Source organism: Erigeron canadensis, chromosome 9, assembly GCF_010389155.1.
Source record: "Erigeron canadensis isolate Cc75 chromosome 9, C_canadensis_v1, whole genome shotgun sequence".
Classification (NCBI taxonomy): domain Eukaryota; kingdom Viridiplantae; phylum Streptophyta; class Magnoliopsida; order Asterales; family Asteraceae; genus Erigeron; species Erigeron canadensis.
The window spans coordinates 1,735,278-1,796,225 of NC_057769.1; the positions used below are offsets into that span (position 1 = coordinate 1,735,278).

The 60,948-nt window shown below is 33.8% G+C and overlaps 7 protein-coding genes across 12 annotated transcripts in view; 3 read left to right on the forward strand and 4 right to left on the reverse strand.

Annotated features, from left to right (window-relative positions):
- LOC122582767 (probable glycosyltransferase STELLO2) overlaps positions 1-1,375 on the reverse strand; it is a 3,549-nt gene extending 2,174 nt beyond the window's left edge. The window contains exon 1 of the mRNA XM_043755199.1: positions 1-1,375. This exon is cut by the window's left edge and continues 508 nt beyond it. Within this exon, the coding sequence (XP_043611134.1) occupies positions 1-1,192 (1,192 nt within the window). The 5' untranslated portion in view covers positions 1,193-1,375.
- A 9,798-nt stretch (positions 1,376-11,173) lies between these two features.
- On the forward strand, positions 11,174-14,729 carry LOC122581150 (leucine-rich repeat receptor-like tyrosine-protein kinase PXC3). 2 transcript variants are annotated; one of them, XM_043753314.1, is made up of 2 exons: positions 11,174-13,707; positions 14,204-14,729. In XM_043753314.1, exons 1-2 carry the CDS (start codon positions 11,331-11,333, stop codon positions 14,548-14,550), a joined length of 2,724 nt encoding a protein of 907 aa, XP_043609249.1. In that variant the 5' UTR covers positions 11,174-11,330; the 3' UTR covers positions 14,551-14,729. The 2 variants fall into 2 exon arrangements, with proteins under 2 accessions (XP_043609249.1, XP_043609250.1); XM_043753315.1 differs by having other exon boundaries at positions 11,193-13,707; positions 14,222-14,729.
- Positions 14,730-15,959: 1,230 nt separating this feature from the next.
- Positions 15,960-23,217, reverse strand: LOC122584033 (protein SEMI-ROLLED LEAF 2). 2 transcript variants are annotated; one of them, XM_043756392.1, is made up of 20 exons: positions 23,114-23,217; positions 22,543-22,890; positions 21,890-21,964; positions 21,688-21,803; positions 21,440-21,554; positions 21,234-21,362; positions 21,098-21,145; positions 20,782-20,963; positions 20,317-20,513; positions 19,920-20,212; positions 19,689-19,838; positions 19,220-19,600; positions 18,991-19,140; positions 18,590-18,665; positions 18,372-18,499; positions 17,977-18,168; positions 17,465-17,593; positions 17,264-17,383; positions 16,756-16,956; positions 15,960-16,580 (listed from the first exon to the last, which is right to left on the reverse strand). In XM_043756392.1, the coding sequence occupies exons 2-20, from the start codon at positions 22,687-22,689 to the stop codon at positions 16,428-16,430; spliced, it is 2,982 nt and encodes a 993-aa protein (XP_043612327.1). In that variant the 5' UTR covers positions 22,690-22,890; positions 23,114-23,217; the 3' UTR covers positions 15,960-16,427. The 2 variants fall into 2 exon arrangements, with proteins under 2 accessions (XP_043612327.1, XP_043612326.1); XM_043756391.1 differs by having other exon boundaries at positions 15,960-16,583.
- A 3,575-nt stretch (positions 23,218-26,792) lies between these two features.
- LOC122580994 (ABC transporter B family member 21-like) lies at positions 26,793-40,230 on the forward strand. 4 transcript variants are annotated; one of them, XM_043753138.1, is made up of 9 exons: positions 26,793-27,000; positions 27,082-27,257; positions 27,750-27,971; positions 28,290-28,528; positions 28,666-29,191; positions 29,382-29,655; positions 29,794-30,854; positions 31,021-31,578; positions 31,954-32,424. In XM_043753138.1, exons 1-9 carry the CDS (start codon positions 26,808-26,810, stop codon positions 32,305-32,307), a joined length of 3,603 nt encoding a protein of 1,200 aa, XP_043609073.1. In that variant the 5' UTR covers positions 26,793-26,807; the 3' UTR covers positions 32,308-32,424. The 4 variants fall into 4 exon arrangements, 1 of the variants encoding a protein (XP_043609073.1); XR_006320941.1 differs by lacking the exons at positions 26,793-27,000; positions 27,082-27,257; positions 27,750-27,971; ... (4 more) ...; positions 31,021-31,578; positions 31,954-32,424 and adding exons at positions 34,809-35,945; positions 36,116-36,207; positions 36,539-36,664; ... (3 more) ...; positions 39,615-39,662; positions 39,793-40,230; XR_006320940.1 differs by lacking the exons at positions 26,793-27,000; positions 27,082-27,257; positions 27,750-27,971; ... (4 more) ...; positions 31,021-31,578; positions 31,954-32,424 and adding exons at positions 34,809-36,207; positions 36,539-36,664; positions 38,054-38,145; ... (2 more) ...; positions 39,615-39,662; positions 39,793-40,230.
- A 7,662-nt stretch (positions 40,231-47,892) lies between these two features.
- Positions 47,893-50,246, reverse strand: LOC122582051 (zinc finger AN1 and C2H2 domain-containing stress-associated protein 13-like). The gene is made up of 2 exons (XM_043754399.1): positions 49,982-50,246; positions 47,893-48,778 (listed from the first exon to the last, which is right to left on the reverse strand). The coding sequence occupies exons 1-2, from the start codon at positions 50,078-50,080 to the stop codon at positions 48,038-48,040; spliced, it is 840 nt and encodes a 279-aa protein (XP_043610334.1). The 5' UTR covers positions 50,081-50,246; the 3' UTR covers positions 47,893-48,037.
- Positions 50,247-51,847: 1,601 nt separating this feature from the next.
- LOC122583931 (basic transcription factor 3-like) lies at positions 51,848-54,076 on the forward strand. The gene is made up of 6 exons (XM_043756307.1): positions 51,848-51,936; positions 53,012-53,079; positions 53,206-53,354; positions 53,442-53,498; positions 53,577-53,615; positions 53,710-54,076. The coding sequence occupies exons 2-6, from the start codon at positions 53,012-53,014 to the stop codon at positions 53,892-53,894; spliced, it is 498 nt and encodes a 165-aa protein (XP_043612242.1). The 5' UTR covers positions 51,848-51,936; the 3' UTR covers positions 53,895-54,076.
- Positions 54,038-60,519, reverse strand: LOC122583930 (probable galactinol--sucrose galactosyltransferase 2). Its single transcript, XM_043756306.1, has 14 exons — positions 60,314-60,519; positions 59,145-59,370; positions 57,991-58,223; positions 57,775-57,865; positions 57,582-57,630; positions 57,384-57,475; positions 57,175-57,282; positions 56,968-57,084; positions 56,042-56,594; positions 55,635-55,702; positions 55,409-55,543; positions 55,096-55,313; positions 54,635-54,723; positions 54,038-54,548 (listed from the first exon to the last, which is right to left on the reverse strand). The coding sequence occupies exons 2-14, from the start codon at positions 59,333-59,335 to the stop codon at positions 54,207-54,209; spliced, it is 2,286 nt and encodes a 761-aa protein (XP_043612241.1). The 5' UTR covers positions 59,336-59,370; positions 60,314-60,519; the 3' UTR covers positions 54,038-54,206.
- Positions 60,520-60,948: the final 429 nt, after the last annotated feature.

Genomic DNA, 60,948 nt, shown 5'->3' on the forward strand with positions numbered 1-60,948 from the left:
GATCTTTCTCTTCAGCAAATGGGTATGCTTTGATTGTATCATATCTATAAACCGTGGGAGGATACACCACAACATAACCACCAATTTCCCATAAAAGCCGCTGTGCCCAATAACCCCTCAACACATCAGAAGCCATTGAACTAACCGAAACAGGAAGCATTAATCCCCAAAAAGAGGAATAATGAAACATTGTATTAAAAGAATTTACGGGTACCATCATTCCCTGAGGCAATGCAACTTTTGGCGCATGTTCATCGAATCTAATATCAAACGGTTCAAGATTCTGCTTTCTAGTAAAATAAAAAACCGAATCAACATCCGGTAATCCATTACTAATTCCTTGTTGAATATATTGATTCCCACTAAACACCTCATCATAGTACTCCTCATGCTCAATTTCACCTACATTCTCTAATGGCAATCCCCTAGGCCAGACGGATCGTTGACCAAAATGAATATACGGATTCACAACGCTCCTATTCAAATTATCATGATTATACTGCAAGATAACATCTTTTTTAGCATTGTTTCCTACTAAATCAACATCGAAATGCTTACTAATATTATCATCAATTACTTCCCCTCTATCATCAAAATCAAATATCTTTTTAGCACCATGTTGTATAGCAAACAAATATCCCACATTTTTTCGAACATACGAATCATAAGGCAAATAATCAACAACTCGAAAACCTAGTTTAGCTTGTTCTTCTAAAGACAAAAAGATTGTACCTTTAAGACTCCAATCACTTGGTGTCTTTGAATTCCCAATTGCAAGAACTTGCCAAGATTTAATCTTTAACAACTTTTTAAGCGAATTCGACGGATATCCGGATACCGAAACAATCACCCATTGCTCTGATCTAAATCTTGCATATGGGGTTGTGACGTCACCAATGGGAATGATAGAATCATAATCAATAAGTGGTAAAGTAATGCTTTTTATTTGTGGGGTTCGTGTTTGGAAGCAAAAGAAGGCGGCAGAGTCGCCGGCCGTAGCGGACCGGAGGAAGAACACGGCGGCGACGGTGGTGATTAGGATCAAGATTGTTAGTATTTTGTAAAGATTTTGAGATACCCATGTGGAAAAATCAAGTGATTTTGATGGGGAGAATCTATTTTGTAATGCTTTGTATTTTATGGATTTTTGGGATTTTGGGGTTGAATTTACACTGTCTTGTTGGACTAACATTGAATTGAATCAAATTACAAATACACATTAAAGTTAAGAACTTTTGTGTGTGTGTGTGGGTGTGGGTGTGTGTTTTGAAGTGAAGGTCTTGATGATGATGATGATGGGAAACTTGGAATCTACATGTGATGGAACATTGGAGGTGAGATCTTGTTTGGTTGTTTTCTTGTGCTTCAACTTGACTTGTTAATGCAAATTTTGATGAAGATTGTTTTCTGGTCCTCATTTTTTATTAATTAAAAAAAAAAATTGATTGTAAAGAAAGTATATAAAAATTGATTAAACCTCATAAATATTAGGTTAAATATCATCTAACTATATAAATATGACTGTCCCTATGTTACCATTCTATTAAATATGAGGATTTTTTGATAAATAATTTAGAAGGATTGATCATTACTCAAACTACAAATGTAGGTATTTATATTTCTACCACGCATATCTAGGATAAAACTCAAAACTCTTGAAATCCTTTTAATAATTTATTCCTATAAATATAATAAATGAGATTCCAACCTGCAAATTAATTTACTCAAGGTTTAAAACCTTACCAACATAATTATTATAACACACTTGATACTTATTTAAATATATTTATCAATAGATGTAATATGATTACCAATCCCCATAAATATATAATCAATATATTTGCTTTTAGTTTTATGTATTTGATTAAAATTCCTAATTTCTTTAAGTGTAAGTTTCCTCTAAAATTTAAGTTGGTTATATGAGTATACATACCATTAATCCAAATTTGTTAGTTAAAAAAAAAGATAATTTTATTTTAATAGAAATAATTATCTTTGCAACAGCGGTATCATAATGTAGCATCACAATCATTTTCTTCACATGTGTAAATGAACATATTGTAAGGATTCATTCATTAATCCGATTATTGTATTGTCTAATTATCTTATTTGTAATCATTTGGCTAATAATAATGTTATCATTTCTAGAATGTAGTTTGATCACTCATAAAAGTTGAGATTGGAAGTTCTTGATTCTGAGGCAAGATTTATGTTTAAATTAACTATCATAAGTTTTACTAGAAATATGTATGTTTGATGATAACTAGATATGCTTTTATAACTTAATTGGATTTTGTGAACAATCAACATAGACTATGTGGATCTCATTGAAAATACATTAAACAGATAAAATAATGTTCAACTCGAAAAAACTAGTACTAACATTACTGATAGAGTGATAGTTATCAAACTTTTAAAGGAAAAAAAATAGAAGAGGATCCTTTGACTTTAATTCCATGGTGAACATAAGGTCATTTGGAATTTATTATACTCCATACACCGTTTGATACCAAGAGATATACATAATACATATTCAAATATATGTGATTAAACGTGAATGTTGTCATATAATTTTGTGTTTCATTTTTGAAAAGTTGTTTTATTACAAGCATCAGGGAAAAAGTTATATTCCAATTAAATGTCGTTTTCTTCGAGCGGTTTAGTTGAGGGTTTCTTTTCCTATTAGGTATTGGAAGTGAATAGACTCTTTAGCGCGGACCCGGTTTATACTAGACCTTCTGCTGCGAGTAATCCACACCTTAAAAAAATCATTTATCATTGAAAATAATCTTGTTATGCACATGAATGGACCCAGAAAATTTATTTATATCGCTTAACATCAAAATTATGAATGTTTAGATATGAAAGTTTTATATCTCGTCCAACAATAGGGTACATAGTTGTGGCCCTAGAGGAAGCTTTACTTGGATAACGACATAATGTTTTATAAACTTAAAAGATGTACATTTTTAAACGATGGGATTCCAAATTCCATATGACCATGGCCCAAATAGTACAACTATTTAGTGGGCTTCTCCTAAATCCTCACCCATCCAGCCATCCTCACTCTAAAGTCTAAACACAAAAATCTCAGGTCCAATGTCCGTTTATTTTTTTAATATGCCGCTCTTCAGACTCAAATTAACATTATTGCTTTACAAGTTTTTATTAGGTTAATAGCTTTTTAGACTAAGCAAATGACATCCTATTTTCTTTTCTGCGTATACATCTATTTGATTACGACTAACACAAGACCCATATTAATCATAACTGTTATGCATTAATTTGATCTTAACAAACACCCCATGTGTATCATGATAGGACCTTCACACACTAGCCAGTAGCCACATCAGGATAGGCAAGTACTCAAACGCAAGGAATAACGCGCGAAAAGCTGATTTAAATTTGAAGAACAAACTAACTTTACATGGTTAATTGGGTCGATCAGTATAATTGGCTAATCCACAACCCTCTAGACGGAGTTTAAAAAGTGAAAAAAAAAAAATATGTCATCATTTGGACACTATAGCGAGTTTGTAGTATGGTTTTAAGAGTTGTTCAATACAATGGCTTAATTGTCAAAATTTGAGTATGACCAACAGTTCTGTTATCCTGGATCAATTTTTATATATTTTTTAAAAATCTACATAGCAACAATTTATCTAATCTAAAATATAATTAGTTGAATAATGAAATAAATAGTCGAATATGTCATTTCAACTTTCAAGAGTTCAATCCCCTGACATTGGCCGGTCACCCCGATCAACTATAAACTACTCTCCGTTCCAATTTAAATGTACAAGTTTGCGTGTCAAAGTTTTTCTTTCGCAACTTTGACCATTAATATTATTCTTTGTGTTTTATAATACTTGACGAAAGTTATATCATTATAAAATACATTAAAAACTTAATCGATTCATACATATTACATGAAGTATTACATAACACAAATAGAATTATAGATGGTCAAAGTTAACCATGAAAGACCGAAAAAGTCAAACTATGACATTTAAATTAGGACGGAAAGAGTATTAAATTAAAAAGATGAATAAAGATCATATTTGTGTCACATAGAATTTTTTGTTTTTACAATGCATATAATTAGGTCACATAAGTAAACTTATGTAAGTATTGATCATGTCAAAAGTATTGACTATTTACACAAAAGGAGTGGTGGCCCAAAATGCTCCAAATGGGAGAGACAATGCATGATACAAGGGTCATGATACATGTTTAGTAAAGGGAGTGCCCAATCTACATCAATTGAGATTCCATCAAACCTCAATTTGCTTTCCTTTTGCTCATTTTCATCTCATCATCAACATTTTTTGTGGTTCCCACCATGCAATCACTCATGCACATGCCCTCTTTCTCACTACTTTTTTCCTTTTAGTTTTTCCTCTTTTAAAGTATACAACATTTTGAACAAAAGAATTTAGTAGCTAGCGGTTATAGACTCGATTATGGGTGGGACTAAGTTTGAGCAACGGGTCAAACAGGTTAAGTCCATTGTGTTAAATTATCATGCAAACATTGTTCTTGAATTTTGATGAATAATGAATGTGATTACCTAATTTATTTTTTTTACTAACCTAACTACCTTTGAATAAATTATAAAGTGTATGAGACGTTATTTGTCATTTTAAGGAAGAGATGATATATCCATAACATTAGCACGGTTTCGTATTGTACAATAATCTATTTGTATAGTATGAATATAATTTCATGACGAAAATATCACTACTTTTATAAAGGAGTTAATAGACAATTATTTGGTATGTTTCTCTTTTAGATATTTTGAAGTATTATTATTCTTTTATCTTTTAACAATATAAATTCAAGGCCATGTATGTTGAAATGGAAAAAAAAAAAAAGTTGTGTCCTTTTGATCTCTAGGATTGTTTTTTAGCCTACAAGCCAAATCAATTTATTTCCAAAAGTGAAGAATTAAAATTCAAAAGGTGATCTTTATCCAATATACCAATGGGTTAGGTTTCACGTGATAATTGAGCTATTGATTGTTTACAAAAATATTGTATTTGTGTAAATTGTAATTGTGTTTTAATTTAATTACTTATCTTATGAAAATCAAAATACAGAATGTACTGCATTTTGTAAAATCAAAAACATGTGGGGTACATTATTTCAAAGAAAAAAAGTATAGCAGCTATTTTTGGTGATGGTACATAGAAAAATTTATTGTCTCTTCTTTTTGTTTAATTAAATTACATTAGATGTTTTTTAAGTAATATATAAATGTATCATACAAGCTGTACGTATATATGATTGATCAGATTATAACTAAATGTCTAAATGAGTATGTCTCAAGATATTACTCCCTTTCAAGCAAAACCTTGATTTCCGCCACAATCAACGTTAGCTCTTTTTTGTTAAGTACTTAATTCTAATTATTAGGTCATTTTGAGGCAAAAGCTGTAAACCAAAATCGTATTATCATATGTTTCTTAAAACTAGTAAAATACATCACCGTTCACTAAAATTAAAAAGATCTCGACAATCTCGTTTGTCATAACGTTAATAAAATAGTTATACATATTTATCATAAAATTTGAATTGCGAACTTTTAATATGAATGATATAACTTATTAACAACAACCTTTATGGCAGTAGTTTTTTCAAATTAATTTAAAATATGTGTGATAAACAAAGCTTTTACTTAACTTTTTTGGAAAATGCTAAATAGTATATCGTTAGGACGGCAAAACGTGCATAGAAAAATTATAACTTTCATATTAAATGTTTATTTTCTTGAACTTTATGATAAAGGTACAATTATTTAAAATACTTTAACTAAACCCCGATTGTTTTTAGCAAAACTTTTTGTTGTTTATCTTTGTATGTAAGACAAATTGACATAAAATGTGTGCTAGAGTGTTAATGGTAGTAATTAAGAATATAACATAATAAGAAATAAAAAGAATGAGTAATTAGTAAATAAAATGAACATTAGTACGTTATTGACCAAATAAAAATTAAAAAAAAAATGAAAAACTAAAATAACGAGACTTAAGAATCACATACTCGTACTCAAAAGCTCATCGATTTTAGAATACGCCTAGGATGTTTTCTTTTCAAAATTTTTTTTACACTAAAGGCACTTTTAGAATTGTTTAATAAACTCATGTCTTTACGTTAGAACAAATAATTTTTTTTCATAATATGAAATATTTTGAAACTTATTTAGCATTTATTATTATAAGTTTGAGAGAATAAAAACATAAAAATTAATTAACATTTTTAACAAATGCATATAAAGCACTAGCTAGTTAGAAAAAAAAAAAAAATTACAACCGCGGGATAATTAAACAATTTTATTGATAATTAGTTTCCATGTTTGTAATTTTTTTTTTTTAATAACTCTCAAGTTTCGTTCTGTATCATCCATGTTTGTTCCTTTTCAAGTTACTGTTTGATTTTTTGACACTTTTTTATTTACTAGCACCTTGCTAGTTCTTAAATATCAATAAAATATCCCCGTTAGCAAAATGACATCCCAAACAAATGATTAAACATTTATCCATCTTTTTCTTGGATCATTAGACTAATATTAGCTAGTACGTTTATATGTAATAGACTTATATTTCACCATTGTCTTCTTTGCATTGACCCAAATTAATGTTGATATACTTTCGATTATTCTCTTCATTGCGTATCCCTAAATTCATCTTACTACTTATATAATATCCATTGCAACTTTGCAAGTTGTATCATTATTATTTCCAAACCATCGATGTTAATCTTTAAGTTAACGCTAGAACATTTTGTACGTAATCTCCTTGATTTACCATTTGTACGTCCATAGCAATATATATGTGCATTATGAATTGTTTCTTTAATTGTCTTACATAATAGACATTTGCTGCTCTTATCTACAAATTAACCATAAATTTCTCAAGTCTGCCAAGTGTAATGTCGTGGACCTTGATTTCTTTAGTTACATGCCAAACGCGTTGTTATTCATGGTTTGTTTCCTAACTAAGAGTATTATTGGTAGTGCATGCAACTTTACCGAGTTTAATGTATGAAATGCCACATTATTAATTGACACATTATCTCATTATTATCTTATTATACAGCTAGCTTAAGCTTCATTTATTGTATTTTGTATGGGCAATAGTGGTTATAATTGTAGAAAGTTAAAAAAAAAAAAGAGTTTGTCTCTACGCTAATAACGTGTTCGTATCAATTAATTGTTGTAAAAGTGTCAAAATGGCCCTCGGATTTACTTTGCGGACAAGTTTTTGGTAAAAATAATTGTTTTTGTTAGAAAAAAAAAAATACCTAAAAGGTTTTGAAATGGTATAAAATATGTATAGTTTTGTGGAATAGAAAGTGATCGATTTTAAACGATCATCAAAACTGCACGTTATAGTATATTATGTTGGCTATCAGACCTCCAGTCTATATATATCAAAGCCTTAAAACTGGATTTTGATTTTGGCTGCAGTGCACTTCCATTTGGTTTGGCATTCCAGACGATCAAATTTAGTTTGTGCATCTTTTTAAATTGTTTGAGACGTTTTTTTTTTTTTTAATCAAATTTAGTTTTTGCATCTTCCTTAAAACTGGACTAGTCCTCCACTCGTCCTTCAAACTCGTCCGGATCACTAGTCTCTCCAGAAACAAGTCCTTTTATGGGTTTTTTTTTTAATGCTATATATATAGAAGAAGACAAAAAAATTAGTGGGTCAAAGACTAGTCCTTGAGAGATGAGTGCATTGGGTGTATTTGGGGGGATTAATCCTTGAAGTACTTTTTGCTGATGTGACGCTGACAAGGATCAGTCCTTGAGGGATGAGTGGTTACCATTGGGTAGCCTCTTAGTAAACCCCGTCATATGGAAAAAGTTATTAGAAGTTATCAATCTACAAAAATGAATTAAATTACACTTTAAACCGTTATCTTACTAATTTACACTGTAAGCCATAAATTTTTAAAATATTTACACTGCCACATTTACGTAACTTACGTTTACACCATTCGATCCATGTCGTCTCCACCACCGTTGCATGTACCGTGAGTATATTTTATGTTTACATCATGATTAATTTCATAGATATAGATATAACTATAAAAGCATAATTGGTAATTAAAATAAGGGAATTGAAATCTGAGGCATAACTTTTGACTTTGAAAAAGGTAAAGTTTTAAAAGATGTATGCTGAAATGATTTTTGCCACCCTTTGTACATCACTACCCGGTCCCAAAACTCTTTTTTGGCCGGGGCAATTCCTAAAATAATCATTGAATGTTATACGTTTTCTTTTTTCTTAAAAAAAAACATTATTATATGTAATACTACTCCTAATACTCGTACGATATACGATAATTATATGAATTGAATTTTAAAGAAATTTGAATATGCCTCGTATATGATTCTTGAGTATGAAATAAATTGTAGTTAAAGTAAACCAATGATCGAAGCTAAACTATACTCCCTCCGTCCCATCGAATGTATCCACTTTTGAATTTTGAAAGTTTTTGTCTCGCAATTTTGACCTTATACATTTTTATTTATAATGTATAATATTTGATGAAAGTTATATGAGTTGATAGAGATTTCGATATGTTTTCAATAAGTATAACTTTCATCAAATATGATATAATGCAATAAAAAATATTTATGGTGAAAGATACAAAAGAAAGACTTTGACAAAATAGAATTAGACACTTTTAATGGGACGGATGGGGTAATAAACAGTAATGATAAATATAATATATGTTTAGTTACAGCTTTGGATTCACCTTAAATTTTACAATTACTTCAAAATCGTAAGCATAATGGATAACGGAAAATAGTCTTTCTGATAGTAAACTCAAATTTTTGAAAAATTCATGTTAATAACTTAGTATAAGTAATAGAAGTTAAAGAGTTAAGAAAGAAAACAATATTATTAATGAGAAAATGATGAATCAAATAAGGTTATAATGTGTTTTGTATCTATAAGCCAAGAGTTATAGTTTAATTCTAACTCTAATAAGAAATTTGAATTTATATACAATTATAAAAGATAATTTAATTAAATAAATAACTTAAAAGGACATGTGTCGATTAAGGATTATGTCATGTGTCGTTTTAAAAACATCTCAATCCTGTTTTAGTTTATTGGTAGATACTTATTGCTTTTTTTTTTAAATCTATAGCAGGTTACCTGATAATTTTAATAAAGTAATAACTAAAAAGTGTGATAGTTAAGAGCAAGCCATCTAAAGTTATTTTATAAACTAGAAAGTTAAAAACTACTAAAAATTAACAAGTTAAACTTTAGAAATAGTTTTTATACTGGATTTTAGACACGGGATTTACGATATTATCAATATAAATCTTCATACATTTAAGTCATAAATTATAATTTTGTAGAAATACGGTTTTAAGTGTTATATTTTGCAAGTTGTAGTACAATAATCATAGGTTCGTCACTGTCATTATTAGCCTAGACATATTGATTGATATGTTTGTTGTAGTCATTCCACAAGACACATGTTATATATAATATTCTCTATTATAGAATATTTTGAAACCAGTTGTACTCATAATGTGATATTATTATGAAAAATATTTAAGAATTAAAATATAAACATACTTGTGATTCTATACTTGACATTCAAGTATATGTATTTGATCATGATGCGGACCCAAAACACGCATAATAATTTGATTACAGTTAGAATTGTTTCTATAATAATTTGATTACAGTTAGAATTGTTTCTATATTCTTTGATGACAATTAGGACTCTTGATTTGAAATTCCTATTGTGTTTAAAATGATGATGTTATATATCGTCATCTGTTATTATTGATGAAAAACAAAAAAAGTGTAAATTAATGAGACTTTTTCTACAAATTAATATAAATATCAATATAATAATAATATATTTGGATAATGATCATCAAGATTTTTAATTTGTAGTTTATCTAAATAATGACATCATCAAAAGTCAATTTGATGAAATTGAGTGATGTGATTGGTTAATAAGTCATTAGTTCAACTGTCTTATAGTATATATTAAGATTAAGATTAAGATAAGATAAGATATATTTGCCAGAGAAAATCTCTTACGAATAGACATAAAATGTTACATGTATAATGTATATGGTCGTAACATATTCCTTGATGACCAAGTTACCAAAAAGTATTGACCAAGTTACCAAAAAGTATTCTTGGTCTCGTCATATTTGCATAAAGAGTATATGTTAGTGGCCTAAGAATATATTATTCTAAAAACTTATACACTCTTTATATGTTAACAACAACAATAAGACCAAATATAAAGATTGGTTTTATAAAGATATCCGATCAAACAAAAAGATTATTAAAGATTAAATTCTCATAAACTATTAAAGACTTTACAGCAACTTATGTTAAAAATAAGGGTTTTGCTAGACAAAGCCTTAAGGGCTTTCGTTAAATTGCATTAAATAGTTGTACACTTAACATAAAAATCAGGGGTAAACTTTTGATATGGAAACGTACAACCTTTTTATGCATGTTAAGTAAAGCCCTAACGGCTTTGTTTAGCATTTTCCTGCATGGGGTAAATCGGTCAAATACATGGGGTAAATCAGTCAAACATACCAAAAACAACATTTTAACAAACTTTGTTTCTTTTAAAATAACAAACCTGTTCCGTATTTACAAAAGGAAGAAAAGAAAAATCCAGAAAAAAGGAAAATAATTGAGCATAAATAAACATTACACACACCCTTATACATATAGTCACATACACATACACATACTCTCTCATTTGAGTCTCGTGAGAGTAGTGACTACTACTGCTTATTTCTTCTGAACAGCAAAATAAAACCAAAGTAGCCTATCATCTCTTTACTTGTGTAGTAGACCCATTTATTATCTCTGCACAAGTTTTACTTACTTCACTTTCTTTGTTCCAACATCTGTCACTCATAACATTTCTGCCTTTTTCTTCTTCTTCACTCAAATTATATCCAAAATCTTGCACTGACACAATTTCTTTTGATCTTAGATTCATACCCATCTGTGATTTTGATCATAAACCCTTTTTTAGTTCATCTTTTAAAATTAAATTTTTATTTATATTTTTTTTACTATACATAAAGTATTATATTATATAATCTATATATCTTAGTTTCTTGATTCTGAGCTCCTTTTTTGGTATAAGTTCTTGAAAAATGCTTTAATGGGTGGTGAAATTTTAGTATCTTTTTAGTGTTTTGAAGCATAATTCCATGAAAATTCTCTAGAAAAAGATAGTGGGCTTTCATTATATTTCAAGAAAAGTGAAAAAGATTTGATCTTTTTTACCTTTTTGATTGTGGGCAGTAAAAAATGGTGAATTTTTGCTTGTTTTTGCTTTTCACAATTGGGTTTCTTCTATTGTGTCAAAATCTTGTAATTTCACAAGTTGTTAATCCAAATGATAATGAAAATGATGATCTTGTAATTTTAGTAGCTATTGGCAAGGAACTTAAGTTAGTTGATTGGGATGAAAATGGGCTCAGAAACACTTCAAATTATTGTTTATGGCCTCACATTACTTGTAACTCAGAACAATTAGTTGAAAAGATTGTGCTTTCTCATTTAAGTTTGCAAGGTAATGTTACTTTACTTTCACAACTTAAGTCATTAAAGTGGCTAGATTTGTCTTTTAACACTTTCCATGGATCAATCCCACAATCTTTTGGTAAGCTAGTAAATCTTGAGTTTCTTGATTTGTCTTATAATAAGTTTGATGGTTCAATTCCTATCGAATTAGGCGAACTTAGTAACCTTAAGTCTTTTAACTTATCGAATAATTTACTCATAGGATCAATACCTAATGAGCTTCATGGGCTTGTAAAGTTACAAGATTTACAAGTATATAGTAATCATTTAAATGGAAGTATACCAACTTGGGTTGGAAATTTAACCAACCTTAGAGTGTTTACAGCTTATGAGAATGAGTTAAGTGGAGAAATACCCGAAAATTTAGGAGCTTTTTCGGACCTTCAGTGGTTAAACCTGCATTCTAACTATCTCGAAGGGCCGATTCCAAAGAGTGTTTTTGCTATGGGGAAGTTAGAGTTTTTAGTATTGACTCAGAATAAGCTAAGTGGTTATCTGCATGAATCAGTTGGGAACTGTACAGACCTTTCTAGTATTAGAATCGGGAATAACGATCTCACTGGGAATATTCCCAAAGAAATCCGTAATCTTAGTAGACTTACTTATTTTGAAGCTGATAACAACAATTTTTCGGGTGCGATTGTTAAAGAGTTTGCTCAATGCTCTAACTTAACTTTGTTAAATTTGGCTTCTAATGGATTTAGTGGTACCATACCGCCGGTTTTTGGTGAAATGATCAATCTACAAGAGTTAATTGTTTCCGGGAACAGTCTTTCTGGTGAGATTCCAACTTCTGTTCTTAGTAACAAGAATCTTAACAAGATTGATTTAAGTAACAATAGGTTCAATGGAAGCATACCTCAGAGTGTTTGTAACTCCTCAAGATTACAATACTTGTTGCTGGGACAAAATTCGTTAGTTGGGGAAATCCCAAATGAGATTGGGAATTGTGTAAAGTTGCTTGAGTTGCAGCTTGGTGGTAATTATCTTACGGGCACAATCCCTTCCGAGATTGGTAAAATCAAGAACTTGCAGATAGCTCTGAATTTGAGCTTTAATCATCTTCATGGAGTATTACCGCCTGAATTAGGGAAGCTTGACAAGTTGGTTTCTTTAGATCTTTCGAACAATCAACTCACGGGCAACATCCCTCTGGCTTTTAAGGGTATGCAAAGTTTGATTGATGTTAACTTTGCAAATAATCACCTCACTGGCCCAATACCAGATTTTGGACCATTTGAGAATAGCCCAAATTCAAGCTTTTGGAAGAACGAAGGTCTTTGTGGCAAACCTTTGAGTTCCTTATGCGGGAATGCAAATGGGCCCCAAACGTTTAATCACAAAGTTTCTTACAGGATCGTGCTGGCTGTTATTGGGTCAGGTTTGTTGGTATTCATCTCTGTTACTGTTGTTGTTCTTCTATTCATGATGAGAGAAAAGCAAGAAAAAGTGGGGAAAACAGTTGGAAAAGAAGTAGAAGAAATCATTGAAAATGATAAGCCGTTGGTAATTCTTGGAAATGTGTTTGTTGAGAATTTGAAACAAGCTATTGATTTTGATGCTGTGGTCAAAGCAACGTTGAAAGATTCGAATAAAATCAGTAGCGGCACTTTTAGTACTATTTACAAGGCAGAAATGCCTTCAGGGTTGACTTTATCAGTCAAGCGACTTAAATCTGTTGACAAAACAATTCTTAATCAACAAAGCAAGATGATTCGAGAACTTGAGAGACTTAGTAATCTTTGCCATGATAATTTAATCAGACCAGTTGGGTTTGTCATATATGAAGACGTTGCCCTTTTGTTGCACCAGTTTTTACCAAATGGCTCGTTAGCTCAATATCTACACGAGTCTAGTAAAGAACTGGTGTATAAACCTGACTGGCCCATTAGGCTTTCTATAGCCATTGGTGTTGCAGAAGGGTTAGCTTTTCTGCATCATCTTGCTATCATTCATCTTGATATATCTTCTGGGAACATTTTTCTTGATTCCCATTTCAAGCCTTTGGTTGGTGAAGTTGAAATCTCAAAGCTTTTGGATCCGTCACGTGGTACGGCTAGTATCAGTGCAGTTGCTGGCTCATTTGGTTACATTCCCCCAGGTATAAATTAAATCTGCTTTACGTTTTTTCAATATTGTATCCATGTCAAGATGGTCTCTTAAAGCTAGATGTGTGGGTCGGATAACTGGTCAAAGTAGGCACTTTGGGTAAGACTCGTTGAGAGTCAGGTCAGGTCCAGTAATGGGTCAAACAGGGAACCTTGTGTTAGTGTCATATGGTCCGTACTGGGTAATGGGTTAATATGGTTGATTGTGGTTAGGAGTTGAAAGGTCAGAGTTGGGTAACAGGTTATAATGGGACTGGTCGGGTTTACCTAGAAACACTTTCCAATTTTTGTGTGTGTCAAGTATGATTAACAAGATTGTTTTATTTAAATAAAAATATTAAATTTTGGAAATAAGATAATTTAGGAGGTTTGATACATGCCATATACACTTATTCTTATAAGCCAAGTATTTGGTTTTATCTTGTTATTCTGTTTGACCCATTAAATTTGAAACTCTAGCATAAGACTGTTCATGACCTTTACCAAAAGCAATCTGTTTTGGATCAGAATATGCATATACAATGCAAGTTACGGCTCCGGGAAATGTGTACAGTTTTGGGGTGGTTTTACTTGAGATTCTCACAACACGGGTTCCAGTGGATGAAGAATTTGGTGAAGGTATAGATTTGGTTAAGTGGGTTCATGGTGCACCCACAAGAAGTGAAACCCCTGAGCAGATACTTGATGCAAAACTGAGCACGGTTTCGTTTGGTTGGAGAAAAGAAATGCTTGCGGCATTGAAGGTGGCATTACTCTGCACAGACACTACACCGGCCAAGAGACCAAAAATGAAAAAAGTGGTAGAAATGCTTCAAGAAATCACAGAAAGCAAGTGAAAAATGAAATCCTTTGGTTATTGTATGATAGAAGATGTGGGAAATACGGGGTTCTGTATATTTTGTATGAACTTTAAAGAATCAGATATATGCAAACCCTTCAATTGTATTATGAATGTAAGTTTTGGTTTCCCTACTCGTGTATGAGCAGATTAATGTGAAGTCGGTTCCTTCTTAAAGTGTTGTGTTTGATCACTGCTTAACTAAGCCGATCGCTCGTAAATTTCCAAACTAGTGCTTTGATTTTCATACAAAGCGGATGATAAAATTCTGTCCCATGTCTCGTGAATAGGGTGTTATTGAGAAATATCCCGAAAATACGTTTACAAAATCAGTTTAACCCATTTACTTATGTGCATCAATTTTGGCTTTATATATCATCTTTTAAAACTGTAGCTAAAAGGAAACGAGTCAAATGAGTTAGAAAATCGCCCACGAGGCCACAACAATCCGTTATATTGCTTTCTAAAAATTTGCTATATTATAGTTAATCATCTTTTAGTAACTAGTCATTTTATTAAACCAAAACAAATGGAAACAAATGGACAATACATGTTTATAACATACCGAACCAATGTTCAAAAAAAAAACACACACATACCGAACAAAATATGACGCGCTTTGACCAACTATCTAATTTAACACCCCATATGACGTACTTACAGTTTATACAAGCCTTTAGTTTTTGTTTTGTTTTGTTTTTTCCATATACACATATAAGATTAAACCATACACTCTTTAAAATATATAAAAAATATGAGTAAAGACGGAGCTAGCAGGGGACTAAAGGGTACTTTGTCTCCTTCCAACTAGTCCAACTTACTACAGAAGTTTTTTCTCTAGAGCCTATTCAAATCAGAGAAGTCCAAACATCATAGTGAAACTGTCAAAGAGTCGGAACATAATTAGCCATTGTTAGTTAAGACCGTAATTAATGACTGTTTATCTAGACTACTTCATCTCCATACCAATGTGGCAAAAAACTATTAGATCAATCGACCAACGTATTGCCTTATTAAATGTACGACCACCTAATACTCCAAGTAGTATAGACCTATACGCCAAGCATATGCCTAGGTGTTTATTTAGATAGGGAGGAGTTTCCCCAGCAACGCCCAACTTGATTCCTAAACCTACAAGTCCGTGATTCAAATACTAATATACATGCATTAAATGGTAAATAAGATATTTTAGGGGTTGATTTTTAAACTTTAAAAAATACAATCAGTAGTGTTTTAGTACATGAAGACATGAATAATGTATTAGCAACTGTTTATCAACAAGGCAGTATATATAGTGGCTTTTTTTTTTTTTTTGGTAATTAATGAGGGAAAATGTAAAATTATAAGCCATTTCATGTTATGATATTTTTGTTCAATTGAACCAAAACCAATTATTTATTAAAAGAATTGAAATAATTTGCAGGCTGACTATTTACAAATGGTGGATCTTCCCATCCCCAAAAAACAATGTTTACATTCACCTACCTTTAAGGGTAAAAAGCAACAACAACAACAAAAAATCCTTAAATCCCTCAACAAAATACTAATCACTTTTCTAACTGGAAGGAAACTCTAGAAATGCTCAAGGACCAGACCTTTAGGCCACCTATACATACATTTGATACAAAAAGATTTCAATATAGGCAAAAGGGGATTAAATGAATGAGTTGTTTTGGAGATGCAACAACAATCCTAATTTGATCACCGACATAAGTATTCGTCGTCGTTATCTTCTGTAGCACACTAACACAGACGATGTTTTTGGGACCGTCTTCAAAACCATATCCTATGTGCAGTTTTCACCAATTTGAGAAAGATGGTTTGGTCATGTGTCTTGTTGGGCAAACGATTGGCATATATCATGGTCCCGAGAGGTTAATATCTAGCAGCTTTGAGGAAATTATCGTATGGACTTGATGCAGGTAATCTGAATGATTGAGGTAGATGTTGGTATTCCGTTGCACATGACATACGAACTTGTCCATTAACAAGAGGAGGCGCGTTTTGTTCCAAGAAAGGATGGCCTGCCTGCTGAAGACGTAAAGGAAAAAGGTGATCAAAATGTCATATTAAAATGTGGAATACTTATTGCAAGATTCATGAGACATCTTAAACGGAGTATTGGAATTTTTCATCGGATAGAGATTAAACAACTAAGCATATTATGTTGTGCATATTCAAACGTGCCAGAGAAAGACTGTACCGATTGGTAGCTTCTGTCCGTTTGATGCTTGTTGATTTCATCGTCATCATGGTTTACAGGTCTTTGTATACTCATCAAATTGGACATTTTCATCCTCTTCCCATTTACAAGAGCCTCACATTGATTCGTCATTTCTTTGTAAGAGACTTCGGGTGTAATGCTTATAGACATTCTTCCAACTTGTTGTGCAGAATCCATGACCTGTATCCAACCAATGATCCCGTATAAAAATAGTTATCGGATATAAAGGGTAACTTTTCATGCCATAGAAACGAATAAAATCAGGTTGACCCAAAACTTGCAGACTGGATTGTCCAAAACACGTTAATTCATAAATGCACAGGTTTGGAGACTTTCGACCCTTTGACGTGTTTCTCTTTAAGCTAGTACTTTTTAGTTTACTCACTTAAGCCGTTACCAGTAAAACTTAATTTGGATCAACCAACTTATAAAGAGATGGTTTGAAGTTTCCATCTCTAACTAAATGAAATAATAACACAACACTTACTGAATCTAGCAATTCATTGACACTTAAGAGATCAAGTGTCTCGGCTGCTGCAAGTGAAAGCATGTTGGCAGTGTCAAAAGGATCTCCTTGAAAATCATCATCCGTAAATATAAGTGGCTCCTGAATTAAATCAACACGATATTCCATAATCATGGCTATAGTATGTCCATGATAGTTGACAGTATATACAAGAATACTTACCTCCTCCATAGATTTACTGTCTTCTGGATGTTTATGTTGTGACTTTTCTGTTGGGGAGCCTGTAGGGCACACATCGTCATCAGGCACAAATCTGTTTAGCAGTTGCTGCTTAATGCTGATTATTTCAGACTGCACATCCAAGATTTTCTATGTTCATGATGTAGAAATTGAATTCACAAGATTAAGGGTAAAATACCATAATATAAAAAAAAAACCTAAAAAGAAAATTTGTTGAACGAGGTTATTGTAGCTCAGCTTGTATAATTGATGCAAAAAACCTCTTAAATCATTTTGCTCAAAATACTGATAAAGTAGATTTTTGCTGTAACTATATAGCTTTAGTAAACATCATAAATTTTTTACATATAAGTTTTTATGTTGTAGAAAATAGTGTTCTGGGTCAGTCTCAAACCCATTAAAAGCTATAGTTTTGACATGCTGCCTGACCCACCCGTTTTGATATCTCTATTTTTTAGCTTCTTTTAGTAATTAAACTAATATAGATTTTTTACCTCGGAGACAGATTCCAAGTGCTTAACAATTGTAGCAGCCAGTGATTCTATTGACTGATCTTCTGTGAACTTTATTGCTGATAGGGATTTCAGAGCAGACTGATCATCTTCCCTGGACCCGAAACTAATACTACCTGACCCAGTTCCAACAGTGAGCTTGCAATCTTCAATCAAGCACAAGTATGGATCCACCTGTTAACATACAACAAACCACAACCACTAATTGTTTTTTAGTTTTATATATAACAAAAGAAAGTTTTACTTAACTAACGCGAACTACAAGAACATCTGAAATTGATTTTCCATATCATTACTAACATAAAACAAGTAGACAGAAATCCAGTTAGTTATCCTGTTAAAGTACAACAAACCACAACCACTAGTATTTTACATACCATCTTGTTTGCAAGTGTAGCCTTTGCAACTGGAACGAGAGGAACAATACTAAATGCTTTCCCAGAAATGATTATCATTGTAGTTGCCAAAGTGAACAGCGATCTCCTACGCGATGCTGGCAGTGATCCTGCAATAATAATAAAATTGGAAACTCAACAAGCCGACTAGTATAAGCTCTTAAAGATTCATATCTTGAGCTATATATCTAAGAACATACCTGCTTCGGCAAGAGAAGTATCAAGCAATGAAAATGCCAGCTGGAAACTTCGAACTAGAGCCTCCCGGCCTGAATTCTGCACAGAATCTAGAATCAGTATTCGAATAACTACAATGCAAGGAGCATAAGCGCATCTCTTCAAAGGGTGGGTTGGTCAGGTTGGGTAACAGGTCAAACTATGTACGTTCTGTACAGCCCGAGTGGGTTGACCCAGAGCGTACTTGTCATTTTTAAAATACATTTAAACAGCTAGTGTGTTACATTTGACCTGTCCGACCCATTGGACCTGCTTCTTTTTCAAGTAACTTTTTACACATTTGAGTCGTTAGATATAAAGCCTGGGCCATATTCATAATATTAAATAGGTTGAAATTGCTATGTATAGAATCATATAGAATTACCTTTGCACGAGAGAATAACAAAACCAGGCTGTAGGTATGAGCAATGGCTTCATAATTTTCAGGTTTGTTTTCAGGTGAAATTGACTGTGCCCAAATTGAAGATAGGAGGAGTGAAATCTGGTGAGAACTGAGCCTAAGGGTAACAGCTTCCTGGGCAAAAAAATGTTTTTAAAGTATAGAAAAGAAAAGGACGGCACATTATCCAAAACGAATGGAAGAAAAAACCTACCCCATCCTTGTTTAAATTGTTTGCAGGATTTGTATCTATCTTTATTGAATATGTTCGGCTATAGCTCGACTTCATTCTGTTAAATACCCCACTATTATTTGATTTTTGCTTACTAACGTTGTTGGTCATTAAAGGCCCACCCTTTTTCATCTTCCCAAAAAGGGCAGCTGAAGAAGAAAAGACAGAAACCGTTCTTGACAGTGACCGTGGAACTGTAGTCTTGTCCAGATCTCCTCCAGCTGGCACAAGACTTGAAGACCGTGGGCAAACAGAAGAAGGAACAAGGACAACAGAAAAGATTCGATGAGCTCCAACTCGGGTTTCATGATCTTGATGGACCATTGCAGGAAGCAACTGATGAAACAATGCTTCTGGAAATGCCTGCAAAGAAAAACTTAGAAGATCAGAGTGGTTACCTTTCTATGAAAGTAGTCCAAAAATGTATAGATATACATATATGGGTCGTTACCTTATTGTTGTATGCCATATTAGGCAATGAAGCTACAATTTGAGCAGTTCGGTAAACAGCAGCAACTGTAGTTCTTCCTACAACTGTAATACTTGATATATTTTCTAGCATCCCAGCCATAATGTCAAAAATTGGACATGCGTCACCAACCTGTTTGACCAAGATCAACTTAATTCACATTAATAAATAGAAAACAAACTTATTCGGGTACAAAAAGGAAATGAGCAAGACCTTAGAGGATAACTCCACTAGGCACTCATCTACAAGTTCATGAAACTTTTTGTTCCATTTGATTACATCAGCTCCCAGGTCAGCATCGTCTAGTGTCAAGTGTACGCTTTTTCTAAGATGTCTAATGATATCCGTTATAGCACCAACAATCGCAACTGAAGCTTCTACTTTCGTTTCTCTTGCAAGTGAGATGGTAACCTCTATAATGTCAAGCTGCATATCAGGTTTTTTTAAGACATTCTTGTGATCAAGATGCTTGACTAATATGGAAAGAAGAAAATGTGTATTTTGTCCTGAAAGAATTACAAAGGAATACAATCCATGACTTAAAAAAGAAATGATTCTATGATTTCAAGAAAAGGAAATAAAACTGATATCATGTATGTAATATTTATACCAGATTCATCCATGATATTTTGCATGTCCTTGAGAACTGGGTGGGCAACTCCTTGTGAAGCATGCCATAGATTCTCAGAATCAAAATAACGAAATAAAGATTCAAGAACACGACGCATGGTTGTAGCTTCCTTGCCCAGATTAGCCATGTTATGAAGACATACACGGGACCAAAAACTAGGATTTTTAGCTTCAACCCTACAGAAAGGGAAACAGCCAAGGTAACTAAGCGAGGCAAGACGTGAAAAATAGTATTTAGGTGTGCTTCTGCTACTTGAAATTATAATAATGAGGTAACTAAAATGAACAGCTCCTAATTGTATAAGTGATTACTAATAAATAAATTTATCACAAAATGTATGCCAACATACACGACTGATATTTGAAGTAGATATAATCAGATAATTAGTTTCAAAAAGGAAATCCATGCACCCCTAAGATGAAGAATTTCAGGACAGGAACTTACGCAGGCACATTTAGTTCGCCTTTCTCATTTACAATTGTTGACCAAGATGGGATTTTCATCGAAGCCTCTGTTGGTGAGACATGATGGTCATCTTTCAACACTTCTTGTACCCAACGATTTTGATTAGGATTGTCAGAATCTTTGCTCGAAGATCCATAATTTTCCAAAACTACAGAAACAATCTTTGTAATGAAGATTTAAGGAATACATTAGTATACTATTACCTCAAATATTCAATGTAGATATCTAGTACATTTTACAAGTAGAAGGTACAGATTACTGGCAAGTCGAGAAAATGGGAGATGATTATACTTACATTATCAAACTCTGATGATATATGGGAATATATACCCATGAACCAAACCTATAGCAGAAAAAAAAATAATTAATAAATATCAAATAGAAAACACATACAAGTTGTAAGCCGGTGTTTTGGGCAACAATGAAAATACCATTGAAGAAAGAGCTTGTAAGCCAGCTGCACGAAGTGGTTCAACTCTCTCATCTTCACCAACTTCTTGAGCTAATTGACAGAGTTTTGGGATAAAACCTTCCAAGTTAAACATGTAAGTTCCATCTTTCTGCAAAATACAAAAAGTCAAAGATGCAAGTGTTGAAATGCAAGACTGTTTTACCAAGAACCATCAACAGAACCAACCTGACAATTGACAAAGTCAAAGAGTGTTTGGCATCCTATAATTAGCATTTCGTCGTTTCTTGTCTCATCCAACAGAGTTTGCATGATACTTAGCAAACTATTTGCAAAAAGAGGCCTGCAAGAGAAAAATATTATTATGTTGCAGAAAAGAAACATCATTTACCTAAAAAAGGTAATTGGGTATTAATAATGTAAATGACTCAAAAGATATACTCATATACAGATGAATGAAATATGATTGAACTCACATTTGGTCCTTGCACGAAATCAACAGTTTTCTATATATACACATAACAATTTTTGCATTCCGAAAGTTCTCATTTCTTAATTCCTTATAATAGCGGTGTTCAAGAGAGCTTGTGATCTGAAGGTAGATAGGCAAAATTAGGACAAAACAAGTTGTTAATCTAATAAGAATCATACAATTTCTATCAGAAACACAAAAGGTACCTTTGGAACACGTAAAGGATTTCTCCCAGCATACTCACACAACTTCCCGATCTTCCTATCATTTAGTTCTTCACCCTTTTCCAATATCAGAAACAAAAGATGTTACACATATAAGGGAAAAGTAAATGGGTAATAAGAACTTAGTTAACTATGTATAATCCAATCATGTCATGTTCACTCTTGGATATAATTTACAATGCCGTGGATCCTACATGCCATAATTTTTCAGTTACTTAACTAAGGTAAATAACTGTAAGCTCTTAGAGGTGAACAGTTATGTGAAAAGTGGTATGAGAAAACTGTGGAAGTCACAAAAGAATAAAGTTGCAGGGGACATCTAACAAACATGCCTTAACAGCAATATTTCCAGAAACAACATTTACTAATAATGTGTCCAATTGTTCATAGATTCTGTAACAAGTGTCATTGTCTCATTGATATGCTCATCAAACGGATGATTCTCACAGCGAAACTTAGCTAAGAACACCAGCTGTTTATAACATAGCATGGCTCATACTTCATTTCCATAAAATGAACAAACTCACTTTATATGAAGCAAATACAAATGTCAAGTACATCAAGTTACAAAAATCATCACCATCAACTGATATATGCCAAACTATATAAAAATTCAAGGAAAAAAAATGACTAACCGGATTTCTAGGGAAAATATCCGAGATCAACTTCTTGTACCTCTTCACAGGCTGTCTAGACCTTGTTGTCAAGGCAGGGCAGAAGAAACAAAGGCTTCCACACGCGGGCAAAACTTGCCTCGATACAACACCGGAAACAGCACTCATTTTATATACCAATATATATACCACAATACAATAAACAATCACACTGACTTATAACAACAATAACTAAACAAATCTCTCTTTCTCCACTTTCTTCAACAATCTTTTTCAACCTTTCTTCCCTTCTTTATTGCCATCATCATGATCACAACAAAGGGAAGAAAAAGAAAAAGAAGAAACAAAAAGAGCCGAAATCCGACCAGCCTATGATCAAACAAACAAATAACAACATTAACATAAATTCAAATTTCATTCAAAACATTCCAAGCCTCATCAAAAAAAAAAACACCCATCATAGATTTCCTACATTGTAATCCAAGATTCTAACATGAATAACATTTATAAACAAAATAATCAAAAGGGTGTAAAAAAAAATCCGATAAACATGGAAAATTCAAAAAAAAATTCGATCTTTTATTTAATATACCTTCAAGTCAATGCTGGAAGGCTGGGGAGTAATTAGGTTCGAGTTTTTTCAATAAATCTTTATCAAATTCTCAAGATTTTGCTCCAAAATCAATCCCCCCCTTTTTTTTTGTTTCTTGTTATGTTTATATGATATGTTATGATATAATTTTGTTATTATGAATTTTAATTATTTTTACATAATTCGCCGGTTGGCCACTCTGTATTTTAAAACTTTAATTACATTAAAATTTGGTAAGTTATTATAATAATAAATATAATTGGTGATGCATGCCAGTGTGTGATTTGGCGGGACCCAGATCGAGTGGGCACGTTATAGTTGTTTTTTGTTATTTATTTTGAAAATAATTGACCGTTATTTTCACGGTGAACCGGCCGGCCGGCCAGCATATAATTTCTTGATTTCCTTTCCACTTTTTTCAGATTTCTTCCCTCAGCCTATATATCTATGGGAAGGGATTTTCTTACTATAATTTTTACTCCCATAATACTATTAATTTGTTATGACTTATGACCTTTTTGCCCTTTGTAAATCATTCTTTCAACCCATCCGTTATTGTTTTATGACTTAATCTGCTTCACCTCTTTTTTCCCTTTTTACTGTCCTCCTCTCCCAATTAACTCCTAACATAAAACTCTATTCGTTAACATAAACGAGCATGGTACCCGTGCAAATGCGACGGTGATAGTAGTGACAGTGATGTGGTGGCATCGACGGATGGTGACGGCGGCGACGACCGTTAGCAGCGGCAAATGAGTAAGTTATCTAGGTATATGATAATATTTGATTTAAAATAGTAGTGGATATATATTAGAAGATAATTGAATTATTGTGTAAGTTAATTAATTTAAGGTAAAATGGTAATTTTGCATGTCCCAAAATTGTTAACTTTTCAACACTTTTAGAGAGAGTGTGTTATTTTTTTTTATATAATAGTATAGATAGTCTCTGCAAACACAAAATATAGCTGATATTTTTAATTAAAAAAAAGTCAAGTAATTAAGCAGCAAGGATTGTAACTCGTAACTTTGAAGTCTGAAATTACTTGGTCTTGGAATTGACACTGCAGGAATAGAAAACCAGAGAATTGACACAACTAGATTTTTCTAATTCATTAACAAAATTACAAGTTCATAAGAGATTCTTTCAATAATCCATGATTAACAATAAATTGAAACCAAAAGATGGATGAAATTCATTCAAAGTTATAAACTAGTAATCATTCAAATAATCCAAACAACATTAGATGCAAAACACAATTAAGAATTAAACATCTAATCCAACATGAATATGAGAAAGGTTGAAAATAAATGTCTTACATAATTGTTCACATGAGAATGATCAATAGAAACCTAGCCTATAATTTTCATCATTGATTATTCAATTAAGGTTTGAATCTCCATGAAAATATGAAAAGATGATGAAATTGGGGTGTTGAGAGGGTGAGAAACTGCTTCAAGTGTGTGAAATATGTGTTAGATAACCTCTCAAGTCGTGTGTGGAAAAGATATAAACTGAAAATTAATTAAATCCCTAATTTTCGGAAATTTTTTGTGCAGCCAGGGCTGTCCCAAACTGTGCCCCAGAAATGACAATTTTCAGATTTTTGCTTTGACACTTCTTAACTTGATTCTCAACTTTGCTTGACTTCCTAATGATCCATTTAGCTCCAAATCACAACTTAAAGCTTGAAACACTTAAATAAACATAAAAACGTCCTAATCGTCTATTAACATTCACAAAACATGTCGTTTTCATATCTTAAAGTTGTGCGAATTAAGCGTTTATCAATTACGACTGATTCAAACAATAAAATTATAGTTTATAAATATATGATATACGTCAAATATGTTAAGTCATGACTAATAAACATAAGTACTTATAAATCATAAAAATCCTTATTATAATATATATTCATTAGATGGATAAATGGGTGGAAACCCTCTGGTCCCATGTATTAAACTGACACTCAAAGCGCACACCGCATAAAACTCATGCCTGATAAGTCATCATTTTCACACATGGGATCACAAGATATAGTTTCTCCACTTGCCTTTGATAAGTTTTGAACATGTGACCTCTAGCCTTCATCTCTAAGCCCATGTGGTCACATGATGGCGGTACCACTACTTTTCAAAAAAATAAATATAATATAATAAACAATCTCATTGTAAAAAAATAATAATTATTAAATTAAATATAACATAGTATAGAGTGTATAAACATCTTTGTTGTATATAAAAAAAATTCAAAATTAAATGTTAATAATTAGGATTATGATTAGAAATGATGATTAAGATCATTAAATAGTAAACTTTTAATAGTAAAAACAAAATTTAATACATTAAAATAGTAAAAACATAATTTAACTATGATAAATTTATATTAGTATTAGTATTAGTATGTAAATAGGAATAATGAATTTTATAAGAGACCGACTTCTTATTATGTTTTTTTTTTATTTTTTTATTTTTACCTTTTAATTTTTTTTATTATTAAATAATGATGATTAGGATGAAGTATAATTTTTAAAGGAATGTTTAAAATTAGGAAATTAATGTAAGTATGACATATAATAAAAAATTTTACATGACATTCTCTCATAATTATCAACTAATAAAAAAATTATCATCTCTCAGTTATATAGAGAGATATATACAAGTATTACTATTATATAAATTCACATAGTTATCTATATTTATATATTTATCTAAATTTAAACGTATATATTAAATAATTCTATAAATAAACAACCATATATTATTTAAGTTTAGATCTAATTATGGATACACATATACTATATTTATTTATTTTGTTATGCCAACCAAAAGTCTACCTAGGTTTAATTTAAAATTTAAATAAAGACTATTTAACTAACAATTGACACATAAGTAAAAATCCTATTTGTAAGCTAGATAAAAGTGCCACATAATCAAAAATCTATTCTCTTTTAGTTATATAGAGAGATATTGCATTGTGAAACATTTAGTTTTTGTCCTTTTTTCAATTAAATTGTTAATAACCTCAAAATATCCTTTTTTTTTATTACGAGTAACTATTTGAAAGATTTCCATTTAAAATATACTTATAATATTTATTTAAAATACTTATAATACTCTTAATAAATTTAATTACAATATCTACTTTTAACTCTCTAATTATTGTAATACCATTTTTTACATCAATTACTTTATTTTAATAACTATATCATCCCGCTGGATATGATTATATGGGATATGATTATATAATCAACATATGATAGATGTTGATTCTGTTAGATGAATTTTAATGTGAAAAAACAAAATCCATATAATCTGACAGCTCTATTGTTTTTATTTTAACATACAATTTAGTCATTCAGTCATTGTCATGATATATAGACTACGATATATAACATATTTTACTTTTTAAGTCACTTAATAAAAACAAGAAAACAGAACAACACGGATTATCAGCCAAAACATTGGTATTCATTTCTCATCCTTCCACTACTTTGCTAGCTAGATTTGATCAAGTTGCGTGCCACGTGATTCTTGGTATGATGTCGAATAGCAGAGGTAAAGAAAAGACCGAGGTTGGTAATGGTGACGGTGATAGTGAACAAGAGTCGCGGTTGCGCAAGGAAAAAAGAAAAGTGAGCACCAAAAGTGTCCCGTTTTATAAGCTATTTGCATTTGCGGATTCTGTCGATTACATGTTGATGATCGCTGGTACGCTTGGTGCCATTGGTAATGGAATCTGCATGCCACTTATGAATGTTCTTATGGGCGAGCTTATTGATTCTTTTGGTGAGAATCAAAATAGCAAAAATATAGTCCATCTTGTTTCCAAGGTATCCGTTAAATTCGTTTACTTGGCTATTGGAGCGGGAATTGCATCATTCCTCCGTAAGTACAATTACCCATCGAATCCTCTTAACTATAAGATTCCAAGTTTCTATAAATGTTATCTTGTTTTTTTTTTTGTAGAGGTTGCAATGTGGATGATTACCGGAGAACGACAATCAGCAAGAATAAGGAATCTTTATTTGAAGACCATATTGGGACAAGATGTCTCCTACTTCGACACGGAAGCAAATACAGGAGAAGTTGTTGGCAGGATGTCTGGTGATACCGTCCTCATACAAAATGCCATGGGAGAGAAGGTTTGAACACTTTTGACTTTGAAATGTAGTAAATAGTGATACTTATGTCCATCATAGACTAGACCCACTATATATCTATAGGTTGATAGGTTATCACACATACCACATGAGCCAAGGCTCAAGCACAACGAAGTAGAAAATGCATAGGGATGAGTGATTATAGTAATTGTAAAAAAAAAAGGTAAATGCCCGGGAACCTGTCAGTCCCGTAGAGGAATTTTTCCTCTCAAGCTAACGACCCTGTAACGCTGCCTAGCGGTTAGACCCCAAGGGTTCTGATATATTATAAGTATACGTAGATAGGATTTTTGGTTAGATATATCCAGAGCTCGAGTTTTTAGTTCTACTCTTGAAAGTTGAAAAACATGTGAAGGATACAAGATCTTTACTGTGTCAATGTTGGTCGATCACTTGAATATAACTTTGTTTTTGTAGGTTATATACTTCTATATTTTTCATCATTTTTCCTAACAATTGTATATACTTTTGCAGGTTGGAAAATTCATACAGCTAGTGTCACTATTTGTGGGAGGTTTTATGGTAGCATTCATCAAGGGATGGCTTCTTACGCTTGTATTGTTGACTTCACTTCCTCTATTGGTGATTTCTAGTGGAGTTATGTCAGGAACCATATCCAAGATGGCCGCTCGGAGCCAAAATGCATATGCTGAAGCAGCCAGTATAGTCCAACAGACGGTTGGCTCAATCAGGATGGTAATAATAAACATACTTTGAGTATATAGGATCTCTCTTATATGCATTAAAATACATCTGCAGCTTATGCAGGTACTGAATCAGATCCTGCCATGTAGTCACTAACATGACATCCTGCTGATCATGAGTTAGCCTGATGACATTGTTACTCATATCACCATATTTTTCTTAAGTATCTGAAATATAAACGGATTTCATGTGGCAACTTGTCATGTCATCAATACTGAAAAGTTGGATACAAACAATAGAATTGTTATAATTTATATACATAGTCTTTGGAATAAACTGTACTTATGTTTCTTTTTTGCTTGCCCATAGGTGGCTTCTTATACAGGGGAGAAAAAAGCCATTGCAGATTACAATAATTCCCTTATAGCTGCTTACAAGTGTGGTGTTAACCAAGGTCTAGCTGCTGGCCTTGGTCTTGGATCGATGGTATTCATCGTAGAGTGTAGCTATGCTTTTGCTGTTTGGTACGGTGTAAAACTGATACTGGAAAGAGGGTACACAGGAGGGAATGTGGCTAACATCATATTCTGTGTAATGACTGCATCCATGTGAGCATATTTCTTTGTCATACTAGTACCCAAATAATCAAATCCTGTAGTTACTAAAGTTCAATATGTTCAGATATAAGTTCTAATTTGATAAATTTTGAGCTTAAAATTGAATCATAAAATGTGGCATGCTCCAGGTCTCTTGGGTATACGTCTCCATGTTTGAGTACCTTTGCTGCAGGTCAGGCGGCAGCATTCAAGATGTTTGAAACTATAAACAGAAAGCCAGCAATAGACGTGTATGACACAAGGGGGCAAGTGTTAAGTGATATACGTGGTGATATAGAATTTAAAGAGGTGTATTTTAGTTATCCGGCAAGACCAACTGAGGAAATACTTAGCGGGTTTTCTCTATTAGTCCCCAGTGGCACGACTGCAGCTTTGGTTGGGCAAAGTGGAAGCGGAAAGTCAACAGTGATCAGCCTAATAGAAAGATTTTACGACCCTCAAGAAGGGCAAGTTATTATTGATAATCTTAATCTTAAAGAGTTTCAACTAAAATGGATTAGGGAAAAAATTGGTCTTGTTAGTCAAGAACCAGTCCTTTTTGCAACCAGCATTAAGGATAATATTATGTATGGGAAAGAAAGTGCATCTATGGATGAGATTAGAGTTGCATTAGAACTTGCAAATGCTGCTAGATTTATCCATCAACTGCCTCAGGTTTCCAACTTAAGACTTCCATTTCATGAAACTTTGTGTATATGTTACATACTTACATAAACGTAGGTGGCCATGAGGTCATTTTGACCAGTTAGTCGGGTCACATTACCTTAAATTTGACAGTTGGTTACCTTTTTACGCGATCTTTGTTTTTATAAATTTATCTTTTCACCAACTTTTGGTGGGCCAGGGACTCGACACCATGGTTGGTGAGCATGGAACACTACTCTCTGGTGGTCAGAAGCAAAGAATTGCTATAGCCAGAGCCATTCTTAAAGATCCCCGAATCCTTCTTTTGGACGAAGCAACAAGTGCACTTGATGCAGAATCTGAGAGAGTTGTACAAGAGGCTTTAGATAGGATAATGGTGAATCGAACAGCCATCATTGTTTCACATCGACTAAGCACAGTCCGAAATGTTGATATGATTGTAGTCATTCGTCAGGGCAAAATTGTGGCCAAAGGTACTAAACATTCAAACTAATAAAGCCATTCTAACATTTAATATCTATATGGGCATACTATTCCTAAAATTGTAAAAGTATTTTTGATTAAGTTTTATAATTTATAAATTTAACAATCAGTAATTAATGAATGATTAGGATCACATTCGCAACTACTCCAAGATCTCGAAGGACCATATGCTCAACTTACAAAACCACAAGAGATTAATAGTGATTCAAGGCAACATGGGTCAGATGAGCAAGATGTATCAGAAACTTATGCCAAACTGCAGAGTCAAGAGACATCTCACCAGCCATTAACAAGCATAGAAAACAGTAGTTTCCACTCGGTACCGATCTCACTGGAAAAACCTCCAAAAGTCCCCCTTCTTTGTCTAGTCTATCTCAACAAGCCAGAGATACCTGTGCTCATAATGGGTGCAACAGCTGCTACTATTAATGGAGCAGTCCAACCAGTTGTTGGCATACTGGTTTCCAGCATGATTAAGACGTTTTATGAACCGCCGGATAAAATGAAAACAGACTCCAAATTCTGGGCTTTGATGTTCGTAATTGTGGCAGTGGTAATATTTTTGTGTTTATTTGGAAGATCCTATTTTTTCTCTGTTGCTGGTTGTAAACTAATAAAGAGGATGAGATCGTTATGCTTTGAAAAGGTGGTTAATATGGAGGTAGGTTGGTTCGATAAGCAGGAGAACTCGAGTGGAGTCATAGGTGCACGGCTGTCAACTGATGCAGCCAATGTTCGTGGTTTGGTTGGTGATGCGCTTGCTCAGCTTGTTCAGGATGCATCATCGGTTGTCACTGGCTTAGCTATCGCTTTTGCAGCATGTTGGCAGTTGGCTTTTATTGTACTTGCCCTCATTCCTTTATTATTAGCTAACGAATTCGTTCAGATTAAATTCACTAGAGGATTTAGTTCTGATGCTAAGTTGATGTATGAGGAAGCAAGTCAGGTTGCGAGTGATGCAGTTGGAAGCATAAGAACGGTGACTTCTTTTTGTGCTCAAGATAAAGTGATGCAACTTTACGAAAACAAATGTGACGTTCCCAACAAAAAGGGCATCCAGCAAGGTTTGATCTGTGGTACTGGGTTTGGACTTTCGCTTTTCTCCTTTTATTGTGTGTATGCAGCCAGTTTTTATGCTGGAGCCTGGCTTGTCAAGGCTGAGAAGACTAGATTCTCGGATGTATTCAGGGTAAGTAATAACTTAGACATATTAAGCTTCTCATTATCCGTCTTTTAGACCAGAATGTTCAATTAGAACACTTATCAAACCCAAATAATTCAGGTCTTTGATTCATTGAAGAAGACTAAATCATCATGAAACAACTCCCTAACTATACTAAAAAACGCTGTGGCAGGTATTCTATGCTTTGACCATGACAGCTATAGCAGTCTCTAGATCAAGTTCTTTTGCCCCAGATACAAGCAAAGCGGCTAGTTCTGCTGTTTCAGTTTTTTCCATTCTTGATAGCAAGTCTGAGATAGACCCAAGTGATGAATCTGGGATGACATTAGACACTGTGAAGGGGGAAATTGAACTTCATCACATTACTTTCAAATATCCAACTAGACCTGATGTTGAGATACTCCGTGATCTATGCTTAACCATCCATAGTGGCAAGACAGTGGCATTGGTTGGAGAAAGTGGAAGTGGGAAGTCGACGGTTATATCACTCCTACAACGATTTTACAATCCAGATTCAGGTTGTATCATGCTGGACGGAATTGATATACAGAAATTGCAGCTGAAGTGGCTGAGGCTGCAGATGGGTCTGGTGAGCCAAGAACCAGTGTTATTCAATGACACCATCCGAGCCAATATTGCTTACGGAAAGGATGGAGATGCATCAGAAGTTGAGATACTGGCTGCTTCCAAGTTGGCCAATATCCACAACTTCATTAGTGGCTTACACCAGGTCATAGACAAAGCCTTTATAAGTTTATCAGTTTCAGTTTCACATCACTTATATAGACTGTTAGAGACGGCAAGTTCAACTAGGTTATGAATGGGCGACGTTAAGGTCTACTTGATCTCACAAGTGTCATATCAAAATGTTTATTAGCTATAAGGGAACGTGTCAACGGGCTGAAAATCATCCAAAGTCTATTTATAACATACAACCTTCTAAATCATATTATTCAGATATTTAAAATTTTAGATTATTATTCAGATAAAATAGAATGAGAAAATTTCTGGTAAACTCAGTGCAGAGCATTTTGACCCGCATATAAACTTGGCATGTTACCCAACCCACACAACTTTCCATGTCTAATATATGTGTGAACTGCAGGGCTACAATACAGTGGTTGGAGAAAGAGGGGTGCAAATATCAGGTGGACAAAAGCAAAGAGTAGCCATCGCTAGAGCCATTATCAAAAGTCCTAAGATTTTACTATTAGATGAGGCTACAAGTGCACTTGACGCTGAGGCAGAAAGAGTGGTCCAAGACGCATTGGATAGGCTGACAGTTAACCGGACTACAGTGGTGGTGGCTCATCGGTTGTCAACCATTAAGGGAGCGGATGTTATTGCAGTGGTCAAGAATGGGCAAATCGTTGAGAAGGGACATCATGAAAGTCTAATAGATATTAAGGACGGGTTCTATGCATCTTTAGTTGCACTACACGTAACGTCTTCCTATTAGCTATGTCCATGAACTACAATTAGATCATGAGCAACCCGACTAGCAAAAAATGTAGTTTCTTGAATTGAATCCAGTCCACAAAGTAAAGGATCAAAAGTCTTTGTTTATAAGATCAAACTCTTTTGACTCCATATCATTTTCCAAACAAATGAACAAGAGTAAATGACATAAATCGTCCCCGTGGTTTACTCAAATAGTCATGTTTCGTCCCTGTGCTTTAAAAATGTCATGGATCGTCCTTTATAGGAAGAAAAGCTTCACGTTTCGTCTTGTATAGGAACGATTTATGTCGTTTTTGAAGCACAAGGATGAAATGTTTTATTTAACAACTAAAGCAATTCGTTGAAAAAAATAAACTATAGCAAAGTTTTTAAACTTATTGTTAACTTATCAAAGTCTTATTTAACAATTAATAGAATTAGATGATGATAAACTCTAAAACATAGAAAATAAACTAAATTAAGTAGAATTCACAAATAGATAACGTATATATGTACATAAAATTGAACTAATCACATGTCATCCATTATTATTAAACAAAAGAGGTACCCGAGCAATACGACATAAGTAACGGCGACGAATGACGGCTGGCAGCAGTGGCGGCTTGGATATTAAGGTAAAGGTAATTGATGTAAAATGAGCTAGTATCAATATTTTGTAAACGGAAATATGTATACTGTAAATAATTTTATTAGATATATTTAAGAAAATGTTATAAGTTATTATTATTTTGAATTTTTTAAAGTTAGAATTTTAAAATGAGAGAGGTAATTTGTTGTATGAGATAATAAAGATATTGTATTTGATGGATACCTTTTAACAATGCAACAAATATTACGAGTAGTTTACGGCTGGATTTTGTTGTGCCCTGCTAAGTGTGCTGCGTGCACTTGGGCTTCACCGGGCCGCCCACAAATATCCGGAAAATCACCAAATCCCTATGTTAACAACAACACTTGTAATAACTAAAAAAACCCACAAGCCAACCTGCCTTTCAAAAAAACACCCAACACTTTCTATCCTCTTCGGCCAACAACAACCGCATTACTCCCCTGTGAATCAGCCACCGCCACTCTCTCAGTTGAAAACAAATATTAAGTTATTTTCGTTGTTGTAATTTCATATATTTAAGGCCATACAAAATCAAGGTTCTGTAAAAAAAAAGAATAGGTAATTTCACCATTTCATTTTGAACAAAATCTGTTGTGGTATAATCGGAAAAATAGTAGGACTATATTTTCACAATTAGTATTTTAGATCTGCGGAATGTATAATTAATTCATAGATCCGATTATATTTATTTTGTGTTGGTTTTTAGATCTTTTGTAAAAAAGATTTAATGATTTTCTATATAAAAGATTTGGGTTGCAGATCTATGTGTATGTATGTGAAATTTAACAAGGAATTATGTATTTATATTGTGTGCATCTATAGATTTTAAAAGTGGAAAGAATTATGTGACATTAGTGTGTGTTAAAAGGATGGTCGTGTTTGTATGAACAAGAAGGTGGAAGAAAAAAAAAAAAACTCCATAAAAAATGAGGAAGGTAGACTTAAGTTGATAAGTAGTGTTAAAAATGAGGTTATTTGGATGTCTTTTTCATTTTCAGGTTTAGTATATCTAAGTATCCATTAATAATTACTTTGGAGTGTTTGGATGGAAATCAAATATATGTTTATTAGCTTGTTTGAGATGTTTTCGAGAAGCTGTTGGTGTCTTGGTTAGTTTATTTGTCGGTTTGCTTTTGCATAAGAAGTCTCTTTGTCGTTTAAGCTGTTGTTTTTTATTAGATTGTTTGAGTTGTTTTGATGGTACCTACTTATTTCAAAGTAAGTTAGCACTCTAGAATATGCAATCACTATACCTTTTTTGTCAAGGTTGAAGAATGATCTCTAGCATTTCATTTTTATGTGAATATCATGTATTATATGATGCTATACAACAAGCCCTTTTCATTCCACGTGTGAATGTGAAATAAGTGTGTATAAAAGTTTCTATAATAAGTGTATAATAAAATATTAATAATAATGGATGACGCTATTATATTAAATCCCATCTTGAGCCAGCAGATGTTGTAGTTACCCTTGACCCTTTGTACGAGCAACACACCAAAAACACTCACTAACACACATACCGATCTCAGGTATAAAAAAAGGTGTCAGATCTGATCTCCGGCGGTTTCGAAGACGGATCTGTAGTGGTGACGTTTACGATCTGTCATTTCATCATGCCTTTTGTTTCTCCCGGAGTTTCAGTTTCCATGAATCTGGAATGTGGAGTAGACTACTTTCATAAGTGTAATGACACGTAATAACAGGTATTAACACTACTCTTATAACTCATAAATACACTTGATAGGTGATATAAATATCTATATAGATTCCATATATTCATAACCGATTAGATGCATATTAGCCTTTATTTTATTTTACTTTTGTTTCATTACTATCATTAATAATTAATTACCATCATAGTTTAGTTTAGGGATATCATTACTTCACTTATTATATTTTTCTAGCTTATGATAAAGTTAATTCATACTAAAGTTAAGATAAATTATCTATTCAATTATAAACGATTTTCCCATTTAAATATAGTTAAGAAAAATTTGTGTAGGGAACTTCCCATTTTCTAAGGAAGTGATATGATCCTATCTTTTCAATGTTTATCTTTTTTAACCCGGGCTGCATAATACCCTGGGTGACTTATTAGCCTTTTCAGGGTGAAAGATTTATCCTGGGTGACAATGGGGTACACCATCAAGCCATGTGTCAAGGATCAAATGAGAAATTTGAGGATCTTCTCAAGTCCGAGGCTCATGATTCCACAATGGTAAACCACATAAATGGGCATGTATACAGGGTTTTGAAGCGTGCGGACGCATCAAAAGAGATTACGTCACTTGTAGCTGGTCGAATTTTGTCTCGGTACACGGGAGAAATCATTCCAACGAAGGTGAAGGCGCAGATCCAGTACCTCTTACATAGGATGCCTTGAAGCCCAGAAGTTATTATCTTTACTGTTAGCTTTTGTTGGTGTGTTAGTTTGGTCTAATTAAGAAGTTATATGTCCTGTTTTGTGTAAGTAGTGGCCGTCAGTTTTTATTCTCCAAATAAACTTGTTTATTCTTTCCATTTGAAAATTGAACACCATTGCTATTCTAATGTTTGGCCAAGTTAGAAGGTGAGCTTTGGTGGCTGATTTTGTAGTTGTATGCACTATCTGTTATACAATTGCAAGTCAGTTCAATCCCGTGGAAGAATCAAGTGGTGTAACTGTAGCTTGTGTAGTCATTGTTTACATTCGATATCATTCGGGTATTGTTTGATCCGTGTTTTAAGTTATCTATAGGAGTTCTTTTGTGTAATGCGCTTCTTGGTGTCATTTCATTGGTCTTTAAGAAAGTCGCTGCCCTTTGAAATACATACTGGGCTTCTTAATGGCCAGGTAATTTGTATCCCATTATGTACTAATATGAAATAATCTCATAATTACAACACCAAAAACGATATTCTTTGTTTTACATCATGCATACCAATTCATTGATTACAGTATTTTTCTTCCAAGGATCAATCTAACCTATCTAAGATTCTAAGCCTATTAAGGAGGCAAGGAGCTAGATATCTTCTTGACTCAGGTACTTGAACAAAATACCACCATAAAAATAAGTATACCCCTTAGGTATCATGCCAGATCCGACAAACTTTGCTCTGCCACAACAGGTTTTAATATTTCCAGTTAAAAATAAGTACTTCTCCTCATGTCTTAGTTCTGTTTTCTTTCCTTTTGATTTTCCTTTATTTACAGCCTTTGAACATATGTCTCTTTCCTGGATCATCAGCGTCTAACACATTTAGGTCCTGCACTAACCCTCATCTCTTTGATGTGGACAATGTGAGGTAAGACATGTAGGTGTTATACTAACACACTCTTATTAAATGTGAAATTTACTGTGCACTAATCCTTCATTTGAGAATGGGTTGATTCGGATTGTGTATGTTCTATAATAGGTCAAACGGGTAAAATCAAAAATATTATCTATAATGGAAATGGGCTGAATTGAGACGGAAGATTATAACTGTATTCTGCAACCAACCTTCCCCATACAAGTTTACTTGTTTGGGCCCAAACTCATTTACCTAATCCAATCATGTTGCCACTTGCTACATCTACTTTTGATTATTACTGTTAAGTACTTGTGGTCCAAGTTGTTATTTTGTTGATCTTCAGATTTCTTGGAACATCTGGTCAAAACACTGATGATCTCGAAAAGTATTTAGAAGCAGAAGATTATAAGCTTCATGGAAAGGACATTGAGGTGGAGGCACCTAGCTCCAACTGCACCAATTAGACATGGTAACATATATAGTGGCTTATTATGGTTCTAGTTTGTCAATTAACTGTATCTGTCTTGTATAAAAACACATGAGCCTTTTAATTAGATTTAAACCGAAGAGTCAGATTCATTTCTAGAGTTGGTAAAGTGGTGTGCTAGGAGAGAGGGGTAGCAAGTCAAAACATGTTCCGGTTAAATGGTCACATTTTTAGCAAGGGTCAAAAGGGTTGAGCCGGAACCATCTCCTTGGTGGCCTGAATGTTTCAAAAGAGACCATGTTACTACCTCACTAGGTAAACATCTTGGGATGGTCATGGAAGAGTCTGGAACTAGTACAGGAAACTGGTTAGGCCGCATACATCAGAGCCAAAGGGTTAACTCTCCCCGGGTAGACTGAACAGGGATCCATCCCGATTTACTTGTTTTTTTAATAATGGGTAGGGTTGGCCTTGGCCCACAACACCCTTGTCTTAATTTTTATCAAAGTAATTGCTTTAGGCAATCAGTGTATTAAGTAGGATTGATTTAATAAATGCTTCGTAAAAAAGTGAGTTAGGCGGTTTATTGCTGCCGGATACATTTCTCAACTTTTTATCGCTTTGACCTACTTAACCCATATTACCCCTTTTTTTGTTTAGTTAAATCTTTTTGCAATTTTGTTTAATCAATCTGTCCATTAAAGACAAAACATAACAATGGTGACCCATTGGTATAGAAATGAGTGAAAGTATCCAAGTTTATTATATTTTGTTCGATTGGTTGGTTTCAAAATAAAAAATTTGATTGGATTTTATATGATCTCCATACAATGGTTAGTTGGACATTAACATTCAACAATACTTGGTTTACAGTATATCCCTTCACTGATAGGGATCCTCTTTTTCTTGAGAGCTGTCCATATGTTTACTTTGTTGGTAATCAGGATAAAATGCGGCTCGAATACTAAAAGGTTCTTGTCAAAAACTTTATGAGCTATTGAAATAATTTTTGCATCCGTCGGAAGTATGTAATTTTGTATCAATGGTAAAATTTTGGCAAAACTTTCATGTAGCGAGATATCTTCTTGACTCAGATACTTGAACAAAATACCAGGTACTTGAACAATATACCTATCTAAGCTAAGCTATCTAAGCCTATTAAGGAGCTAGATAAGGTACTTGATCAAAATACCTATTAAGATACTTGAACAAAATACCAGGTACTTGAACAGAATTTGTCTTCTAAGTACCAATCTAAGCTATCGAAGCCTATTAAGGAGCTAGATATCTTCTTGACTCGGGTACTTGAACAAAATACCACCATAAAAATAAGTATATCTTTAGGTATTATGCCAGATCCAACAAACTTTACTCTGCCACAACAGATGTCTTAGTTCTGTTTTCTTTCCTTTTGATTTCCTTTTCTTACAGCCTTTGAACAGATGTCTCTTTCTTGGATCATTATCGTCTAACGCATTTAGGTCCTGCACTAACCCTCATCTCTTTGATGTGGAGAATGTGAGGTAAGACATGTAGGTGTTATACTAATACACTCTTATTCAATGTGAAATATAATGTGCACTAATCTATCATTTAAGAATGGGTTGATTCGGGTTGTGTATGTTCTATAATAGGTCAAACGGGTAAAATTAAAAATATTATCTATAATGTAAATGGGCTGAATTGAGACGGAAGATTATAACTGTATTCTGCAACCAACCTTCCCCATACAAGTTTACTTGTTTGGGCCCAAACTCATTTACCTAATCCAATCATGTTGCCACTTGCTACATCTACTTTTAGTTATTACTGTTAAGTACTTGTGGTCCAAGCTGTTATTTTGTTGATCTTCAGATTTCTTGGAACATCTGGTCAAAACATTGATGATCTCGAGAAGTATTCAGAAGCAGAAGATAAATTAAGCTTCATGGAAAGGACATTGAGGTGGAGGCACCTTGCTCCAACTGCACCAAATAGACTTGGTAACATATATAGTAGCTTATTAAAATTAAAATATCTTATGGTTCTAGTTTGTCATTTATCGGTCTTGTATAAAAACACATGAGCCTTTTAATTAGATTTAATCCGAAGAGCCAGATTCATTTCTAGAGTTTGTAAAGTGGTCTGTTAGGAGAGATAGGTAGCAAGTCAAAACATATTCCGCTCAGATAGGCACATTTTTAGCAGAGGTCAAAAGGGATTGGGCCAGAACCATCTCCAAGGTGGCCTGATTGTGTCAGAAGCAACCATGTTCAAACCTCACTAGGTAAACATCTTGGGATGGTCAGGGAAGAGTCTGGATATAGCTACGGGAAACTGGTTAGGCTGCATACATTATAGCCGAAGGAGACTGAACAGGGATCCATCCTGGTTTACTCGTTTTTTTCATAATGGGTTGGGTTGGCCCACAACACCCTTTTCTTAATTTTTATCAAAATAATTGCTTTAGACAATCAGTGTATTAAGTAGGATTTCTTTAATAAATGCTTCGTATGAGTTAGGCGGTTTTATTGCTTCCGAATAATTTCTCAACTGTTTATCGGTTTGACTCACTTAACCTATATTACCCTTTTTTTTGATTAGTTAAATCTTGTTGTTTAATCAATTTGTCCGTTAAAGATAAAACATAACAAAAGGGACTCTTTGGTATAGAAATGGGTGTAAGCATCCAACTTTATTATATATTGTTCGAACAGTTGGTTTCCAAATAACAACTTTGATTGGATTTTATATGATCTCCATACAATGGTTTGTTGGACATTAACATCCAACAATCCTTGGTTTACAGGTTATTATCCCTTCACTCATAGGGACCCTTTTTTTCTTGAGAGCTGTCCACATGTTTACTTTGTTGGTAATCAGGATAAATATGCGACTCGAATACTTAAAGGTTCTTGTTGAGAACTTCATGAGCTATTGAAATAATTTTTGTATCCTTCGGAACTATATAATTTTGTATCAATCGTAAAGTATTGGCAAAACTTCCATGCAGGGTCAGAGGGTCAGGTAGTGAGAGTGTGAGACTAATGTTGCTGTTATGGTAAGCCCTCTTACTCTATAAGCCTACTAAAATGCGGAAAATCGAAGATAACGGGCTATAGTAGAATATGATTACATGATTGCTTGTCATCCGATTCCATTCAAAAGCTTAACTTGTATGATGCATGTAGGTGAACCTGAAAAACCTTGAGTGCCACACTCTTAGTTTCCGGACTCAAATCAGCTTGTAAACTACGTCAGGGTTGATGGAAGTATTGACTCGTTTAACGCCGCTCATATCAATATGGCAGAGCGTTTGTCATGCAATCCAATCCATGTTCCTGCAGCCCCAACTGAAAATGTGCACTTATATACAGCTATGAATTAAGCCCATTGCTTCACATCTTCTGTAACTGCATTTGCCTTGTATAACCATTAGTAGATCAAATATGAGATTTTGTGATGCACATGTCTTTGTGATCTTTTTCTTTATATGCATCCACTTTGTGAAGAATAAATCTATCATATCATTTGTATATTACCTGATTTAGAATCTGAATATGAGAATGGAAAACTGGAGCATTTTCTGCATCGTTGGATGTGGCAAAACGGTTTACCCTATTGATTCATCACAGCGTCTCAACTTTGTGAAAGTATTTGTATTGACTCGCCTGTTAAATAATGATCTAGTAACTTATTTAATCAATTGATCAAGTGGCTAGTTGATAACAGACAGTGGGTTCTCTCTAGTCCCCAGTGGTATGACTGCAGCTTTGGTTGGACAAAGTGGAAGCAGGAAGTCAACAGTTATCAGCTTAATAGAAAGATTTTTCGACCCCCGAGAAGGGCAGGTTATTATTGATAATGTTTTTTTTTTTTTTTTTTTTGCGTAAAGGGTTTTACCCTGATGAATTTTATATCATAAAATAAGAACAAACGACATGACAAATTACCATGTCGACTTTACAAAAACCATGCAAACCCAAGATAAGCAGGTGACGTTCCACCTCAGAACATAACCAATCTAGCCTCTACAAACCATTACAAAGATAATTACTAGAACATGAATACTATATAAAAACTATGTATTGCATAGCGGCAACTTTGGTAAATTCCAACGAGCCATAACTTCCATAACTCGACTAGTCTTCTTGTAACGAAAAGAGAGAAGCTTTAGCCGAACAGTATGAATGATCTCCTCAATCAGTTGGTCCTTAGACTTCATTTGTTCTTTGAAAAGTCTTGCATTGCGTTCTCTCCATATATAATAAGAAGAAGCCACTAACACAAGCTTAGGAACAATGTGCAGAATAGATCTCTTACTAGCAAATGGAAGGAGCTGTGCAACAATAGAATTCCAGCCCAACCCAGCAAAATGCAACCCAGCTCTTGTATTCACCCTTGACCAAACATAAGAAGAAAATTGGGAGTCAAAAAACAAATGGTTGTGCGAGTCAGAGACTAACTTGCATAAAGGACAGACTAATGCGTTCACATTTTGCACATACTGGATATCCCAAGAACAAAGCAAATCTTGTGTCTTGAGATTCTGTTTCATCACAAGCCACAAGTGAAACGAGTGTTTGGGGATACTATGATTGAACCAAACCAGTTTAGTTCACGGAACTTCATCATGTCTTGGACGGATATCATTCCAAACCATTTCTACAGCAAAATCTCTAATCACTCCATGTCTATCCTTCCACACAAGCATGTCTCGACTATCTTCATTCAAGACCGGCATAGAAACATTGGGCAGTCTTGACTCCCACTGTCACACCCCACTTTAGGCGGAATCGTAGGATATGACGAAAATATATAGCAATAGCACATGGAATTTGTAATAGAGTTATACTAAATGAAATCCAAATAAATGTGATTCCCACAAGCGGAAAAAGTCTAGGCAACACGCCTCAAATAGCAAAAGATATAACAAATAGCAAATAGAGTTCAATGATTAAATGCAACTAGGAGTCCATGAAGGATCTCTTTATTAGTCTTCCTAAAGTCCTTATGCTCAATCTCCTTAAGCATTGTTATTACCTGAAAATGAATGCTCGAAAATGTCAACATAATGTTGGTGAGTTCGTAGGTTCAAAGGAATACAAATGAGTTTGCTGTGCATGATATATCAAGTTTGGACAATAGTGTAAATATAAATATGTAGTAGCGTACTAAATACTGATCAATGCCATCATAGTTATCCAATAACACAATCCCCATCACTCCTACCAACAACTCAATCATGCTTTAAATACCAACAACTACCAGCTGGAGTATAAAGTTGGTCGATAGTTTTCCAATAGTCTTCAATAGATATCAAAAGACATCTATTGCATCAAAGAAATCAATACAAGCAAGCTAACATACACATTTCATAATTACACGTATTTGTCCATGAAAACAAACAAGTTTTGGCACAGCTAGTAAAGAAATGAAAAGTGTTTTGAGCATCATTTTCCCTCAAAGAAATAATATAAAAAGGGGCCACGAAACTCACCTCAACAAGCAAGTAGTTATGCAAATCCAACAAGATCGCTAGAATCTACACAACATATAAATATGAACAAGTTACAATTATGGACATGGTCAATAACCGTCCATTGTAACCCGTATTTGATGTAATACACATATGGCTACTTTCAAAATATTCACAACTGATTTGTCATATATTATTAAGCTACAAGTCACATAACTTAATATATGGTATTTGTTTTAATGATTTAAGATTAAATTCTACAAGTTCATATTTACTGAAATTTTTGGTAACTTTATCTATTTTTTATTAGGATGAAACGAACGATTCAAGATTCCAAATCTTAATTACTGTTATATTAGAGTGTTATATACTTACATGAATTTTTACATAATTTATTTGGCAAGTTAACTATTTTTAAAAATTCAATGATTACAGACTAGTCAGAAAAATCACTGTTTGCGCACAGAAAAGTTTTATAAAAGTTAAGGGCCTTCGAAGCTTCAAAAAAATCCAATTTTTTTACTGTACAATCTTAACATCTCAAAAACGTTTCTGGAGAAAAATAATTTTCCAGTTCATAAAATCGACCAAGATATGACTATTTGAAGTCGACCAAAATCTGTTCGGAAAACTCAGCTTTGCGCAGTTTTGTAATAAAATTCGTTTGACAACCTTAAACCTCATATTTTGACACGAAACCACTTCCACCAGAAATTAGACTTCCTGAACTTAATTTTAGACACCAAAAACGTGACTTAACCATCTCCCATGACCAAGATACGACCTCTTAAAGTTAATAAACTGAATCTGTCTAGATTCTAAAATAACCCAACTTAAAGTTTTAAAGACTTCTACAATTAAATACTTATATAAAAACTTCCAAATCTTTCCAACACCTATTTACATCTGTTATTATGATTTCCATGCCTTCATAATTGAATTTCTCTAATTACATTAATTATTATAATACAATAAATACATAAACTTTTAACATTAATATGATTTATACTTTAAGCTTTTGATTTAACGCTAAAAAAAAACCCTTTCATTCATTATTATAAACTTGCCATAATATATATTCATCAAATAGGTTACTTATAAATAAAAATTAATAAATAAAAAGACTAATATATATGAAAAGAAAAGATAAGTAATTTACCCCAAGATTGATAATCACTCCTTACATACCTTAACAAATATAAAATACATATAATTTATAAGAATTTTACCATAGATTTTATATGATAAAAACCTTTAAAAAAAATAATGAAAAATTATTTGAACTCACCAAAAATCCAAGAACTCCCTATGATGAGTGTTTGACAATTGAAAGATCAAGAGAATTGAATTTTGTGGTGTTTTGTTTTTGTTAGACGGCAGCAAGCAAAGCAAGGAGGTTATATTTTTATTTAGGGTAATTAATTTATATATATTCATATAAATAAGTGTTTAAGAGTTTGAATATAATTAGGATACAATAGTATATAATCTATCAAGGGTTCTAATACGATTATAATTTCTAATACAAGTTAGAGACTATTATAAAATAATGATTTTGGTGACGGATGTCACACCCACTCAGTGGGCCATGTCCAATTTCCATCATGTATAAGGTCCGCCACCTTAGAACTAAGAGTAAAACCAGCCCTCCAAATAGATTTAAATGACACAATGTTTGCTAATGGCCCATTATGCTCCCAATTGTCAAACCAAGCATTAGCAGTCTTACCATTTCCAATCTTGAACCAAATAAAAGGCCTACAAGTTCCCCCACCTGTAAGAGCTTTCTCCAACTCCATGACATGTTTCCACTACAAGGGATTTCCCATAAGGTCTTGCCTCTTAATTTATATATGTTAACCCATTTGACCCATAAGGACTCTTTACTAATTAATAAGTCCCATACATGAGAAGTAATAATGGCTTTATTAAACATATCAAGTCTTCTAATGCCAAGCCCTCCCTCTTCTTTTGGTAAACATACAACGTCCCATGCTACCTTTGCCTTACCACGTTTTAGATCACCTTGACACCATAAAAAACCTCTCATCAACTGCTCGATTTCAGAAATAATCCTAGCGGGTAGAATGAAAACCGAAGACCAATACACTTGTAAAGAGGACAAAACAGATTGCACAAGTTGTAAACGCCCAGCAAATGATAAAAACTTATTCTTCCAGTCCGATATCCGATTGCACACCTTTTCAACAAGCTCTTTACAGTCCCTATAAATAAGCCTTGTTGAAACAAGAGGAACCCCCAAGTGTTTGACAGGTAAAGTACCTTCTTCAAATGGTAAGATGTTAAGAATTGCAAGCTTTATTGATAATGTTAATCTTAAAGAACATCAACGAAAATGGATTAGGGAAAAATTTATGTATAATCTTAAGGATAATATTATGTATGGGAAAGAAAGTGCATATATGGATGAGATTAGAGTTGCAGTAGAGCTTGCAAATGCTGCTAAATTTATCCATCAACTGCCTCAGGTTTCCAACTTAAGACTTCCATCCATGAAACTTTGTATATATGTTAAATACTTACAAATCGTAGATGGCCATTAGGTCATTTTGTCGAGTTAGTCGGATCTCATTACCTTACATTTAAAAGTTGGTTTCTGTTTTAGTATATCAGATCTCTCTTATATGCATTATGCATGCACAGCTTTTGCTGGTAATAATAAAAATTCTTTGAGCTTATCGGATCTCTCTTGTATGCATTATACATCTACAGCCTATGCAATGTAGCTACTGACATAAATCCTGCTGATCATATTAGAGTATTAGACTAATGTTGTGATGTATACGTTGACTCTCTAAAGTTTTACTTCGAGCTAGCTCGATGACATTGTTACTTATATCTCCATGAAATTTCTCAAGTGTCTGAAAATATAAACGGATTTCATGCGGTAACTTGTCATGTCATTAATACTGAAAAGTTGGATACAAACAATAAAAATGTTAACAATTTATATTCATAATAGTCTTTGGAATTAACTGTATTTATTACTGTTTTTCTTTTCTGCCCATATGTGGCTTCTTACACTGGGGAGAAAAAAGCTGTTGTAGATTACAATAATTCCCTTAGCTGCTTATAAGTGTGGAGTTAACCAAGGTCTGGCTGCTGGCCTTGGTCTTGGATCGATGGTATTCATCGTACATTGTAGCTATGCTTTTGCTGTTTGATAAGGAGTAAAGCTGATACTAGACACAGGGGGAATGTGGCTAACATCATTTCCTGTGTAATGACTGCATCCATGTGAGCATATTTCTTTGTCATGCCAGTACCCAAGTATTCAAGTCGCATGGTCAATAAGATGAATGCAGCATTTCAGATATAAGTTCTTTTTCTTTTTTTTTTTTTTTTTTAACTTTTGAGCTTTAAATTTAATCATAAAATGTGGCATTCTACAGGTCTCTTGGGCATACGTCTCCATGTTTGAGTACCTTTGCTGCAGGTCAGGCGGCAGCATTCAAAATGTTTGAAACTATAAACAGAAAGCCTGAAATAGTTGTGTCACGAGGGGGCAAGTGCCAAGCAATATACGTGGTGCCTTTGCTGCAGGTCAGGGCAACATTCAACACAAAGTATGGCCACTTTATGGTGCTTAACCATCCATTCACGGCTAAGGATGTAGCACAGGTGTACCTAGATAATGTGTACAAGTTGCAAGGGTACCCAAATTCCATTGTTTCTGACAGATACCCGGTATTCTTTACTGCCTTCTGGAAAGAGTTCATGTCTTTACAAGGTGTGGCCTTGAACCTTTCAACCTCGTACCACCTCTGGACACATGGCCAAAGAGAGGTGGTTAACCGGTGTTTGAAAGGGTACCTTGGATGCATGGTGACGGCCAAACCAGTGCCATCTCCCCTTTCAACATCTGTTGTTTCGTCTAATGGTGATAGCACTATTTTTTCGGATCCAGTCAAATACCAGAGTATTATTGGGGTCTCCAAAATGCTACTCTTTCTAGGCTTGATATCGCATTTGATGTGAACAAAGTGTGTCAATACATGCATTCCCCAACTCAGAATCATCGGTCAGCCGTTAAGCATATTCTTCGTCACTTACAAGGGACATCCGGTTACGGGTTACACATCTCTACTCTCTAGCAACTCAACAACTCAGTTACATGCTTATGTTGATGCCTCCTTCAATGCTATTAATATCTATTATGATGCTGATTGGGTTGGTTGCCCAGATGACTGTCGACCCCCGGGGAGATTTGCTATATATAATCTTGTCTCTTTGTCTGCTTGAAAACAAATGCACTGTATCTAGGTCATTCACAGAGGCTGAGTACAAGGCTTCAATATCTATTTCAAGAATTGCACATTCCTATGCAAACTACTCCAACATTGTGGTGTGACAATGTAGGCCCTACTTATTTGTCAACCAATCACGTCTTTCATGTTCGCACAAAGCATGCGAAAATTGATTTTCATTTTGTACGAGAGAAGGTTGATCAAGGAAACTTATCAGTAAAGTTCATATCTTCACATGATGAGATTGTTGATGTTTTTACGAAGCCCTTATCGGTTCTTGCTGTTGCGGTCCAAACTAAAAGTCACGCAATGACCTTAGCTTGAGGGGGCTTATTAGATATATTATATTCTATATATCAAGTTTTCATAGTATTAGTTTCCATGTATTAATTTAATAGACTCTTTGTAACCCACTTTTTTTTTAGCGGCAAATTTGGGCTCAATGACATGCCTCTTCATATACCCAACTTCAATTTCAGAGGAAACCTATTATAGGAACCTAGGACCTCTTGGTAGGCTCCACCAAGTTTTTCTATGAAGGTTTGGCTTGGGTATACCTAAGTTCAAGTACGAAAGGGCGGGTTTACCTCTATTGATCGGCGTGCCTTCAAGCGGATTAGTAAGGGGTTTTTCTCTATCGGGTATTTGAAATAGACATTTCTACTTCGAGGGAGCTCTCTAACGCGGACCCGGTTAAGACAACATATGTTAGACCTCACGCTGTGAAATTGCGACACGAAATTCACTTTTATAAATAAAAAAAAAAAAAACTTAATCACAATTAAAATTACAATAACCTACGTGGTTTTTGATGCATAGCTTGAATATGACACGACGAGGCGTTTATGTTTGATGATTTCTTTGTATTCCACCTTTTTCCATCCATTAATAGCTTCTTCATTAATATAGGAATCGCTATTAGGGTTCTTCTCCAGAGTCGCCATATACAACTTTCTTATAAATTATCATGATAATAATAATAATTTTTGGTTCTTGATTCTGAATTGATCGAGAAGTTGACGACACTGTCCAATCTAATTTGAAAAAAAAACATGTCCATAACTTGTTCATTTCCTCGTTTCAAATTCACTTTCTCAATTTCAAATCAATGCCAAATCTCTTCTTCTTCTTCTTCAAGAATGTTTCATAATTCAAGATTTATCAAAAAGCCTCAATATTTTTGTTCATTAAACACAAAACTAAGCTCTGCGCAACATTTTTTCAGATTGCTTACATACAATACACATAACTTTAGTTTTTTCCTACTATAGACATTCGGTCAAAGATAGTTACATTCCAGGAAACTAATCCCATGTTTATAAGATCAAACTCTTCTGATTTCATACCATTATCCAAACTAATGAACAACGAATATTTTTCTTTTCTTTTTCTTATCTGACCACCTAAGTCGGCATAACCAAAAAAGGCAGGCCACAAAATTATTTTCCGTTGATATTTGCTAATGCTAGGTTCATAACGGCCTCAACTAGGCTAATTTGGAAACACTCCTTTAGGCTAATTTGGAAACACTCCTTTTTCTATGATTTACAAAACAATATTGTTTACATTGAATTTTAAAACCTGGGTTCAATTTACCAATCACTGTGATCGCAATTTTTTTAATTTAAAAGAATGGAATAGAAACATGGGTGTTACAACGCGATTAAATAGCACAGATGACTCTTTCTTTTAAGCTTTAGATATACCTCTATGTTCTCTTTCAACATGCTCCACTAACGCCACCGGATCCCGAAACCCTTTGCTACACTTTGGACATACATCAACAGTTACCTTCATCAAACCCTTCTTTTCATGAATCATCTGCACATGATCTATCAATGCTGCAACCTTAGAAAATTTCATATTACATATTGGACATTGTTCCACTTGGCCACCTGCACCCCCTCCGCTAGAACCACCCTTACGACCCACTTCACTATTTCTATCATCACTGAGCACAAGGGATGAAACTGCATTGATTAAACTTGTACTCCAGCTTGATGATGACGAGGAGGAGGATACAGGACCCGTGGTGGTTCGTGTTTGTGGCGTATTTTGTTTTTGGCTATTTGAGAACCCCCAAAATGAAAATGTGGGCTCGGACATTTTGGGTCCAGGGCAACTATGGTCAAGTCCTAACCGGTGTTTCAAGCAGTGATCAATAGTACAATCACGGCATTGGATTGTGTTGGAAAATGTTAGGATTTCTCTACAACCACGTACAGGGCATTTCTTTTTCTTGGTGACTTTTTCATAGTTTGATGGATCACAATCTGTGTTAACATGAGATTCCCATGTTATGTTTGGGTCTTGTTCGGGGACTAAATGAACTCCTTTTGCGCAGAGCGGGCAGATGACTACAGTGCGATCATTCTTGTTGGCGTTTGGACATTTGTGTGTAGTGTAACTCCGATGTTCTAGACAAAATACCTGCAAGAATACGGATATATATATATATATAAGTACAAAAATGGCCAGTTTTGGATTATTAGTCATTCAGTCTCATAACAGGTTCAACAATCTGATTAACAAAGGTGGATTTTTTTTCTTGTTTTACCCTTCTTTTAAGTCAATCTTAATAAACCACACACTTTTTCACAGAAATCTCATTTTCTGTCATTTTACCTATATATCCTTTATAACCAAAACTTTTCAAACATTCAAGCATCTAGAAAACTAGTGATTACAATATCAAATTGAAGCACATATGAGTACTATTTCCTTTCTTCTAATTTATTGAACTCGATCAAGTGATTCTAATTCTTATTCAATTAAGTTATATGGTTCTGCTTCCTCTTCAATTCTTGTAAAGGGTAACTTTCAGCTAAAAACCCATGGGCCATGTGTCGTACCCACTGCCTAGACTAGTTGGACCAAATGTGTCGGATATTGTTGAAAGAAATGGTTAGGATATCCCATAACAAAATATAATAGATAGCTTTGTTTCTAATCCATATTCGAGACGAAAAATAAGATAATAGTCACCAAAACCTAGTTGATTATCAGTAATGTATTCACGTTGCAATTATACCGAACACTAGAGCTAGTCCGTTATCATAACCAAAAAGACAGATTCACAACTTATGCGCTAATCAACTTGAGCTTGTGTACTTTTCTTTGAGTAGAATTGTGAGCTTTTGTACTTAAATAAGCCATAACCTTAATTCAATCATCCGCAAAGCCATCAACAAGAAGCTTACTAGTTTGTTAAGATTATCAATAAGCCCATAAGCTATAAATATAATCTAACCAAAACAATGATCTACATTGTGACAATGATCTCTTGTACAGATTAAAATCCCCAAATTAAGCAATATAATGTCTAGTGTAATCATTTGTTCTATCCAAAAATATTCATAAAAAAACATTTTTCTTCTTCAATAACTAGCAATGGTGACTACCGAATATGGATAACCGACCGATTATCAGACGAGTCCCACAACTAACATGAGAAAAAAGGTAAATCTATAAGTCCTAACCTCCGTTTTTATACTATGGCATGAACTAATTTTCACAATAAATGATAACATCAAGAATCACAAAAATATCATCAAAAGAAATTAAAAAACAACAACAATTATAATACTGAGTAATAAATAATCAAAAAACAAATAGTTTGAATAAAAACATAACCTTGTTGCAACAATCACAAGTAAAAGGAAGGAAATCAATGAGTTTGCAATCATCAACACTACAATGTTTTCCAAGATTTGGAAAAGCCGGTGTTCCCATTACTTAAGTTTTCTTCTAACAATTATTAAATAAGATATAACTAAAAAATTTTGATTTGTTTTTGTGGGTGTTGATGATTATAAAATTTTAGATATGGGAATTTGATAAAGATTGAAACTTTCGATTTCCACGATCAAATGTCGTTCACGCGGAATCGAAAGTTTCAAGAATGTTTTGACAGGGAAGATGATGATGGATTGGGAAGGTGTTAAGCAACTACCAAATAATTAAATAAAGGGCATACTGGTAATTTTAGATGGAGCTAATTGTAATATTTTACCAACCATTCTTTGACTGTGTTCCATACACATTTTAACTTGTCAAACCCTTTGTAATTTATTTTTATTTTTATTAAAATACGCTCTCTAATATATGAAAATTTGTTAGAAGTCCAGATTGATATTTAGAATCGTTTAAGTTAGCCTAACATGTTAAATAACAAAATTCAAAATTTAATTCCATCAAATATTCATATATTCCAAAAACTAAACAATTATGTCCCCTACGAAAATACATTTTTTTTAGAAATACCTCACTAATCACTTGTATTGCACAAGACAAACGTAAATGCATAGGAAAGTTATATCAAAAGTTCACACCATAATTTTATAAAAAAGATACAATTATTTTGTACATGTTAATGAAAATGCATAGGGACTCATTAGCAAGACCCAAATTAGAATGTACTTCCCTTATTTTTCAAAAACTTCATTGATGTAATTATGAAATTTTGTAAAGTATACATTAAGTTATCCTAGTTTAGTTTTTAGGGACAATTTTGGACTTCCTCTGGCTTAGGGCCCAGTAAGAGAAAACCATTACATTGTGGGCTTCATTGGAGGGTGATCCATTGTGCAGCCTTATTTGTGGGCTGGATCTGCCTCCTTTTCCCATTGCTGAGAATGAACCAGCCAACTTCATTAGCTTTTACTGTATAAATTTACTGTGACAACCAAACGAGAAGAAATGGAAAATGTAAAATAAGCCCATTTTTTTTTGGAGGACTTGAATTGGAAGAAAAAAGTACTGTAAAATCATATGGCATGTTACGACAACGGTCCATTTTTTATACATGTGACCAACAATATATCTACACGTATTGAAATGGACCGTGAAACACAAATTAATTTGTTGTGATAAATACAAGCTTCAAGTGTGTGTTTATTGTTTACGTTCGAAAAATAGAAGTATGTGGGTGTTCAATTCATTACTTTCATCCACATGTGTATAAGAAACTAGCGTTGTACCCGCGCGATGCAGTGGGGAATAAGAAAAAAACGCCGGTGGTTCGTGGGGCGGTAGCGATGAAAAAGAAAAAAAAATAAGCCGACGGCTGTGGATGGTGGGTTGATGGTGGTTTTTGGGGCGGTGGTGGATGGTGTTTATGGGGGAATAGCGTACATAGAAGGTGGATTGCGGTGGTGGATGGTGGTATTTGGGGCGGTGGTGGATGGTGTATATGGGGGGAGAAAATCAGAGAAGGGGAGAGGGAGAGGAAATCGAAAATCGGATGACGTATGTGTGTGTAATGAGCGTGATGGATAAAAAATAGGTTAGTGTAAATTAGGAGGGCATAAAAGACATTTTAAAGATAGAGGTGTTAAAAAAGGGGTGGGGTAGTTTGCTTATTAAGGGAGTATAGATACGCTAATATCAACTAATTACGAGTATGATTTATGAAACAAAAGTTAATAGATGAAAGGATTACTTTTGCAGTTATAAAATTATTGAGGGGAACAAAATGAAAATATTTGTACATTATAAATAAAAATCTTCTCACCAAAACCACTGACCGCTAGGGTTTTGTATATCATCTGTATCTATCTCTATCTCTATATTCTTATTTCTTCATCAAGGTAAAATTAATTTCCATTATTTCAATCTATTTTTCATTTTAGTAAATTAACTCATGCTATTTCTAATTTATTTACTTTCATTTCATAAGATCTATAAATTTTGTGTATCTATATATGTGTATTTGTATGCCAAAAAGTGATATTTTTTTAGATAAAGATGTTATTAGGGTTTTTAGTGTATAGATATAGTTCACTGTATGTATTGTGTTTTGTGTTTGTAAGTTTATCTATGTATATATTTTAGAGTAAGATTTTAAGAATAATGTTTTTTAGTTGGTTGTTCTTATCTATTTGTATATCTCTGTGTGAGTGTATATATATATATATGTACACACTGATGTAAAATAGTTTGTTGAGAAAATCTTTAAAAAGCACTTACTAGATGTACTTGTTGAGGTTTGAAAAAGAATATTATGTTATGTTTATCGGCTTATCGGGTAGATTTAAGTTGGTAAGTAGTGTTAAAATGAGGTTTTTTGGATTGTTATTCATATTTTTCAGGTTTAGCGTATCTAAGTATCGAGTAATAAGTACTTTGAAGTGTTTGGATGGGACTCAAAATTATGTTTATTAGCTTGTTTGAAAGGTTTTTGAGAAGCTGTTAGTGTTTTGGTAATTTTGTTTTGACAGTTTGCTGTTGTATAAGAAGTGTCTTTGTGCTTAGTATTAGTTGGTTGTGTGTAACAAATATGTTGGCCTTGTTCGTTTAAGTCGGTGTGTCTTAATTAAGTAGGTAATCTGTTTTGAAAGTTTGAATGGTATCTATTTATTTTAAAAGGAAGTTTGCATTTCTAAATAAGCAACTACAAGTTTAAAGAATGATCTCTAGCATTTCATATATCGGTAAAATTGATTCAAAAGTTGTAATGCTATACGACAAGCCCTTTTTGTTTCTCTTGTGATTATGAAATAAGTGTAGTTCTGTCTTTTGTTCTCTCATGTTAAAGTTATATGTCAAAATGCCAATACAGAATTGCAGACCACGCCACATTTTTGTTAATCAACAGATTGTTACCTTATTTTCCTGCACATATATATGTCAGGTTTAACCAATTTTTATTTTGTATTACGACAGATGAATGTTGAAAAGCTGATGAAGATGGCTGGTGCTGTTCGCACTGGTGGCAAGGGTAGCGTTAGAAGGTCTACTTTCTCTCTTAAGCTTGATTTTATTATGTTTGTATGTATATTAGTGTTTGATTTTGTACAGTATATTCTTCTTCATGTTAGTTTATCTATTCTAAGTTTCTTGTATATCTTGACTTGCAGAAAGAAGAAGGCAGTGCATAAGACAACAACCACGGATGACAAAAGGCTGCAAAGCACTTTGAAAAGAATAGGGGTACAAGGAATACCACAAATTGAAGAAGTTAACATTTTCAAGGATGACACTGTTATTCAGTTTTTGAACCCTAAAGGTACCAACTATGAAAGATGCTTTCATTTGTTTGCTAGGTTTTTGTTAACTGAATACGCTGTATAAAATTATATGCCTTTTGTTTCAGTTCAAGCCGCTGTTAATGCCAACACTTGGGTTGTTAGCGGTCCTTCTCAAACCAAGAGTATGTTCCCTATTTATTTCTAATGCTCTGCCAAATCTAGTATGCATACGACTGATTTATGTTTTTGTGGTGCTTTAGATTTGCAAGATATGATCCCAACCCTTTTTAACCATCTGGGTATGTAAAAATTCAATATTCTATATCTTCAATGCGTAGGTTTTGACTTCTTGTATCTAAAATTATAGAGATATAATTCGTGGATGTTATACAGGGGCTGATAACTTGGATAATCTGAAGAAGTTGGCTGAGCAGATCCAGAAGCAGCAGCAGGCAGCACCAGGTGCGAGTGATGGCGCTGCTGCTATGTCAACAATACAAGAGGATGATGATGAAGTCCCGGAACTTGTTGAGGGTGAAACTTTTGAAGCTGTTGCCGAGGAAGGACAGAAATCATAGGATACTTGTTATGTTGTTTTTGGGTTTGGTAGGAGCACTTGTCGTTATGCATATGTACGTTTGTTAATTAAATTCTGAACTTGCAAGAAGAGGTTTTTATCTCTTTATTTATCTTATGAGCAAGTCTTTAGACATGAATGCAGTTTTTAATAACAAGTAATAGCTCCTTTATTGCCAACAAATGACATTTGTTACCATTTTAAGAGACACTCATAACTAATGATACTTTAGCTTGACTGATACATATAGAATTTGCTCACTAATGTGAGTGAAAACTCATAAATAATCAACACATTTCAAGACATCTCATCTCTAGACTATGATCTCAATAGACCACTTGTACATCTCCTCTTGAGCCAGTGGTACCATGACGGTTACTAATCCATTTGAATCATTATAGTCGAACTTGGTATCAGCACCATCCACAGTACACTTGAGAGGGCGTTGTGATGAATAAGCTCCAAATCGACCACATCCTCGTACTTTTAGAGCCACTGTTGCAGTTACTGGTGGGTTTTCGAGTAGAGGGTTGGAGTGGTCGCCATGGACAACAGTTTTTGGAGCTGCGTGGACTTCAAATTGCTCCACCGCGCCGCCACTATTGAACATGTCGAGCAAACCTATTGGTGCAACTGATATGTTATCTGCTACCTCCTGTTAAATGAAGAAGTAAGTTCAGTTCATTCAGTAAAAATAATTTATGTGGATATGTTGCGGTCCAAGGTTTGAAAGAGACTAACCTTTAGAGGACAGAAATGGAATAGTTCATACTCGAGGACCTTGAGTGTTACAGGTACAGATACACCTTTTGGTAACCGAATTATCTCGCCTGAAAAATCGAATATTCATGATTACTGTGAACTCCTCATTCCGATTTCAAGTCAATGTGGTAGTTTTGCCACATTTACTTATTTAGAGGTTCAATCCGATGATCTTTTGTCTCTATTGGGTGGAAGGGGTCAAAAATCGTCAAAGGTGTAATTTTAACGCCATGAAACTCTTGAATCACTTTATTAAAGTTTTAAGATTGTTAGTGATATTGACTCACCAAACGTTTTGCAAGGATAGACGAATTTTGGTCAGAAAGTGTCACGGGTCAGCTACCTGGTCATTTCGTGCCCAATAAAAAGAATTATCCATTTTGACGTGTTAGCCGACCCTTAACTTTTGCTACGTTAGAAAGTTTGAAATGGTATGCTACCTGATCTTTGACAATACACCACCGTTTCCCCATGCCAGTCCTGACCAGCTACCTGACTTAGGGAGTCCACATCAGTGGATTGAACAGAACCAGTAAGAATGCCAGGAGATGCATTATGGATACGGGTTTTCTTTTCAACTTTGCACCAACCGGCACCCTGGCAGTTGAATACACCAACTACACCTGTGCACTTATTCACATTCCAAACCTTAAGCAGACTGCAGAAACATTAGAGTCAAAGTCAACTTCCCTAAACAAATGTAATGGCTATAGCAAGAATGATCAACTAAATTTGGGAATAAAGAGCAAATACCTGATCCCGTCTCTAGCTGGATCAGCAAAAAGACAATCGAGCGTTGGTCTTCCGGGCAATTGGGCACGAAGCACTGACCCATCTGGAAGGACCAACTTCTTTAATAGATCAAAGTTGTGGTTGCCAGGCTTGTCGCTAATTAAACAAAATCCAATTTAGTGTATGGTCTTTTTCATGTTTATATCCTAAACCTTTATGAAAAAGAATAAGAAACATGATTAATTACCTAACATAAATGGCACCTCCACCAATAGCTCGGGCTGCAGCATGATAATCAGCAGCTGGATGAAGGCTCTGCATATTTGGTTAGTGAAATAGAAAACAAGTTAGCTAATACATCTTACCCAAAAAAAAGCTTTTGAATAATTTGTGTATTTACTAATGAATGGGTCGATTTGGGTTATCTTATCTCTACATAGTTAAATAGGTAAATCAAAAAAAGTTTAGCTTGAAACCTCACAGTGGATTAAGTTTCTGTGAAGTTATCATTCAGACTAGTTAATTTTTCAAAAGATATTAAACGTTTGGGACAAAAAGGGGTCAAGATGGCCCGTTTTGACCTGTATCAGAAATGTAGCCATCATGACCAGTCATCAAAACCGCCTATTTTATGCCCTATAGCGAATTACTTACATGGAACATGTCCCAATCAGGTTGCATAAATTCCCCAAGAAATAGTGTATTATAAGCCACGGAAGAAATATGGATTGTATGAGAAGCAGGGTCATGAGGATAGAAGTCGTCAGAGGCTCTAACAATTGCAGTTTGTTTAGCACTGTAGAGCCCATCAGTATTATGGCACATACAAGCAATACATCCATTATCTCTGAAGTTCTTTGAAATCGAAGCTTCAAGAGCCTGGATGTAGCTCCGTGTAAGAGAAACTCTACCACCATGACCTGCCCCGAGAGTTTCAATTATATTTTGAACATCGACTTTGACTCCATCAACTCCACATGAAGCAAGGTATGCATGAAGCTCATTGTAGAAGTTGAAAACCTTTCTGGGGTGCACCAGACCCAGACCATGGACCGAAAGACTATCCATGACTATGTCTGGCTGGTTCCCCTTTACACCTGGTGATTGAACCGGGTATGCCATAGTCGGGTCATAATGTTCCATCCCAGCCACACTTGGGTTGACCCCGCCCCAGTAGCCTGCAAGAGCATGCCAAACATATACGTACCTGCAATAACCCGAGTGAGCTTTCTATGGCTGGCAATAGGCCAAATAGTGAAAGAGGCATGTGATAGTCGCCAAAAGGCTATATGCAAGTATAATATCAGTAATGCAGTTGACTATTTCCCATGTTCATGTGATAATGTACCAGTGGTAATTTTACATTTTTCTTGTTCCGTCTTCCTTGTGCATGAACTTACATGATCTTATATCAACATATAAACTTCTCTTACTAGTTTATAAGTAGCTCGTTTGATACTTAAAGCTAAGTATGTACTATGTGGAGCAAAGGGAGTACCGTTTTCACCTAATCTGATCAGTTAACTTTTAGAAGAGTTGAGCAAAAGAAGAAAAACTTAACGAAGTTATAGTGAACATACTTCACTTTATGATTTTCCTTGGCTTCATCTATGACATGCTTTAATCCCGGGGAATGGTCATCTTTCTTCTTTTGGAATTTTTCATTCTCTTTGATTCCTGTTAATCTGTTTGCAAACCTGCAAGATTTATTAAGGCCCAAGTCAACTTAAGCAATAAAGTAATTCTTACATTGAGAAAAAGGTAATTATGTTGATTGGATTACTTACTGTGCCCCTTCTTGTACAACAACATTAGAGTCCTTGTTCTCGTTACCAATCTGTTGCCAACCATCATCTATGATTAAGAACCGTGGTGGAGTCCCTCCTTCTGATAAACTGCAATGGCAAACCGTAAATGTTCAATTTTTAAGCCGGGGCTCTCTTTACCTTTAAAAATTGATGTAAGAACTAAAATATGAAGTACCAATTGAAATTACCTTTTGAGACCTTCTTCAACTCCCTCTGCAGTGACTTCAGTGTAAAACGCATCCCATGTGCACCAGCCAAACCAGTCAAGTAATCCGGGTAACTATTATATCAACCAGCAAAGTTGAAAAAGTGATAAAAACGAAAAGAGAAAATAAGACATAAATCTATTCTCATTTAGGAAACTTTAATGATATGAGCTTTCTTACCTTTTTCTTTTCTCTGTGATAAAATGTTTGCATATGGTTCTCCACAGCCCTGTTCAGAAACACAAATTTACTTGAGAAACCTTAGTGATATTATATGATTTCCTACATCCAGATTAAGTTTGTTTTTTTTTTAAATTTTAAATATCCGCGTTAAAATCCAACAAAATTACACAAAGTTGATAAGTGCACTTACTTGACAGCCCGGTTAATGACCTCAAAGGGATTTGTTCCAGCATGCATATAGACAAGGTTAAGCCCTTGGTTAGTTTCAACTGCATGGTCCCCTGAGTAATAGCAACCATATGTCCATATATCAATAGTTAGTTAAACCATAAGTTACTAAGGCATTAAGGTGTTACTGTGTGATCAGATATGAATAAAAATGTCTTTATCAGATTAATGTACTAACCACTCTCAAGGCAAATCTCTAGTTCATTTTTGTCGTTGCCTTGAAGAACAGCCCGGAATTGGCCTTCCAGGAGTGGAAGAAATACGGTATAGATTGTGGGACTGTTATCATTGTTGTCCTTGCTCTCCACAAGCATAAATTGTGTCTCTAGTGGAATATCCTTTCCACATGTTCCCATTCTTTGAGTCATCCACCATAGCTTGAAACGGAAACAACACATAAATCGTAGGTCCCTGTTTGAATTGAAAATCAAAATCGACGTTTTCAAAATATTAGATATTTATCAAATATCATATGCTTTTTGTACTCTACAAGGACATACTGGTGTGGCAGTTTGTGTCAAGTTAAGGTTAGCAAGTTTTGGCATGTAGATATCACCCAAGAACCTGACCCATTCAGTTAATAGTGTAGAAAAAATATCTAACCCAAACCCAGACAAGACCTGTGTAACCTTTTATCTAAATAGGCGAAACAGGTTGGGGGTCACTACAAATAATAATGCAATTATCCACACTTTTAGTTAGCGCGAACAAATTATATAAGTTTGTCACGCTTTTATGTGTGTAAAACTACACAAGTAGAACTTTATCTTATTATCTACACTAAAAGATATAAAATTTTAAAATCCACAATTTTAAGTATGGACTTTCATATTTAATTTGTCAAACCATTTTTGTCCACGTTACATATTATAATTAGTGTAGACATGAGTGTTGTGACAAATTAAATATGAAAGTCCACAACTGAAATTGTGGATTTTTAAAACTTCACACCGAATAAATTTATACACATTTTTAGTTTAATATAGTTTACACATAAAAGCGTTACAACTTTTTATAATTTGTTCACGCTAACCTAAAAGTGAGGATAATTACGATATTATTTGTAGTTTTTAACAAGTTAGGAGGTTAAACTTATATACAAGTAATATTTAGGGCTATGAAAACTCTATCCATCCTGAAACTGGCCTGAAAAACATTTAAACAAGTTAGGAGGTTGAACTTCTGTCTCGTGTCAAATATTATTGTTACCCTTGACGTGTCCCACCAAAGATTATCAAAAATTATAGGTTCAAATCTCATAGACATTTGTTTTGAGTTATTTTCATCACCAATAAATGAGGAATGAATATATAAAAAGAGTCCAAAACTTACTCTAAGACTCCCACTGGGAAAACATGAAGACTTTTGCTATTTGAAGATGATGCACCAATAAATGCACCAGTTATTAGCCCTGACCCTGAACCTGGAGTCAACACAATGTTTTCTGCAACTCCCTTAAGGATAGTTTTCCCATGAACCACAAGGTTTCCATTATCAATAGAGATCTTTGGCGTAATCGTCATCTTGTCACACGATATTAACAGTCTCTAACGATAAACTACATTTTTAACAAAAAAAAAAAAAAACATGAGTACATTTCCATTTTAGTATGTTTGCATATATATTACACTAACAATACTCAAAACCACAATATTTCTAAACTTGTGCCATGAAATCCAGATACCAAAACCACAATAATTCTAAAGGGTTCAGTAATGTTATGATGGCAAGGTCTATGAACGGAGTAGTTTTTAAACGTCTTGGGTTTGCGATCTAAAAAGAATTAGCGGCGCCTCATTTGACTTTTATTTCTATGTAAAATGTTTAATTTGATTTAACAAGAAACACATATATTTTGGAAAATATTAAATGTTAAATGCAGCCCGTACGTAACATACATAAAAATATTGTACCTTTTATAGCCAACTGAATAGTAATTTAATTCACCTTAACTACAAGGTTTACCAAAACTCATATAGATATGTAAAATTGCTTTGTCAAAACTTATAAAGGTTGCCCAATATTCCGAAAAAGGAAATCTTTGTCGCTTGTATTTATATCATTAAACTTTGTTGTGTTCCATCAATAGGAAAATACAAAACTAGCAACAACTCTTCAATATTTCCATTATTGCGTCCACGAAAAGGATAATTAACCCCCATTTTTTATACATAAAAAAAAATACTACATATTTTGAGATTGCCTTAATCATACGAAATCACATATGATGGTCAATCTAGACCGTTCATTATTTAATCTAAGAGCCCGGATCATTTTGATCCTAAAGTTTTTGTGCATGTATGTATGAATACATTTTGGGCTTATTCTTAAAAATTCATTTTCTAATGATTCTCATGAAATTTTCAAGAAACTTCAAATACACGATAAATGTTAGACATAATAATGAAATATAAAATTTAACATGGAAAACAATCGATCATAAGATGCAAAAGAAAACATTCTAATAAACTTCTTAATCGTCAACAGTACTTAAAACTAACCTTTTTCTTCGAATTTATCCTTGACAAAAGACTTTGTTTCGCTTAAGCTTCTCGAATTAGAGACCCAAGTTACAACCAAAACCTCTGCTTATATATATAATCAGCACAGAAGAATCACACCTCGGATGTCGAAATGCGAGCTTCTTTCGAGAGATTTTGGATAAAATTAATTAGCAACAAGAAACGAACACTTTTATGTCACAAAATGTAACAAGTTTAAACTTGGAAGACATAACTTATGGGCGGGGGGTTTATATACTTGTGAAAGGATTACATGTCAAACAAATTCATGCCACGTGGGTGATAAGTATTGGATGGTTGGTACATGATATTTTTACATATTTTTCCCTTCTAAATATAGATTTTTTGAAATGCTAACCATGTGAACCGGTAGGTATGCATATCTTTTAAGAAACCTTAAATTTTATTGTATTTTAATAATGAATTTAAGATACAAATGATAGAGAGTACCAAGTTGGCAAGCACTTCTTTGTCTATATCATATAATCAATAATAATTGTATATGTCTAGATTAGATGTGCTGTTTTTTGTCTTTGGATTTTTTAGTGTGTTGATTGCTTAAGAAGGTGTTAGGGGTGTTTGGTATGAGTGAATCAAAGAAAATGAAAATATAA

What these genes read in the sequence shown, in the direction of transcription:
- LOC122581150 (XM_043753314.1), top strand. Translation starts at nt 11,331, where the DNA reads ATGGTGAATTTTTGCTTGTTTTTGCTTTTCACAATTGGGTTTCTTCTA. An exon ending in ATTTGGTTACATTCCCCCAG is followed by an intron (nt 13,708 to 14,203) that starts GTATAAATTAAA and finishes CTTTACCAAAAG; the next exon opens with CAATCTGTTTTGGATCAGAA.
- LOC122580994 (XM_043753138.1), top strand. Translation starts at nt 26,808, where the DNA reads ATGTTGATGATCGCTGGTACGCTTGGTGCCATTGGTAATGGAATCTGC. An exon ending in GATTCTCGGATGTATTCAGG is followed by an intron (nt 30,855 to 31,020) that starts GTAAGTAATAAC and finishes ACGCTGTGGCAG; the next exon opens with GTATTCTATGCTTTGACCAT. An exon ending in TCATTAGTGGCTTACACCAG is followed by an intron (nt 31,579 to 31,953) that starts GTCATAGACAAA and finishes TGTGAACTGCAG; the next exon opens with GGCTACAATACAGTGGTTGG.
- LOC122583930 (XM_043756306.1), bottom strand. Translation starts at nt 59,335, where the DNA reads ATGACGATTACGCCAAAGATCTCTATTGATAATGGAAACCTTGTGGTT. An exon ending in GTCATTAACCGGGCTGTCAA is followed by an intron (nt 57,631 to 57,774) that starts GTAAGTGCACTT and finishes GTTTCTGAACAG; the next exon opens with GGCTGTGGAGAACCATATGC. An exon ending in CTGATTGGGACATGTTCCAT is followed by an intron (nt 55,703 to 56,041) that starts GTAAGTAATTCG and finishes CCAAATATGCAG; the next exon opens with AGCCTTCATCCAGCTGCTGA.
- LOC122582051 (XM_043754399.1), bottom strand. Translation starts at nt 50,080, where the DNA reads ATGGGAACACCGGCTTTTCCAAATCTTGGAAAACATTGTAGTGTTGAT. An exon ending in CTTGTGATTGTTGCAACAAG is followed by an intron (nt 48,779 to 49,981) that starts GTTATGTTTTTA and finishes GTATTCTTGCAG; the next exon opens with GTATTTTGTCTAGAACATCG.
- LOC122584033 (XM_043756391.1), bottom strand. Translation starts at nt 22,689, where the DNA reads ATGAGTGCTGTTTCCGGTGTTGTATCGAGGCAAGTTTTGCCCGCGTGT. An exon ending in TACAAGCTCTTTCTTCAATG is followed by an intron (nt 21,146 to 21,233) that starts GTATTTTCATTG and finishes TTTCTGCTATAG; the next exon opens with GTTTGGTTCATGGGTATATA. An exon ending in AAATATCATGGATGAATCTG is followed by an intron (nt 20,213 to 20,316) that starts GTATAAATATTA and finishes TAATTCTTTCAG; the next exon opens with GACAAAATACACATTTTCTT.
- LOC122583931 (XM_043756307.1), top strand. Translation starts at nt 53,012, where the DNA reads ATGAATGTTGAAAAGCTGATGAAGATGGCTGGTGCTGTTCGCACTGGT. An exon ending in TCAGTTTTTGAACCCTAAAG is followed by an intron (nt 53,355 to 53,441) that starts GTACCAACTATG and finishes CTTTTGTTTCAG; the next exon opens with TTCAAGCCGCTGTTAATGCC. An exon ending in CGGTCCTTCTCAAACCAAGA is followed by an intron (nt 53,499 to 53,576) that starts GTATGTTCCCTA and finishes GTGGTGCTTTAG; the next exon opens with ATTTGCAAGATATGATCCCA.